Below are 52,179 nucleotides of genomic sequence, written 5' to 3' on the forward strand. Positions count from 1 at the left end.
GAGGATGGGATCTAATCCAATATGATTGGTATCTTTATAAAAAGGGAACGTTTGGACACAGATGTAGATGGACATAGATCGTTAGGGTTAGAAAATGGTCACCTGTGAGCTGAAGAGTGGAGTGTCAGATGAACCTAGTCCTGCCGACACCACGACCAGGCTGTCTACACTCTTGATGATTCCATCCTGTTGGTTAAGCCCCCTGTCTGTGATAGCTTGTTATGGCGGCCCATTGTGACTAATGTTATATATCAACTTCTCTGCCTAAGGGCATCTACATATTGCTCAAACATTGTTTGGGATAAGTCTGTAAATATGTCTTTTTATGAGATTCATGTTCAATCAGTGCACTTTGAGTATGGAAGTTTCCCACATTAAGTGGATCTCGGCCAGCCAGTGGAAGGTTTGGGTAGAATAAACACTAATGTGCCTTGAGCAAGAAGAAACTTGGATTTGAGCTGCAGCTCTTTCTTGGTCTCGAGCATGCAAACTCACCCTATAGACTTTGAGTTGTTCAACAATAATGTGAGCTACTTCCTTAAAATAAATCTCTCCTCTTCCTCTCTCTTTCCTTTTCCTCCTTACCATTATTATTATTATTATCATCATCATCATCATCATCATCATTGTCACATGCATGTGTGTGTGCGTACACACACATGTATACACTTGTTATGGTGAATGTGTGAAGTTAAGAGGACAACTTTTGGGAACAGAGTCCTAGGATTGAACTCATTCATAGCAAGAATTTTATCCACCAAGCCATCTATTATTATTAACACCATCACCACTTCTTTGAGAATTTTATACAGAGTATTTTGCTCACATTACCACCTCCCAAACTCCTTCTAGATCCATCTCCTTCTCTACTATCTTTGTGTCCTCTTCTTTTTCTTAAACCCATCAAATACAGATGGTGTTGCTTATATACTCTTGGCTATCAATCCACCAAGGGCTGCACCTTTAAAGAAACTGACTTTCCCTCTCTCAGCAGCTATCAATTGCCATTAGCTCCTTAGTGAGGGGTGAACTTCGTGCTATTTTCCCATCTCGTGTTCAGATTTTGTCTGGCTTGAGCTTGAGGGGGTCTTGTGCATGCTGTCTCAACTGCTAGAGTTCATCTGTGCAAGCCCCCTCTGTACCTAGAGAATAGTTCTGGACATTCTGCAGTCTTCTAGTCTCTGCACCTTGACCAGTTGTGGGTCTTTGTGTTAACAACCACCTACTATGAAAGAAGTTTCTCTGGTGACGGTTGAGAGATACACTAATCTACAGGTATAATAAGGAGTCATTAGCAGAAGGAAATAGCAGTAGGTTCTCCCCTTGGGCCTATGGCATGTCTAATTGCAGGTTCTTGGCCCAAATATTGGTACCAGATATGAGTTTCAACTTGTGAAGCAGGATTAAGTCCAATCAGAAAGTGGTTGGTTACTATCATGGCATCATGGCACTATTGACCAGTGGGCATGTCTTATCAGGGTGGTCATTTTTCTAGCTTACAGGATTCACAGTTGAACAAGATTGGCAATAAGACAAGCAAGGGAGATAAATAGATAAAAATAAGAAAGGAGGCCAGATGGTGGTGGTACATGCCTTTAATGCCAGCACTCCAGAGGCAGAGACAGGCTGATCTACCTGTGAGTTTGGGGCCAGCCTGGTCTACAGAGAGAGTTCCAGGACAGGCTCCAAAACTACAGAGAAACCCTGTCCCATGGGGAAAAAATGAAAAGGAAGAAGTCAAAGTATCCTTATTTTGCAGATGATATAATTCTGTACATAAGAGACCCTAAAGGCTCCTCAGTAGGGAATCTTGAGCTGAAGGTCCACTGTCTAGGTGGGTGGGTCCTTTCCAAGGGTGAACACAGAACTGGACACCCAAGAACAGATAATGAAGTAAAGATTCAGAGAAAATGGGTTGGGGATTTAGCTCAGTGGTAGAGCGCTTGCCTAGCAAGCACAAGGCCCTGGGTTCGATCCTCAGCTTAAAAAAAAAAAAAAAAGAAGAAAGAAAATGGAAGTAAGCATTTACTGAAGCAACCAGAAAGTGCCCTTTGTGAGAGGCAGAGTCTCCAGAGCTAGAACCACCAAGTGGCCTGTGAGTAGGTCTTTTTATAGGGACCCTGGGCTGTCTCCTCCTCCTCTTTCCCATTACTCAGTCTCAGGGCATGGATGGTCCTTGGTCTGAGGACATAGCAAGGAGGAGTGAGGTTGCTTCCTAGCTGCAGGGCCAGGGTGTTCTCTCTCTTTGCAGTACAGTTGTCCCACCAGAATGTTATCTCTTTCCCTATGACCTCATCCTTGACTATTTCCTGCTGACTCAACTTCACCAGAAACTTCCTACAGGTGATAAACACGTTCAGCAAAGTATCAGGATACAAAATTAACACACAAAATCTGCAGCCTTCTTCTATGCCAATCACAAACAAACCAAGGACGAAATCAAACAATCCCTCTCATAATAGCCTCAAAAATGCATTGAGATAACTCTGAGTGAAAGACATTGAAAAGGAAACTGAAGACATATGAATATGGAACGATTTCATGCTCATGGATTGGCAAGATTAACACTGTAAAAATGGCCTTCCTACCAAAACTAAATTACAGATTCAATACACCTCCATAAAAATTCCAATGCAATTCTTTACAGAAATTGAAAATAACACTCTTAAATTTTATATGAAAACATAAAAGACCCAGTTACTGGATGTAGGTTCTATGATGACAATTAGGGTAGACACCAATCTGAGTGTAGGGAAAGGCTAGTTCAAGCACTCTCTCCACCACTGCTACGAGTCTTAGCTGGGGAGAATCTTATGAGTTCCTGAGGTTTTCTCTAGCTGCAGCTTTCTCCCCATCCCCTTAATGATACCCTCTGTCAAGATCTCTTTCTTTGCTCTTCCTCTCTGTCTCTCCCTCATGTTCTCACCTCCCATCCCCTCCCATGCCCTCCCCTGTATTCCCCCTCTCAGTTTACCCAGGAGGTCTTAACTCTTTCCCCTTCCCAGGGTGATCCATGTGTGTCCCTCTTAGTGACCTCTTTACCTAGCTTCTCTGGGGTTGTGGATTATAGCCTGGTTATCCTTTGCTTTGCTTCTAATATTCAATTATAAATGAATACATACTGTGTTTGTCTTTCTGGGTCCAGGTAACCTCACTCAGGATGATTTTTCTACTTCCATCCATTTGCCTACCAATTTCATGATGACATTATTTTTTACTGCTGTGTAATACTCCATTGTGTAAATGAATCACATTTCTTTATCTATTTTCCTGTTGAAGGGCATCTAGTTTGTTCCAGGTTCTGGCTATTACAAATAATGCTGCTATGAACATGGTTGAACAAACACCCTTATGGTATGGTTGAGCATCTTTTAGGTATCTGTCAAGGAGTGGTATATGGTGTCTTGTGGTAGGTTGATTGCCAATTTTCTGAGATACCACCATGCTGATTTCCAGAGTGGCTGTATAATATTGCACTCCCACCAGCAGTGGAGGAGAGTTCCCCTTTCTCCACATTCTCTCCAACATAAGCTGTCTTCAGTGTTTTTGATCTTAGCCATTCTGACAGTTGTAAGATGGTATCTCAGATTCGTTTTGATTTGCATTTTCCTGATGGCTAAAGATGTTGAACATTTCCTTAAATGTCTTTTGGCCATTTGAGATTCTTCTGTTGATAATTCTCTGTTTAGCTCTGTAGCCCATTTTTTAATTGGATTATTTGATATTTTGCTGGCTAGTTTCTTGAATTCTTTATTTATTTTAGAGATCAGCCCTCTGTCACATGTGGGGTTGATGAAAATCTTTTTTCTACATGTAGACATCCAGTTATTTCAGCACCATTTGTTGAAGATGCTTTCTTTTTTCCATTGTATAATTTTTGGCTTCATTGTCAAAAATCAAGTGTTCATAAGTATGTCGATTAATGTCAGGGTCTTTGATTCAGTTCCATTGATCTACCTGTCTGTTTTCAATGCCAATGTTTAGTGTTTTGACTATTATGTGATGAGAGGACTTTTTTTTGTGTGTGTGGTCCAGTATATTTGGTGTTCTGTATACTTCTTGTACCTTTATAGGCATGTCCTTCTTTAGGTTGGGAAAGTTTTCTTCTATAATTTTGTTGAATATATTTTCTGTACCTTAGAGCTGGAATTCTCCTTCTTCTATCCCTATTATTCTTAGGTTTGGTCTTTTTATGGTGTCCTAGATTTCCTGGATGTTTTGTGTTAAAAATTTGCTGGATTTATCATTTTCTTTGACTGATGAGTCTATTTCCTCTATCGTATCCTCAACACCTGAGATTCTCTCTGCTTTTTTTTTTTTTTTATTCTGTTGGTTATGCTTGCCTCTGTAGTTCCTGTTCATTTACTCAGATTTTCCTTTTCCTCAATTCCCTCAGTTTGTGTGTTCTTCATTGCTTCTATTTCAATTGTCAGGTCTTGAACTGTTTCCTTCACCTGTTTGATTGCTTTTTCTTGACTTTTTAAAAGAGATTTCTTGATTTACTCCAATTTTTTGTCTTTTCCTCCATTTCTTTAAGCAAAATTTTCATTTCCTCTTTTAGGTCCTCTATCATCTTCATAAAATTGTTCTTACGGTTGTTTTCTTCTGGATCATCTGCTTTGAGATGTTCAGGTCTTGCTGTTTTAGCATCACCAGGTTCTGGTGGTACTGTATCTGGGAAGCAGCTTCTCCCCCCCCCCCCCCCCCCGCCCTTGCCCAACCATTCCTTGCAGCACCAGTGACAATATACCCATCCTGCACTGACTGGGAACAGAGACCACCGGAGCTGTAAGCCCCGTCCTGGTCCAACTGGGAAGAAGAACAACCACAGGAGCCAGAGGCCCCACCTGCTCCAGTTGGAAGAAGAGTGACCTGGAACCCCATCTCTTTGGATTAAAGGAAGAAATGGGTAGAGGGCAGTGTAAGAACACATTCAACAACATAAAGAGCAACACAGTACTACCAGAACCTAGTGATCCTTTCTATCTATCTATCTATCTATCTATCTATCATCTATCTCTCTATCTCTCTATCACCTATCTTTCTTTCTATCTATCTATCTATCTATCTATCTATCTATCTATCTATCTATCATCTATCTATCTATCTACATGTGTCTGCATGAGTTTAGGGTTACCATTTGCTTGCAGATACCCATAGAGGCCAGTAGAGGGCATTGAATTATCTGGAACTGGAGTTACAGGCTGTTGTGGGCTGCCTAGTGAAGACGTTGGGACCTGTACCTGGGTGTCAGCATAACTGATAAGTACTCTTAACCTCTGGGGGCATCCATCTAGCTATGACCCCCAGCTTTCTAGAAAGTTTCAAAAATCATTTTGTTGTGGTACTTAGAGCTAGGTAACAGCCTAAACACCCACCACTGAGTAGAGTATTTCACTAGGGAGAGAATTCTGCAAAGTGTCCTGTCTTCTACATCAGTCGATGACCAGGACTTTCTCTCATTTTCTGAAGGGGATCTTGTTATCTCCTTAATGAGTCTGGCGATTCCATATCTTTTAGAATATTGCTGATTTGCACTACTTCAGCTATCTAGTGGGTTCTAGTGTTCAGTCCCTCTGAAGCTATTTGCCTCGCTCCCTTTCTACTGTGCCCTCAGAGATCTGGAAGCTTCTTGGAGGGCTGACTCTCCACTGAACCACTCATGCAGCCTCCATAGTGATGAGCCTCCATAGTGATGGACCTCCATAATGATGGACCTCCATAGTGACGAACCTCCATAGTGACGAACCTCCATAGTGATGAGCCTCCATAGTGATGGACCTCCATAATGATGGACCTCCATAGTGACGAACTTCCATAGTGATGGACCTCTATAGTGATGAGCCTCCATAGTGATGAGCCTCCATAATGATGGACCTCCATAGTGACGAACCTCCATAGTGATGGACCTCTATAGTGATGAGCCTCCATAGTGATGAGCCTCTATAGTGATGAGCCTCCATAGTGATGGACCTCTATAGTGATGAGCCTCCATAGTGATGAGCCTCCATAATGATGGACCTCTATAGTGATGAGCCTCCATAGTGATGAGCCTCCATAATGATGGACCTCCATAGTGACGAACCTCCATAGTGATGAACCTCCATAGTGACGAGCCTCCATAGTGATGGACCTCCATAATGATGGACCTCCATAGTGACGAACCTCCATAGTGATGGACCTCTATAGTGATGAGCCTCTATAGTGATGAGCCTCCATAGTGATGGACCTCTATAGTGATGAGCCTCCATAGTGATGAGCCTCCATAATGATGGACCTCTATAGTGATGAGCCTCCATAGTGATGAGCCTCCATAGTGATGGACCTCCATAGTGATGAGCCTCCATAGTGATGAGCCTCTATACTGATGAGCCATCACTATGGAGGAAGGGAAGGTAGGAGCTGCTGTATTTCCTGATGGGTAGCTTGTGGTGATATTTTATTTATGCTCTAATAAATAAACTAGCTTGGAGATGAGAGGAAAAAGCCAGCCATTATAGTAAACATAGAGGTCAGGCAATGGTAGCACACACCTTTAATCCTATCACTTGGGAGGCAGGGATCTGTCTGGATCTCTGTGAGTTCAAGGCCACACTGGGAACAGAGCCAGATGTGGTGACACACACCTTAAATTCCAACATTAGTTAACCATGGAGGTCTGTACAGTCAGACAGGAAGTGACAGATCTGGGCAAGAAGAGGAAGTGATGTAACTGGACAGAGAGCAAATGAGATAGCAGAACAGAAAGGCATATAGGTGTGGGTATACAGGAAGTAGGTCTTTCTCTCTTTGGAGACTGAGGTGTTGGTGAGGTGAGGTTAGCTTGTGGCTTTTCCTATTCCTCTGATCTCTCAGGTTTTCACCCCTATATCTGGCTCCAGGTTTTTATTTAATAAGACCATTTAGCAATTCGTCTACAGTAGCTATGTTGCCATGTTTTATACTCTTGGGGCTACATGACCAGGGAAGACCACAGAGGCAGCTTGGTAATAATCCCTGGAACTGCCAGGTTATAGGAAATCTAGGCCCAGAGGAGAAAGCAGTGCAATCCCAAGGCTGAATCTGATTGGAGAGAATGGTTAAGAAAGCCTGGCAAATGGCCTAAACAGAGTAGGGTAGATCAAGCCCATGGCAGAGGAAACCACTTTCAGAATGGCAACCACTTCCTATTTAAGTGTTAGCTCTTTGCCTGTTTGCTCAAGAATGCCTGGTCCAACTGGACTTCCACAGTTGCAGCTCCAGGGCTGAAGAGTTCAAACCATAGAACTTATCCACCTGTCAGTTGAGGGGCAGAGCCATGCAAAGAACTTACTCTGGCAACAACGGCATGTAGTAGAGGAGGCTGTGAACACTGGGAACCCAGGGACACTGGGTTCCTTGTTAATGGAGAGGGTGTCTCTCTCCTATGAAGGAGGGAGGCTGAGCCAGGAAGGGGACCTCAGGGAGCTTTGCCCTCCTCACCCCCAAAGCATCACAGTAGGTGCCTACCAGCAGGGCAAAGATGAGGTTTAGTCATTATTGCATTCTTCAGATGACAGACCCGTCCCCACTTAGGCAGCCAGGCAGAGAACTCTACAGGAGAGATGGACGAGTAGATAGCGAAAGGACCTGCGGGGATGTCCTGGACCCAACAAACTGCAAGTTTCCTGGGGTACAGCATAAGATATGTGGGGTACATCTTGAGCACTAAAAACAGTGGTGATGTTAGGACATGGTGGCACATCCCTGTGTAATCTCAGCATTTGGGAAGCTAAGACAAGAGTGTGGCCATATGTTCTAAGCCAAGCTGCGCTACCTCATAAGTTCCAGCTTCAGCTATACTATATTTAAAAAAAGAAACAAAAAGCAAAGAAAATGAAACACTGTGGTGACTCTGGACAACAGGAAGCTGTGTCCCCTGGTGGAAGGAATATGCCTCAGGGATGTACTAGATACTAGGTACTAGGTACTAGGTACTGTGGTGCAGCCTCTTGGAAGGACATTACAAAGAAAAGTGCTCAGCACGCAAGGCCAGAACAACTGGGGATCAGGACCTATGATGTCATCTTTGAGGAACATAGGGCGCAGTGCCCCCATGCTCTGACTGTGAGGAAACATCTGGATCAGGAGTGGACCATTGTTCCTGGAGGTGATAAGGAATGGAAGACTGCATTTGCTGATGGCCTACTGCACCTCATGCTTTCCTGGGACTTTTTTCTTTTCTTCTTCTTAGACACCTGTCTGGAGACCTCAGACTCTATTCTGTATAGCAGGTGGGGCTGAAGATGGATTAAGGATTATGAAGCAGTCCTGGTGAATAGGGTGATTTGTCTCTGCAAAAGAACCTTTACTGACCTCTGCTGACCATTGACAGCCTGCGGGTGTCCTCCATTTATAATAAACTTAAATAAAGATGCAAGGGTCAATATTGCAGATGCAATCTTAGTGTTTATTAAGTAAATTTGCAAACACACAAACAAATCAATTCAATCCAACAAGTATTTGCCGGGCAGCTAACAAGAGCCTTTGTGGGAATTCACATTTGGTTCAGAGGCTTAATTTTTTTCAAGTTTTGATTGATATAAAAAACTCTGTACATTTGTGGGTTAGCATGTGATATTTCAATAAACTTCTTAATTTTTTTGAGTGTAAGAAATCTATTTTATGTTAACTTGAAACACATATGCACATATGCAAACTTGCAATAAAACCTTCATGAAACAATTTTTACCTCACTAGGTAAAACACTTTCTGCTATTTTACTTTTCCTTAAGAGACTGTACTATTCAGGCTGGCTTTGAACTTCTGGGCTTGTGATCCTCTCGGCTCCCTGAGTAGCTGGGGACTTCACGTGTATTGCAGTATGTCCACCAGAGTATCTTCTAATCTGTTCTATTTTTTTTTCTCTATTCATCAAGAAAACAACCAACATTGGCAAGGATAGAGGGCATAAAGGAATTCAGGTTACTGCAATTACTATGAGACTCAATATAGAGGGTCCTCAATGCTACAACAGAACAGCAATATGACTTAGCTACACCACTGCTGGGATATAGCCAAAGGGCTTGGCTTAGTGCAGGGGTACTGCCACATCCATGTTTGTGGATGCAACAGCTAAGTTAGGAATCAGTCTAGATGTCCACCAACAAGTGAATGAAGAAAGAAAATATGGCATATATACATATGTATATACATAATGTTGTTTTTTATTTATGTGTCTGTATGTTGTTGCATGAATCCTAATCAGTCTTAATAATAAAAACCTGGAGCCAGATTTGGGGTAAATGCTGAAAGATCAGTAAAGGAGCCAGGCACTAGAGAAACTTCTTACCTCTACCAACTCCTCAGCCTGAAAGGGCCAAGCTCCTGTCTCTGCCCAACCATATCACTTCCTGTTTCCTCCTCCCAAGTGTTGGTATTAATGGTGTGTGCCAACTGCTGCCTGGCCTCTAGTGGCTGGCTCGGCCCTCTGACCTCCAGGTGAGCTGTATTTGTGAGAGCACAAACAAAATATCACCACAGTATGTCACGTGAGTGTAGGTGCCCACAGAAGCCAGAGAGGGCATTAGAATTAAATACCCTGAAGCTGGAGTTACAGATGGCTGTGAGCTGCCTAATGTGGGTACTGGGAATTAAACTCAAATCCTCTTCAAGAGCAGCAAGTGTTCTTAATTGCTGAGCCATGTCTCTCTCACCTCCATAATAGAGTTTTATTCAGCCCCAATGAAGAATGATATCATGTCATTTTCAGGAAACTGGATGAGACTGTAGATTATCCTATTAAGTTAAATAAGACACATTCAGAAACATTACGTTTTATTTCTCATATATTGTAGAGGCACAGCTTAGAGAAAGCATTGGAGGAGCCAGAGCTATTAAACACACAGGCCTTCATAGGAAGAGAATGCCTGACGTCTGGTCACCTGGAAGGCTGGAGTGGATGTTGTCTAACAACCCAGTGATCTTTTTGCTATTCTATGGAGGCAACTCTCCCAAACTCCTCCCAAACCTCTCCCAAACCCCTCCTAAACCCCTCCCAAACCTGAGCTTTGCGTCTTTCTCGTTTTGTAAAGCTCACTCTTATGAAAGAGGTCCTGTGCACTTTGCATCCTCCAAATAGATTCCACCTGGATGCTTATTATAAATCCAAACATGGCCCTGGAGCAGTATCTTACATCTGATTCACTAGCAGGAAGGAGGGAGGGAGAGAGAGAGAGAGAGAGAGAGAGAGAGAGAGAGAGAGAGAGAGACACTGGACCTGTCATGGGCTTTTGAAACCTTAAAGCCCATCCTCAGTGACATACTTTCCCAAACAAGGCCACATCTAATCATTCCTAAAACAGTTTTACCAAGCATTCAAATATAAGACCTACAGGGGGCCATTTTCATTGAAACCACCACAACACCCAAATCCTGGATTCTCAAGTCTATGGTATGAAATGTGTTCTCACGTTCTCTAGCATGCTTCAAGCCTGCTCTAGATGACTTCTGGTAGCTTGTACAAATTAAATGGAGTATATGTGGTTGTCATACTGTGTCCTTTAGGGAACAATGATAAAGTTGGCACATGTTCATTGCAAATGCAATTTTTTCCCCCAAATTCTTTTGATGGGTAATAAATGGATAAAGGGGGAAGGCCAGATGTACTAGAAGATCAGTCTACAGACATACACACAGGCAGTGCTTTGAGACAGATACTCATGCAGGCTCCCACATATACATATAAGTAAAAATAATTAAGTCTTTTTTAAAAGTCAAGCTTGGCCGGGCAGTGGTGGTGCACACCTCAGAGACAATCAAATCTCTATGAGTTCAAGGCCAGCCTGGTCCACAGAGTGAGTTCCAGGACAGCCAGGTCTACACAGAGAAACCCTGCCTTGAAAATAAATAAATAAATAAATAAATAAATAAATAAATGAATGAATGAATGAATGAATGAATGAATAAATAAATAAATAAATAAATGTCAAGCTTTCAATTAATCCTTATCTAAAAATTATAAGTTATAAAAGTGGATTAAGTTTCACTGGATCAGGTTTTTCAAATGAAGAGGAACATGACCAGAATAAAGAGATGGAAGTTCATTAGCTCAGGCCACCACAGGAAATCTCCCAGATCTGCTTATCAGAACCACCTATTGCATAATGTGTGTCGGCTCTGTCATTGCAGTGTTCTCCTACAGACCAGGAGGACATGAGGATGGGCTGAGCAGGTGGAACTAGAGCGGTCAGCTGGAAAATGTGCTGTGGGATGTGGTGACGAGCTCTGAGAATGGAACCGGGGACACTGGTTTGGTTTGTTAATTGCCTATGCATTTCTTTTCAGAAATTTGTTCACTTATTTAGTGTTGAGGAGGGGAGCACACATGTGGAGATGTGGAGATCTGGGGACAACTTGGGGGAAACTTCAACGAGAGACCTCTCTCCTTCCACCTGGTGAGTCCTGGGGATTGAACTCAGATCATCAGGCTTGGAGAATAAGTGCCTTTACCTGCTGAGCCATCTTGCCAGCCCTACCCAGGCATTTCTTAAGGGCAGCCATGTCCTCTCTCATCTGTTTGCATTTCCATGTGTGTAAACCACATTGTATCCAAAATACACATTCAATAAATAGCATCTCACTGTGGTTTACTCAACCCAGACCAAACAAAAGGTTTTCAAAGGAACCCATGCCCAAGAGAAGACTATGGAAGTTTTGCAAATCTTTCTGCCTGATATTCAAGACAGAAAGACTGAGAGCTGAGCAGTCTTCCCCCCTCTAAGACTCACTCAATGAACAGTGTGTGTCCACAGGCCTGGTGCTGAGATGCTTTCCTGACTTTGTTCAGATCCCTAGATCTTAGCTCTAAACTCAAACCCTAAAAACAGACTAGAAGATGATTCTTCACTTATATTTGCTTTAAAAAACACAACTGCCACTTATTTAATTTTAAAAATCCTGCTGGCTTTAAAGGGTGTTGATCTTTACACCCTTCTAGAAGCTTGCCTGCTGAACACTGTTTCTCTTTATTTTTCCCGTTTATTTGGACTTGTGACCACAACATAGCTGTGTTCCAAGGTACCTCTCTGTCACCTATGCCGAAACATCCAAGTTTGGTGCCATCCCTGGTTAACCTGGTCTATTTGCTATTTGATTGTAGCAATAAAGTCTCTGGAGATGGAGAAAGCCACTCTTTTGTTGTTTTTTGTTTTTCGAGACAGGGTTTCTCTGTGAGGCTTTGGAGCCTGTCCTGGATCTCACTCTGCAGACCAGGCTGGCCTCGAACTCACAGAGATCCATCTGCCTCTGCCTCCCAAGTGCTGGGATTACAGGCACGTGCCACCACAACCTGGCAAGCTGTTTTTACTTTTAATTGGCCATTGGGAAAGAAGAAAACATGTTTTCTTAAGCCGGCAAAGCATTATAATTGTGCTTTTGCTTCTGTGGGATTAAATTCAAGTGTGAGGAATGCTTCAAACCAATGCTTGCTCTGTAAAAGGGAAGGAACAGTCTCAGAGTGTGCTGAAGACTGTGGAGGCTCACATGACTGGGGACCCATTTACTAGAAGCCCTTCATGCCTCAAACACAGAGCTGGTGTCAGAGACTTGAGATGGGGTCCAAGAAATGCTAAACAATGGGGGACAGATTCCCGTGGAATAGTTGCTATGCAAATTGACTGAGATAAAGGCCTCCATATGTGCATGAAGTACACGGAGAGAGGTGTATCAAAAGAAGCCTTTCAGTATGAGGTCTGAGCAAGACCCGGAAGGAATAGCCAAGCTAATTGAGAGGATTCCAAGGTATTTTGCCTGATCTAGGCCATGTCAAATGGACAGGAAAGCAGACATTTTTGGAGAAGAAACAAGAGCTGCTTGTGAGAAAAACTGTAGGCAGCTGTGAGAAGCAGGATGGAGTAGACAGTGTGGGTTGACCAGATAGCCAGTGTCCAGACTGGCACACTAGTAGACTGGACTGTCTTATGGTTTCTGCTGCTGTGAAGAAACATCATGGCCAACACAAGTTGGGGAGGAAAGGGTTTATTTGGCTTACACTCCCACATTGCTGTTCATCCTTGTAGGAAGTCAGGACAGAAACTCAAACAGAGCAAAAACCTAGAGGCAGGAGCTGATGCAGAGGCCATGGAGGAGTGCTGCTTACTGACTTGCTCTTCATAGCTTGCTCATCCTGCTTTATTATAATACCCAGCACCACTAGCCCAGGGATGGCACCTGTAATGGGCTGGACCCTCCCACATCAATCACTAATCTTATGGAGGCATTTTCTCAGTCAAGGTTCCCTCCTATCAGATGACTTCAGTTTGTGTCAAATTTACATAAAACTATACAGCACATGGGCTGGACAGACAGCTAAGAGTCCAGGCTCAGGCATTGGTAGGCTGTGATGCCAGCCTGCAGTGTATTTATTTCATTCATGATGAGGTCCCCCAGAAATGGTATCATGGTTGGATGCTCCTGAAAGGTGATCCCAAAAGAAATATACTGGGTAGATTGGGAAAAGATGGTAGAAAAATGGGTAGAGACACTTTGGCAGGGATCTTGGAAGGTCCTTATGTTTGGCTGCTTTGTGTCATTGTGACTAAACACCCATGAGAACAACTCAAAAGAAGGAATGATGTTTTTCTCAGTTCCAGGGTTAGCTCAGTCCATGGTTAACTTCTTTCCATGTGTTGGAGCAGAGTGCTCCATGGTGGCAGGAATGTGTGGTAGAGGAGAATCTTCACTTTATGGCAGGAAAGGGTCGGGGCTGGGACATCATGTTCCTGTTGTGTGGTGATTTCCTCCTAAATGAAATAGTCCATCCCTGATGGAAGCTCATTAAGACTCAGGAAGTTCTAAAGGGAGGGTCCTTAAGATTTAGCAAGTAAACAAGTCACAAGTCTTAGAACGTCCCTGAAACTTACCAGACTTCCAAAGTCCTTCCCTCTACAAGGCATTAGGGATATTTGAAGAGCAATTTCTCCAACTTCTGGAGCTGCCTACAACTTATGCAGAGAGCATTGGGTTCCAGCTTTTGTAGGTCACCACCCATGTTGTGGTGGTCTTTTAGTGATGAAACTGCTTTTAAGTTGTTTATGCTCCCTTCCCCCCCATACTCCTGTTAGTGACCTCAGGAAACTTGTTATCCAAGCTGGGCTTTAGCAATATCATCATTACCTTGGTTTGTAGCTAGTTTCTATCTGGGATGGATAGGTGCTTTGTTCCCATCTTCTGAGGAATAGTGTCATAGAAGACCTCTCAAAGACCAGGTGCTAGGGACCCTCTTCCTCCAGCAATCCTACTTCCTAAAATGGCCACAACATCCCAAAATAGTAATAAGGGCTGAGCCTCCATCACATTTATAGGGGACATTTCATATTCAAATAATACCTGACCTGAATTGGAGTAATGTTTGGGAGGAGGGGTGGCTTAGATCACAACAGAGGAGGAAACGTTGTTTTTTTAAAAGCAAAATTAAAAATAATTGCTCTTAAATTACATGATATAAATATCATGTCAAGGATGGTCAAGGATACCTAATGGTCTGGTCAAACTTTTTTTTTTTTTTTTTTTTTTTTACAATTTATTCATTTATTTATTTGATGTAAGTGTATATGTAGATAGAGGGAGGGAGATGACAGAACACATGTATGGAGGGCAGAGTACAGCTTGAGGTAACTGGTTTTCTGCTTCTACCATGTGGGTTCAAGGGATTGAACTCAGGTCACAAGGCACGGTAGTAGACGTCGTTACCACCCCACCCACCCCCAGCCGTCTGGCTGGTTTGGTCTTCTGGCTGGATGAGTTCAAATTGGTTGGGCTTTGAGTCCCGCAGAGTATCCTCGTTAATAATGCAGACAGTCTCACCGGGTTGGTCAGCAGAGGGTCTGAATAGAACAAAGAAACAAAACTGACTTCCCCTGTGCAAGAAGACATTCTGCCACCAAAGCCTGGGACCACAGCTCAGCTCTCAGCCTCCAGCCTGTGGTCTAACCTTTGGGGATTGCCAAGTTTCAACTATGTCGACCAATTTCTTAAAATCTCCCTCCCTTTATCTCTATTTTAACCTGTCTTCCTCTTCACTTACAGCTAGGGCTTTGCATATGTGGGCTCAATCAATTATGGATCAAAATTATTGAGGAAAAAAATGTGCCTGTACTGGACATCATTCCCAAAGGCAATGTAACAACCATTTACACAACAGTTACAGTGTGCTAAGCATTATAAGTCATCTAGAGATGACTTCAGGCATATGGGAGGTTGTGGGTACATTATATGTAGACAAGGGACTCAGGCATCCATGGAGTTTGGTTCCTACAAGGATTCTGGAGCCATTCCCCTTTTATCACAGACCTCTGAAGAACTTTAATGACTAGCCCATCACTAAGGAAACTAAGAGCCTGTGTTTAGGTCCCACTTCTGCTACTTAATGTCAGGAAAATTCTATTCAAGGCACACAACCACTTTGAATTATCTTATGTAAGATGACACTGAATGATCTTCCTGTCAGTGAGACTATTGTTTTCAGAACCAGGCCCAAGTTGAAACAGGAGCCCTAGAGTTTCAGGCTGACTCTTTGCTGAGCACCCTGCAGAAACCGCAGGGCAAAATACCTCCCCACAGTCTCTTGCCTCACCATGGTCCTGGCTCAGAGGACTGAGCAAACAGCAGAGTGAACATTGGTCAGAAAAGTCGAAGTCTTTTTAAGGATGAAACCATATAGTTTTTAATCTCGTATTTATCTTTATTTTTCCCTGGGCTCTAGTGCTAGGCTGAGAGCCAGGGACCTAGAAAATTCCCAATAAAAGTTTAATGAATGCATCAATATTTGTTTAATGATAAAGTCAGGGCAGTCAAGCAAAGCTGATAAGCAAATAAATACTCTAAATAATCAGTCTGCCAACAGAGATTCTGCAGAAAGAAGGAGTATTTGTTGCCCTGGTGTGCAGGGAGAAGAACTTGCCCTAGAAAGAGGTCAGTAAAACCTCTCTTATAGTGCGTACAAGAATGGAGTGTATGTAGCCTTCACCAAACTGTTTATAATTTGTAGTCAAAGTCAAGGTCTGGCTCCGTGACATTGGGACAAAGTCATGCTACAAAATGCAAAAGCCAAAGCAGAAAACTGTTCCGTTTTTATAACGAAGGCCTCTCCTTTGACATCCATTCTGGAAAGAAAAATAATTCTAAAGATTTATTTTATTATTTTTTAGGTATGTGTGAGTGTATGTGTGTGTATACACCTGAGTACAGGTGCCTATGGGGGGCAGAAGAGGATCCCCTGGAGCCGAAGTCTCAGGAAGTTGTGAGCCACCTAGAACTGTGCTGGGCACTGAACTTGGGTCCTCTGCAAGAGCGGGATGGGCTCTTAACCACTGAGCTGGCTCTCTGTCCCTGATAGGAAAACAAACAAACAAATAAATAAATAAATGTATGTTGTGCAACACAAATTATATATATATATATATATATATCACTCTGTTGTTAGTTTTGGGATTGCTAGATTACTTAATTAAATGTAATCTTTGTTTACAAAGAAAGTCCTTTTCTTCCCCTCTTTTTTTTTTTTTCAATATTTTGTACCTACCCCGAATAAATACTCATTTGGAGGAGTGCATTTGTAGCACAGAATTTGTAATAACAATTTCACCCTTCCTTTTATTCTAATGGTGGTTTAAACTTCTAGATGACATAGCTGGAAATCTCCTTCCTCTAGGGACAGAGTCAAAGGGGAGAAGGACAGCTGTCCCCCACCCCCACACTCACTCAGCATGTGAGGAGGAAGTGGACAGTGGGCGACTGGCCTATCCAGGGGTGGGTAGATCTCCTTGTGCTCGGCTTACACTCAGCTAGGACTGAGTTCCTGAGATATGACTGTGCCCCATGATGTGCTTCTCCTACCATAAATGTGTGATTGTGTATCATATGTCAGCTTTGTTTCCAGAAGCCTGTACCAAGGGGCAAGTGGAAAGAGATCTGTCTGTCCCTTCACTGCTCAGAACCGTGCCATCTTTTTCTTTTTATAGTGTATTCTGTTGGGGGATGCACAGAGCGATGAAAAAATACCCTTTAGATTTTATTTCCATGCTAAAAGATACAAGAGAAAAAAAGATCTGATCTGTCATTTTTGTTTACTCTAATAATCTTTATCATTTTAAAAATGAAAATGGTAACTACTTTTAACAATAAAAGGCAAATAATATATGAATGTGTACATTTAAACAGTTTTCTCCCTAGCCTAATTACTCTCCTTGGAGATTAGTGATTTCTTTAATATCCTTTCAAGAGAAAAAAAAAGGCATTTCAGCTTATCTTTCTTTTTATTAAAGAAGATTTATGCTTATTATGTATAGGTCTGTGTGTGCAGATACAGGGAGGAGGCCAGAAGAGGGCATTAAAGCCCTTGGAGCTGGTGTTACAGGCAGCGTGAGCCACCCAAGATGGAAGAGCAGGTAGTACTCTTAACAGCTGAGCCATCTCTCCAGCCCCAGCTTATTTTGCTTCTAAAAGATGCACATAGGCTTAATTGCAATATAGTGTCTTACACACCTAGATATTTTTCACTTGCCAGAGCCTCATCACTGTTTCCTTGGACAGCAGATAGGGATCTGACAGGTTCTTTTTTATAATGCACATGATGATGATGATGATGATGGTGATGATGATGTTGTTATTGCTGCTGTTGTCTAACAGTATCCTAGGGCTGGGCTGCCCCTAGTTTATAGAGTACTCACCTCCTGTGCTTGAGCTCTGGGTTGAATCCCTGGCACCAAGTAAACCAGATGTGAGGGCGGGGTGCCAGAATTTCAGTCATCCTCAACTACAAAGTGAACTCAAGGGCGGCCTAGGCAATATGAAACAGTTTCTAAGTAAATAAACACATGATGAAAGTATTCTGATATATTTATTTAACCTGCTCCTCGCTGGCAGGCTTTTCCCACATTTGTTTTGCTGTTATAATAAATACACTTCATCGAATAGTTTCTGGTTGCCATCAACAACCAGGGCTAATGCCTACAGACACAGAAGCAGTACCCTGCACACAGTGGGCACCATGCAGTATACATCTCATCACTTAAAGTGCTTATTACAATTACTTTATGGCAGATGGACATAAAATCTTTTCTTGAAGGAACTGCTTTGTCTAGTGTGCCCAGTGCACCAGGCCCTAGGTGGGTAACTCTGTAAGAACCACTGGCCTAAGGGCGCTCACATGTGGACGTTCGACAGCCACAGTCCACTTTGCCTGCTAAAGGCTTGCATCAGTAGCCTTCCATTCTGACTAGGGTAGGGCTTCATTCCTAAAATCTAAACCTTAAGCTGTTCTAAGTCATAATCAACTGTCACTTCCCTGAGTTTATGGGAGAGAGAGAGAGAGAGAGAGAGAGAGAGAGAGAGAGAGAGAGAAAGCCGAAGTAACAACCAAAAACAAAGGTCCCAAATCCCAGCTGGGGGGACCATGATAACAGTGATTTGCACATCACTGCTCTCCTGTCCTTCCTGGAGATGATTGACAATGCATCCCCAGAAGGAGCATGCACCATCAGCCAACAAAGGATGCTGCCCTTCATCCCAGGGCTCTTAGGATCCGTGCCATCGGTTTGTGAACACACACGTGTTGACAATGGCCCTGTTTGGTCTTTTCTGGAGATCTCAAATAACCAATACTGGGACAAGAGCTGCAGTGCTGTGGTGGAGCTGTGGTGGGAGGGGTGCATTCTGGGATTGAATACGGGGTGCTCATGGTATACCTGTTATGGGGTACATAGAAGAGTGCTGTCCTGCTGGTATCTTCCTCTCTTACGAAAGGGTCCTCTGTCTCAGTAAGAGAGTGAGTGGACAGTGACAGCACCCTCATAAAGCACTCCAGACATGGGCTTGCTGCTCTCTCGGTCAAATAGTGTCTGACAGTGCTTTCCCATCACATGACACCTATGTCTGTGCCCTCGTGTGGACCGTCATTGGTTCAACCATTCAAATGTGCCGGGCGGTGGTGGCGCACACCTATAATCCCAGCACTCAGGAGGCAGAGCCAGGCGGATCTCTGTGAGTTCGAGGCCAGCCTGGTCTCCAAAGCGAGTTCCAGGAAAGGTGCAAAGCTACACAGAGAAACCCTGTCTCAAAAAACCAAAAACCAAAACCAAACAAACAACCATTTAAATGTGAAATTGAACGAAACAGCACAGTCCTGGAGGAGGTTATTTTAAGGAGGATGTAAGGGCTGGGGACTGGCTCGGAGGAAGAGTGCTTGCCTGGCATGGGACAGGTCCTGCATTCAATCCCCGGGTACCGATAAAAGAAACATTTATTTCAAAGCCAGATGTGGCTGGTGGCACATACTAGCACTTGGGAGATAGAGGCAGGATGATCAGGAGGTCCTTCTCAGTGGCTACACAGTGAGTTTGAGGCTAGCCTTGTCTACATGAGACCCTGTCTCCCAAACACCAAAACCAAAAAAAAAAAAAAAAAAAAAAAGACTCGGTGGATGAAAGTGGTTCACTTGCTGCCAAGCATGAGGATTTAAATTCAATTCCTGGTGAAGGTGAAAACCGACTCTTCTGACCCTACACGTGTCCCTAATGAAGGAATGAATGAAAATGTAAATTTGAAATCAGAAAACGCAAAGGACATGTTAAGCACTGTTCAAAATAGACTTAGGAGAGAAACAAGGAAGGCGATAGAGCAGGCCAGGTGGGAGGCTCTGACAATGACTCCGCCCTTAGCTGGTGAAGGCAGGAGAGGAGGAGGATGAACCCCAAGATCCCAGCCCCATTAACTTGAATCTTTGGGGAGAGGCCACGACTCACACTGCCTCTACTTCCCTACTTGTCACACAGGCAGAGAATGGCCCCACCCCGAGACTGGGAGGTCAAAATCACCTAGTAAGAACACTCTGGGCTGCTAAGGGCACAGGGGACACAGAGCGCGTGCGGCCGCGGCGGCTGCTGGCTCTTCTGTTGGCGTGGCTGATCTGTTTTCTGTGGATCAACAGAAAAGCACAGCAGACAGCTTGAGCAGCGAGAAAAACTCACCTCGGGAATCTTCCGAGCGTGCAGAGCCACGTGCCCTATTTTGTATCTCCAGCAATTAGCAGGGGGCAGAGAGTCTACAAAAGGTCCTATTGTGCATCTCTCTAATCTGCTCAATGTTTCATCTTCAAGGATGAAATGCAGCTCACTGTGGACTGCGGGTTTTCTCTAAGGATAGCAGCGTTCCTAGAGTTAGCTATACTCGCCCTGCATCAGGATGAGCACAGAAGGAAAAGCCGGGTGCCCGGGGCTCCTCCTCGTTGCATAACTCAGGTAAGGTGGCTCCAGTTTCTAGATTCTATCTGTTCTGTTTAATGTGTGGTACAACACGGGCTGTTGATCAGTATGGGTTTGACCAGAACGACTGAAAAAATGACTACGTCCGTTCATGATTACTTCTGGGAAATAGTACTGGAGATGCTGTGGGAGCGATTAACTAGAACTTTCCCTTCTCTCCTTCCCTCCCACCTCCCTCCCTTCCCTTTCTCCTTTCTACCCCCTCTGCTAGTACTGGGGATCGAACTTAGGGCCTCCTTCATGTCAGGTAAGTACTCTTGAGCTACAACCCCAGTGCTCTCCTTTTAAACCCGTCATTTACATTTATTATACACTGACTTTATTCCTGGGTCTTGTGTTCTCTGGATGCCCATTTCTTCCATGCCACCCCCCCCCCCCCCCTTCTAGCACAGAAGCAGTCTGTCCCTTTTCAGCAAAGATCATCTCAATGAGGCAGCAGAGTCCACATATAAGGGGGCTCTGGCCACAAGCTCCGTGAGGACAGGGCACACAGTGGGGCTTTGTTCACCTGGATGTGCTCAGTGACCGGAGACTCTCCTAGAATTCCAGGCCAGTATGTGCTTTATAGCAAGATCCTGGAGAGAGAAAGAGAGAGAGAGAGAGAGAGAGAGAGAGAGAGAGAGAGAGAGAACAGATACAGAGACACCAACTCATCGAGACATCTATGTGTCCAGTGAGGTCACCTGCACATTTAGGGCTCCTGGAGTGCTGGGTTCTGTGCCAGCCCCACAGTCTGGCCTGGTGCACCTGTCCAGGATATTGTGATGACAGGTGACACATTGCTCTGCAAAGCAACAGCTCTCAGGCATTTGATGGATTGCTGGACATAAGTCCGTTAGTGGCCTGGGCAGTTCCCAGGGTCCTTACGGGGAAGGTTTAAATTTCTTGGTACTTATGGCAGTGTGGGGTTTTCTGGGTCAAAGGAGACGTCCACAGAAGGACTGGGAGTTTTTAGCAATGACTGTCAAGTAATAAAGGCAGGAAAACAGAAGGGAGAGCCCTGGGACAAGGATGCAGCAGTTTCCTGTCCAGTTTGCAGAACTCTATCTGCAGGAGACCAGGGCCAGAACAGACTCTGTGTTAGTGTGCCATGGCATACTTGAAGCTGAGCATGAGCCCAGCACCTATTTTTTTTTTTTTTATCATTTTTCTTTATTAAGAAATTTTCTACTCACTCCACATACCATCCACAGATCCAACCTCCTCTTTCCTCCCATCCCCCAGCCCTCTTTCCCAAGCCTCCCTGCATCCCCACAACCCCCAAATCAAAGTCTCCCATGGGGAGTCAGCAGAGTCCAGCACACTGAGCCTAGGCAGGTCCAAGCCCTTCCCACTGCACCAAGGCTGTGCAAGGTGTCACACCCCAGGCACCAGATTGCCACAAGCCTGCCCACGCACCAGGGATGGATCCCGATTCCCCTGCCTGGGTGCCCCCCCCCATAAAGTTCAAGCCAAACAACCGTCTTCCATATCCAGGGGGCCTAATCCAGTCCCATGGGGCCTCCACAGCCACCAGTCCACAGTTCATGGGCTTCCACTAGTGTGGCCGGTCATCTCTGCACGTCCTCCCATCATGATCTTGACGTCGCTCGCCTGCAGAATCCCTCCTCTCTCTCATCAATTGGATTCCAAGAGCTCAGCCTGGCCAGCACCTATTTCTGTGGCCTGCAGTTTACCCCAGGTTGGAAGCAATGACCATCACTAAAGCACATGTATGCAGGACAGTGGGAGGTGACCGTGGCCTATTTGAGAAGATCCTCCCAAGGCGTTCACTTGCTGCAGGTTGCAGGTGGCCCTGACACCGGTTCAGCTGGCCTGAGGAATGTGAAGAGTGACCAAGATTACTTGTCTGGCTGGTGTCGCCAGGGCTCCAGCTTGAAGCCCTTTTTTTCTCTCCAATGGCGTCCTCTTTCTGGTCAATCTGGACACATATAGCCTTCCTTTCTGAGCCACTGCCCTTTGCCCGTTGGTTCTTAATCAGCAACTTTTGTGGCACAAACACAGCCTGGTATCAGAAGTAGGATCAGATAACCACTTGGTGAATGAAGCAAGAAAGAATGAGAAGCCAGGCAAGTGCTCCGCCGCTGCCCCCCCCCCCCCTTTTAGGAGTGAGAGTTATTACCGAGGCTTGGCCTGGCATTTCCTGGGGTAAGATGAGAAGCAGGAAACCCGAGTCCCTCCTTTTAGACCCATTTCTGGTTGGGACAAAGCACACTCAGGCAGGCAGCTCTCTCTCCTGTCAACACTGAACTAAAGGGAAGCCGTTTTGTCCCCAGATTTCACAGAGCTGAGTGGGAAGCGCGCTGTCTATTGACTTGACATGCCTTTTTCATCAATAACTCAGGAGAGATCATTACTTTTGGTGGCTTACACTTCCGGTTGTGTCCGCCCCTATGTGTCTCCGACAAAATGAAAATGGGGATAAAAATAGATAATCAGATAATCAAGTTAAATAATTACAGTGTGCTATCTTTTAGGGCTAGCATGTTATCTGAATATCAACGTGTGACAATCAGATTATTAGTGACACTTTCTAATTCCCAGAATCTTACGGGGGCAGGAGGCTAAAGGGAGGGGAGTCTTGGGCTCCCTCGGACATTGTGTCTTGACAAAGAGTCTTTACAAGTTGGCACACACTGTGCTGGGGACACTCTTGAGTGCTAATCCCACCCTTGTGTCCTCGTGACCATGGCGTACAGGTGCCAGGGTGAGACCCGTGCTGGCATTCCCAGGGCTTCCAGTGACCATTGCTAGTTTCAGCTTCAATTTCCCTGGTGGCTTTAAAACAGAGTGAAGCGACGCTGATTACTTTTCCATTTGGCAACAGAGAGGACATTATACTCTATCAAATGTCTTTACATTTGGATACAGGGTAACATTAGAAGGAAGGGATTATTAATAGGGCACCAGCTGGGGCTGGAGGCACGGCTCAGTGGTAGAAGGCTTGCTAATCACAGGCAAAGACACTGCTCCCCTGGGTCTGTGTCCACGCAGGGGTGTGCATTTCAGTTCTGGTCTGTGATCTGTAGTCACGGTGCACAGCCCAGGCTTCTCTTCCCCAGATTCCTCTGTCCCGGGTATAATCCTGTCTAGCGTTGGGACATTCACAGCACTAAATGCTCAGCATCCAGATGATGCCTTTACAAATCTATTCCTACACTTGCACATTTCACCGAAAAGATTAGAGCTCGTTTGGAAGACCTGAACTTGCAAATCCACAGGTGTTCTCACTTCATGTAGATGTGCCTTTCTTAATTCCTTGATTGCTCCTAGGTTGAGGCAAGGGGTTGGGGAGGCACTACTGCTCCCCAGAGGTATCCTCATGCCCCCCCCCCCCCAATGCCATCCACACATCTTCTGTCACATCTTCCAGGGCTATTTCTGTCCTTGCCTTTTTGAAATTGCATCTCAAAGGTCAGCTGTGGTATTCTCAAAGTCCAGTCCAGAGAGGGTTTTGTTTTATCTTCGTCTTTCTTTACTCTGGACCATCGATTTCTCTTCCCCTCCTCTGATGTACTTACGTGGTTTATATTTATCCACCTATCACCTAATTGGATGTTCTAAACTGGTCCATTGCAGAGCAGCATCCTGGCTGGGAGTCCAAGCCCTAGCCTTAGCATGCCTGCAATGGAGTTCTCGCCCTGCCACTAAGTGTGGAAAAGAGGATAATGGGAGGCATTGTTTCCTCGGTTTGCTGTCAAAATTAAATGGAATAATTAGTGTAATGTTTAGCATGAGGAAGTATTCGTGAATGTTACCTGTTAGCATAACGGGCTCTCAATTCTGGGAAAACAGACTGCTTCCCTCTTACCTCTGCCCCTTTAAGGTCATTTTGTCCTCCTCATCCCACACAGGGCCAGTCAATAAATATTTGCCTCCATTTATTGATGCGAAGATTCCTGCACGTGGTTTGCAGAGTTCAGGGAAGGAGAAACGACACACCGAGGGAGAGGCTCCGGGAGGCTGCCGCAGCAGCAGAAACCTTGTTGTTCAGTTTTTAACTAATAACTGATTTAAGTTGTTGAGTGTTTGAACCGCTCCTTTCCGGACATATGGCGTGTATTGAGCAAGAGGCGGCATTAGCAGTTAAAATACTTGTTAGTGCGACAGTCTGTTACAACGAGGCTGCTTGGCGTAGGGACAGCATCCAATCCTTAGGATTAAATGCTGCTCTAACTAGATTATGTGGGAAGAGGCGGCCAGAGCCCTGGAAGCCTTGACTGGAAGGATGGCGCCATCTACTGGCCACATGGGGAAATGACGCTGAGCGGTGCGTGTCTTGGTTGAGGGTAAAAGTCCTCAGAATTGCCATTCTTTCTGGACATAGTGTGGGTGGGACTGGACAGGAGAAATTAATAAGGGGCAGGCACAGCTAGCAGCAGGTAGGAGATACTTCGGTAATGCAGAGGCGCGAAGGGCACAGCACCTTGTGTCGGCGCGCAACAACCTTGTGGGTGTCATTGGAGGGCAGTCCCATCACCCGTGTCCTGCCCCCGCCCCCCCCCCCTACCCTCCGCCCCTGACCCCACCTCGTACTCACGGATCCCTTCTCCCATTGGCCTCGCTTTCCTGTTCTCTGCTGGCTCCAAATTCCGAGACGACCCCTCTTCACCTTCTGATTCCTCTTTTCGGACGGAATGAAACCACAGCCGGGAATATCTCGCTGAGTCACCACATTTGGCGATCAGCTGGAACAGAGTGCCTCCCGAGGGGTCCCGGGCCAGCCTCCAGCCCCACAACAGCAGGTCCTCACGTGACAGCCTCCCCAGGAGCCAGGTTAGGTAACTGCATGTGACTGCGCAGGAGTGCAGGCGCCCTGGTTCCCACATCCATCCTGGAATGTGCTCTGGCCACTGGCGTTGGAGGGAACCGAATCCCAAGAATGTTGCTATCGGGTGACGTTTCCTTTGGAAGATGAAAGTGGACCATAACAGACCGGCAAGCTATTTGTTATTATTTTTCTATTAATAAACTATACAACTGGGTCACTAGATGGGTTATGGATTGTTGTATTTAGCAGAGAGTTTTAGTGGAGAAAGGCCTGAGGGAAAATACGGGTGCTTCAGACTAAAGTGGCTGCACGCTTGGTGAGCACACAGGGAGTTAGCTGTCTAGGAGTTTTCAGGTTCAGATGGTAAGTACAGACAGACAGCGAGCCTGCTGAGGTGGTGCGCAGCTATGACCACCCCCCCTCCCCCCCCCACCCCCCCCGTTCCCGAGTGAGGCTGGGGCAGAAGGATTCAAGGGCAGTTTGGGAGGTTTCAGGATTTTGAATTCCATTTCTGTTTGAGTTCAAATGAGTTATTTTATATTATCCTAAACTCCCAGGATTTTGCTTTTTTCTCTAAAAGGAAGATAATGAAGCTTTCCTGTCAAGAAAATGTGGAAATTAAATGCAATATAATAAAAATTCTTTTATTTGAGTTGGTGGGTCTGGATTTAGTTACTAAAGACTCATGAACACTAACTAAAACCTCCAGTACTTGACCTGAAGTACAGGCTTCTTACTAATTCAGGTCATGGCCTTTTCTTTGACTATTAATCCACTAGCTGGCTTTTTGAGTTATTTTCTTATGCAAACCACGCATGTAATGTCATGTCATTTTTTAGCTTTGGTTTGTTTTTACTCTATCAAGAACTTAAACTCTCGAAGTTACCTGCAACATCATTTCAATTCAAAAAGTCACTCCAGATAAGTCACACTTTTCCGCAAACTTTGTCTATCGGCACACTTATTTACACAGCAATAATTTAACTGCTTTCCATCGTGAAATCATTCAAGATCATCTAACTTTGCTTTCAGAGAGCCACTTTCTCTCCCTGTACACTCGGGCGCTTTCAGATGTTTGATCCCTTGCATGCTAATAATTAATCAACTAAACTAATTAGTTTCATGGTTGCAGTAACAGGTACAGCTGTGAACTGCTTCTTGGGAAGCATGCTCCCACCATGGAGCAGACCTTAATGAGTACTGTCCCCACTGCAGTGGGTAACAAAGTTCTCAGAGGGCCCAGAGAATCACAGTTAACCTTCAGCCTGAGTTAAACAGGTGGAGTCAGCACTTCCTGCCCCACGTTCAGAGAGCTTGACCTCATGCCTCCTAAACAAAAGTGCCTTATCTACTGTCAGTAGCTATCCACATTATCAGAGCGAATGAGTTCAGAGTTCAAAGGGTAGTTTGAAATCTAGCAGTTTTCCCTATCATTTTACGGATGAGGAAAAAAAATACAGCTATTTGTAACCTGGGTCTTCATAAAATGCCTCGTGACTTCCATACATCGAAGGGTATACATCATGAAGCTAATATTTGAGTCTCAGGGATTTATGTCTATAAAGTGTTAGAATACTGCTTGGAGGGCTTCTAGTACCCCTGATCCATAACTTTTCTGTAGGAGGGTTGCATTAAGGTAAAGGGACCAAACAAGCACCAGCCAGACCCTTGTCTTCAGCTCGAGGTGTCCAAGCTTCCTCCTCCTCGGTTCCCCAGCCTGGGTCTCACTAAGCTCAGCAGTAGAGTCGACCTCTAGTAGGAAATGGCTGTTTAGAGCCTATGGGGAGAGCCAAGTGACCAGGACCCCCTGCCCTGCATACATCAGTAGTTTGTTTGCTGGGTTCCTTTCAGACAGCTTGTGTGGTCACCGGTGGAGCTGACCCCTTGGTTGGTTTTGATTGGGTAAAGGTCACAGCTATTGGGAGAAAGCTGCTGGTACCGAGCCTGTTGCTGGTACTAGGACTGTGCAATGCCTTGGACCCTGAGTTTGCTTTACTTACTTATTGGTCTTTATTTTTTTGAGACAGGGTCATGTTTGTTCTATAGCCTAGACCTTTCTGGAACTGTGGCCTTTCTGCTTTTGCTGCCTGAAAGCCTGGAGGGTAAGGTGTACCACCGCACCCTGCTTGCTTCTTCTTTTGTTTGTTTTTATTTCACTTTGTTTGGAGACAGAGTCTCTCCACGTAGCCTGGGATGGTGTCTGGGAGCTCACTACATAGCCCAGGCTGGACTTGAACTAGCTGTCCTCCTGCCTCTGCCCCTTGAATGCTAGGATTACAGATGTTGTTTTGCTATTTAAGGAAATGTTAGTAAGGGCATTCTGGATGGACACGGTCACCCCTATCGTTAATCCCAGCACCAAGGAGACTGAGGCAGGGAGATCTCAAGTTTGAAGCTAGCTCCTACTACTTAGCTAGTTGAAGGCTAGCATGAGCTATGTCATGGGACTTGCTTTTAAACAATGGAGGGTTGGGGCTATAGGCCAGTGGTAGAGTACTTATCCAGCATATGCAAACTCCTGCACTTGGTCTCCATACTGGGAAGAAAAAAAGCATCCTAGAGTCTAAGAACTCTGCATGCTAAGGTCATGCTTTTTCACTGGGCTACACTCTCAAGCCCCAGACTGATTTTAATTTTATCTTGGCAGTTATCTTCATTCGTTTCTGTTGTTATTTCATAATAACAAAGCACCAGAGATGGGGTAAGTAATAGAGTGATTTGGGCCCTCAGTTCTGGTCCAAAGTTAGAGGACCCCATTGGTGGGTGGCTTCCTTGATGACTGAGTCCTAAAGTGTTGTAGAAACATCCCCTGGTGAGAGAGCAGCCCAACCAAGCTGGATTCCACAACAGACTCATTTTTGAGATAGCATTAACCCGTTGGTCCTTTACTCACTCAAATGGCACAATGGACTTAATCGTGAGGGCAGAGGCTGAGCCGGCTCATAGTGAACATTAAGTCTCATTGTGAGTCTGGAAGGGCTAAACCATATTCAAACCATTAGCAACTGTGAACTTCAATGTGTTCCACAAACACATGCTGCAATTCTTTACTTTCTGCCAGCACCAACTTTCTCTTTTCTCAAAACACGGTCCCAAGCCCTTCTGTGACTTCTGGGGTCTCTCCTGGTGTATGGCCTCAGTTCCACAGAGTGTGCCAATCTTGGGATTAATGGCTAGTTCATAGATTCGCATACACTAGTGTTTGTTTAGCAATACCCAGAGTCTTGTACAAAAAGTGTCACACTTTTTGTGTCCTGTGACCCTGAGATTCTGGTCCAGCAATTCTGAAGTGGGTCTGGGTTCTGGCAAGTCCTAGGAACACTGATGTAGAAGGGTCCCCTATCAGCGTGGAAAACGCTTTTGAGTTTGCACTCAGGATCAAGATGAGCTCTAGAAGACAGCCTGCCAGCTGACAGGAAAGCCTAGCTTTGGTCTCGCGAGGGGAAGCAGGGTTTGCTAGAACAAGCAGCAAGCTAGAGAAGGAACCTGCGAGAGTCTCTCTAACCACAGGGGCTGCATCTTCCAGGAGGAGCCACTCAACTTGCCTTCACGTGGCCCTGCTTGGGAACATTCCATGACTTCTCATCCTGCCTACTAGGCCTGGGCTTGCTGCTTGGTTTCAGGAGCTGGGGGAAGCCGCCTTAGCTGGCCGGCATCCTTTGTGACTCAGGTTGAGCATAAGAAACAAGGAATAGCTTGTTTTCTTGGCCAGCAGAGAGCAGCTCCAGTCATGCTTTACTTTGCCATGGGACCCAGATGCCAACTGCTTTACAATGAGGCTCATGGCCTCCTCGCCAAGCAGGCCCCAGTCTATCAGATTAGTGCTTTTTAAAGTTACCAGTAAGCTGTCATCAGTGATCCACAGTGTCCCACCCAAGGAGAAGCAGCTTCTAGTCACACATAAAGTTGCCTGGAGAAAACCCCAGAAGCAACCACATGTCTGGTTGTTTTCTGTTTTGCCTCAGTATGAGTTTGTAAGTCCTTTGTTCTGCATGGGACAGCTTTCCAATGCTGCGATTTCTTTGTCTTTTTGTTTTGTTTTGTTTTTTTGAGACAGGGTTTCTTTGTGTAGTCTTGGTGCCTGTCCTAGAATTCCCTCTGTAGACCAGGCTGGCCTTGAACTCACAGAGTTCTGCCTCTGCCTCCTGAGTGCTGGGATTAAAGATGTGTGCCACCACAGCCTGGCTTCTTTGTTGTCTTCTGGTGGTTCAAAAGTGTGGCCTCCAGGCCAGTGGTGGCTCAGTAGCACCTGGGAGTTTACTAGGAAGACAGACTAGCAGGCCTCCTTCGTTTTCCAGTGTACAAGATCTGAAACTCTGAGGACTAGGCCTGGAGTGTGAGTGGTTGGGATTTTAAAAACGCAGAGCCCACCTCACAGTGACACACTTTCTTCAAGGCCACACCCAATTCTTCCCAAACAGTTCCATCAACTGGGGACCAAACATTCAAATATATGAGCCCATGGGGGCCATTCTCACTCAAATCACTGCCACCACTGTGCGTGTGTGTGTGTGTGTGTGTGTGTGTGTGTGTGTGTGTGTGTGTGCATACACCCTCTTTGTTCTGTTCCCCTAGAGGACCCTAACTAAAACAAATTGTGGTACTGGGAATGTGGCTGGAGAAAGGGAATTGTAAGGCTGAGCTATTATGATCAATCCACGTGAGTCTACTTAATGAGTAGTAGGGATTTATTAAGATATAAATTGAGGAAATACACTCACGAATACAGAACGGAGTAGACAGCTGACGTCGTCCTCTGATCTGACCGGGAGCAAATCCACCTCGCAGGCAGGCAGCAGGGAGAAGGAGGAGCATGCAACCCATCTCCCTCCCTTTTCAAGAGGTCCTGTACAATGGCGGGAAGCACCGCCTCCTTCGGGCCCTATAGCCCAACGTCATGGGTGGAGCAAAGACCACTACACTGAGCTCTTCTAGTGGAGTCTCTAGTGGGCTTAGAGAACCACTGAACCTGACTCTTCAGCTGGACGGAACCTAGGGTTACTAAAGACTCCCCAGATAGCATGGAGGGTACTGAAAGTCCATGGTGTGCACAAATTAAAGAATGTGTCAATTGCATTTGATGATCTTGATTCACCTCTTGTGAGGTGTATGGAATTTGGTGACTCTGTGTGTGAAACCTTTGATCATTTCTAGAGAAATAAGGAAAATAACAACGCTGGTTATTTTAGCATCTTCAGACAAATGTATAAAAGAAAAAACAACTGAGCTGAGATATAAAATTGACTGGCTCCAGATTCACAGAAACAACCTAAAGGCTTCTAAGTGTGCCCTGGAGGAGAAGCTTCTCTCCTGCAGTGTAGAACTCAAGTTACAGAAAACTGAACCTAATCCTCAGTGCAGTTAGCTGAGAACCTGGTGTTGTACCCAGAGTCCCCCCAAGACCACCAAGAGTCTGAATCCGATGCAAAAGCAAAGAGTCTTTGTATTGTTAGGAGTTAACTCCAGACTCTTGTAGTTAGAGTTTTCCTGCCTGGCCCAGTCAGGACAAATCTCTCTTACCCTCCAGTCCCACAGTCGCTCAGACCCAACCAAGAAAGCACACAAAAACTTATATTGCTTACAAACTGTATGGCCGTGGCAGGCTGCTTGTTATCTACCTTTTCTATCTTAAATTAACCCATTTCTGTTAGTCTATACTTTGCCACATGGCTTGTGGCTTACCAGTGTCTTTACATGTTGCTTTTCATGGCGGTGGTAGGCGGTGTCTCCCTCCAGCCTTCTATTTCCCAGAATTCTCTTCTCTCTTGTCCCACCTATACTTCCTGCCTGGCCACTGGCCAATCAGAACTTTATTTACACAGAGCAATATCCACAGCAGACTCTCCATCTGTCTGACCCAGCAGCAGAGCAGGAGGGACCGGAGTAGCCAGGGGGCAGGGTGTTTATAGGGAGTAGAGCAAGGGGAGTCTGGGGTCTATTGGCTACATAGGAGCAGACTCAGGTTTGTTGTTTTCTCTCACTCAGAGGTGCTGTCCTTGGTCAGTTTGCAGCTGCAAGAAAACTACTATCCCCTTTAGCAGTTGTTGTGGCTACTACATGTTTTCTTTATCCTGACCTTGCTTGCTGTAACTTTTCATTGGCATCATGACCCCGCTGGCTGTAACTTTTGATTGGCATCTTTTACTATATGAGAACATCTGGTGGGATTTTCCTGTAACTAGGAGCTAGACTCTGGGGGCTCAGGGGCACATCGTGCTGTGCCAGGGGCCTTCATTCTGTTGGGTATTGTCCACAGCCTGTCGTGACTGCAGAATAGTCAAGCAGGGGTCCAGGCAGGGGCTTGGGTTCCTCACCTGGTACGTACTTGGTCCTTGAAGCTGAATGTTTCAACAGTCAGAGTAGTCCCACAAGAGCTGTCTCTCATGGAAGAGTGGGGACCACTCAAGCCTATCACTCAGTCTACAAGGCAGGGTGTCTCCAGAAGTCTCCATCTGGTGACTCTGGTTCCTAGTCCATAATGGAAGCCTGGAATGCTGGCTCTGCTGTTAGCCTAAGAATCATCATCATCATCATCAGCAGCAGCAGCAGCACAAATTAATTCATTCCCAAGCAGGAAGGCCAAGAGAACAAAAAAGCAAGACTGTCTTCCTTTCTGACCTCTCTTATAACTGGATTGCTACCTGAAGGCGTCACCTATAATCAGGGTGGGCCTTCCCACGCCAATCAAGGCAATCAGGAACATTCGCTCAGGTGTTCTAATTTGTGGCAAGTTGACACTAAGACCAACCATAATACCTGGCATGCATGAAACTCTGGTTTCCATCCCCACCACCCCACCAGATGAACCAGGCCTGGTAGTCTATACCTATAATGCCAGCGCTCAGGAGGTGGAAGCAGAGAGATCAGAAGTTCAAGGTCATCCTCATCTCCAAAGCTGGTCCAAGGTCACCATGGGCTGCATGAGACCCTGTCTCCCCCAAAAATGTGCCATCAGTATTTTTGGAGATCTTTAAGAAACACAAAATTTCAACCACTTCTTCTTTTAACTCTTGGGGCTTCTGTGGGTGGGGGCTGAGAATCTGAATTTTATTTCTTGAATAGTTGTGATATAAGGAGTTTCTAGGATTAGTTGTGATATAAGGAGTCTATAGGATGGAGGAATAGGGACTTTAAGCCACTGCTCCTCTTGGTCTGTCTTGAAAGCGTCTGACCTTGCCCTGTGAGTCCTAGCTCCCCACCAAGGACACTCCCAGTCTTTGTGTTCTTCCACAACAGGGCACACTCCACACAACGAGGCTGGTTTGCACTGATACTTCAGAAGAGTGTTGGTGGCTCATGTGGTGATTGTGTCCATTTTTTCCTTTCTCTTTTAGTTTCATGGAGCAAACACAGAGAATCCCAAGCCAGCCCCCTCCCATCCCCACTTCCCAGCCCAAGAAGAAAAGGATACCAGTGAAATCTTTCTTTTCCAAGGTGAGACACAAATGTCCCTCCCCAGCCATCACTATGTAAGAGGTGAACCTGCTGGCTCTGTGGTTAGAACTGCTTGGCCTGGGTTCCATCTGGAAGCCATGTAATGAAAGTTCTTTCAACAGGGATAGAGGGTGCTTATGAGAAGATGAGATGAGAAGGCTTCATCTTGCTGCCAACTCAAAAATTAAAAAAAAAAAAAATGAATTGCAATAAATACTCAGAAATAGCAACAATGCTGGAAAGTTACAATGTCTCATCCATAGTGCTGAGAAAACAGCTGGATCTGGACCCTGCATCATCCATTCCTGCTTCCTAAGGATGGGGGCTGGCTTACCTTTGATAGCTTACCTTTGATATTCTCTTTCTCTCTCTCTCTCTCTCTCTCTCTCTCTCTCTCTCTCTCTCTCTCTCCATTCTGGTAGGAATGCAGGTTTCTGTCATAATGCACATGTGGAGGTCAGAGGCCAGTCTCGGATGTCTGTCCTCACCTCCCATCTCTTTTGAGACAAGGGCTTTCTTGCTGTTGTTTACTATATAGCAGCCATCTCATGCACCTCTGGGGATTCTCCCATCTTGCCAAGGGAAACAGGGATTATAGCCAAGTGCCGCTGTGCCTGGCTTTACATGGGGTTCAATGTCAGGTCTTCTTCTTCTTTTATTTTTTTCTTTGAGCTGAGGATCGAACCCAGGGCCTTATGCTTGCCAGGCAAGCGCTCTACCACTGAGCTAAATCCCCAACCCTCAATGTCAGGCCTTTATACTGGCATGGCAAGTGTTTTACCCATCATCTCCCCATTGTTGGGATCTTTTATTGTCTGGGCTCTGACTCTAGTGTGGGCGGCCTTGTTCTGTGTCCTGAAGAACACTAGTACCTTCTTGTCATTGGAGCTCATCTGCTCAGTAGGGAGGCAGCTCATCCAGTTGTGAGAAAGGTGGCCTATCCTCTATCTCATCTATATCTTATCCTACACTTACTTAGTATTTAGTTGTGGAAGGGTAGGATTTTGCATAAAAGTGCAGTGTTTTCCCATTGTGTTGTTTTTGCTTTTTCTTCTTCTAAATTGCTCAGATACATGAAGTCGGGACAACCTTCAAACCTTCAAGTGTCCTGAAGTGCTTATGGACGTGTAATTGGTATTTGTTGAGATGTTGCCAATTGAGTCACATGCTAGCAGTGAGGGTCTGAGGAAGGTGACTGCTGCTGGATGGAGATGTAGGGCCATCAGCCTGGCTGCAGAAGTATCAACACAGATGGGAGAGGGGAATAAAGCAGACATCATAAAGCATGCCACTCATTTGATTTAGCTAAAGGTACAGTGGAAGGACGAGAAGGGGGTGGAGGAGGAAGAGGGTCAAGGGAACTTCCCAGGGAGGAGAGATAATGGCATACACTGTAAAAGGACCTGTGTCTCAAGGATGGCTTCTTTCCTCCTAGCCTCTGTCACACAGTTCACTGCTGTGTCTCTCGCCAGAACTCCCCAACCCACCTCAAGACCAGCTCTGCATTATTTTCTCCACCAGCGTCCTCATTATGTAGACAAACGTATTTGTTGACAAAAGTAAATCCTCTTTAAAGGTTGGAGTGTAGCTTAGTGGTGAGGTGAGGGCTTAATTCATGCAAAGCCCTGTTTAATCCCACCATACACACACACACACACACACAGACACACATGTTTAGTTATCTTTTTTTAAAAATTTATTTTACATACAAACCACAGATCCCCCTCTCACTCCCCCATCCCACTCCCCCCGCCAGGCCTTCCCACCCCCCATCCCCTCCTCTGAAAGGGTAAGGCCTCCCATGGGAAGTCAGTGAAGCCTGGAACATTCAGCTGAGGCAGGACCAAGCCCCTCCCCACTGCATCAAGACTGAGCAAGTAATGGGCTCCAAAAGCCACCTCATGCACCAGGGATAGATCCTGATCCTACTGCCAGGGGCCCCTCAAACAGACCAAGCTACACAACTGTCTCTTATATGTAGAAGGCCTAGTCTGGTGCCATGCAGACTCCACAGCTGTCGATATAAAGTTTGTGAGTTCCTATGAGCTTGGTTCTGTTGTCTCTGTAGATTTCCCCATCATAATCTACACACACACACACACACACACACACACACACACACACACACACACGCTCAAGTAATCCCTCTTCCTTCTCTTTGACTGGACTCCTGGAGCTTGGCCTGGTGCTTGGCTGTGGAGCTCTGCATCTGCTTCCATCAGTTACTAGATGAAGGCTCTCTTGGTCCAATTGGAGCTGAGATTTAGTTATCTTTAGTTTAGAGGGAAAGAGAAATTTGAACAGGCAAAATAGCATTTTCTTTAGAGAGAGATGTTTTGAGTTGAGTTCAGAGTATGACGCTGAGCCCTTTTGAATCCCCCCCCCCTCTCTGTGTATGTGTGTGTAGTGGGAGGGGCATGCCTGATGTCAACATCAGGTGTCTTCATTGTGCTCCACTCTCCCTGGACTAGGCTGCCTGGCCAGTGAACTTGAGAGTTCTTTCTTTGTCTGTCTTTCCAGGCCTGAGACTGTAGGCATGCACTACTGCACCCAGAATTTTATGTGGGTGCTCAGATCTTCATATTGTTGAGCAAGCACTTTACCAACTGAACCATCTTCCCAGCCTCTGAATTAATACACTTTTGACCTACCACCCAGGTCTCTTGGAAACTGAGGTTGCAGAAGCGAGAGCCTTTGAAGAATGTGTTTTTCATCTTGGCAGAAAAAGCTGGGGATCCTAATGCTAAAAAGCGCCATCTGGCAATGAGATGCCTGGGTACCATGGCCTGTGAAGCCTCTGACAAGGTAGGGGGAGGTGGGCATGGGGTCCCCACAGCTGGGGCAGGTGCTGATGGACTGCTAACACTGGAACAAGTCACACAGACCTAGCAGCAAACAGTGGTATCTGTGTTCCGGGGCCTGATTATAGAGCTGGATCGTAGTTCAGCGTCTTGCAAGGATGCAAACCACTGTTGGCTACTCTGTGTCTTCCTGAGGTTCAGGGAACTTTTCCAAGAGTAGCTTTTCGCAGAACTTACTCTTTCAAGGGTAGGACTGAGGTTTCTCTTTCCTTGCTGGCTGTCTGCTGGGGGCCACCCCGGTTTCCAGGATCCACACTCTCAAAACATGATAACTTGTTTCTTCAAGGTGTCTCTCACTCCTGTCTCTACGGGAAGTCTTATACAATGTAGCTTAGCAACCAGGAGAGACAGCTGGCTACTTTTGTCACATCTGGCTAGAAGCAAGCCACTGGTTCTTTTTACATGGGCGAAGAACAGATTATATAAGGGTGTGACTCACTCAAGGTCATTGCGGGCCCGGCATGCCCCAGCTCTGTCAGCCTTGGGAAAGAAGCTACAGCAGGTTCATATCACTCTCTTGGAGAGTCTAAATGCTTTTCTTATCATTTTTGTTGGTTTAGTGAGAGACATTTTCATACCCCGTCCTCAGCACCTGTCCAGGTCGATAGCATTTTATGTCCTCTCCATTATCAAGTCCCCCAGTTCTCCGAGGGGCCCTGGAACATTCTTGTCTACCCTCTGCTCTTGAAGTACCTCCCCAGTTCCACCACCCAGATGCCTAATTCCTGTTTGTCCCTTCTGTTCTTCTAAGACCTAGGAGGGCTCTTGGGCTGGGTTACTAGAAACGTTTGTATTTGGATAAGAGTTGGTGGCAGATCCAGAAGGAAGTGTGTGTGCATGCATGCGTGTAGCATATATATTATATATTATACATGTGGATGACATGAAAAGGGAGTTTGTAAGGAGAAAGGAGAGCAGCAGAAGGATGGGGGAAGGGAGGATGGAGTGGGTAGCGGCAGATGAATATGAGCAAACCACAGTGACGTATATGTTAAAAAGCCATAAATGAAACCCATTGTTTTTTTTTTTATTAACATTAACTACAAATATTAATTTAAAGAAGAAGAGAAAGAAAGCCAGGGCCTCTCAGTCCCAACTTGTGGCTACTGGAAAATTAGGGATGAAGTTGCTTTTCAACTTGAATAGTGTGTGTGTGTGTGTGTGTGTGTGTGTGTGTGTGTGTGTGAGAGTGTGTGTGAGTGTGTGTGATGCTAATGCTTTTCTAACCTTGATAGCAGGTGAGAAAGTACAAGAAAGTTTTCCTTGACCTCCTGGTGCATGGGCTGTATGATCCTGTGAGTTCTGAAGTTATCCACGAGAGTATGAAGACTCTGAGCATCATGCTGGGCAAGATCCAAGGCCAAGGCCTGGGCTCCTTCTTCATAGACATCACCCTTCAGACCAGGACTTTATTGGATGATGTAAGTGAGATGGGTAAGCATAAAATTTTGGGCTTTGAAATTGTCCTGGGTTAGAAATGAGAATCCCGGGCTGAGCCATGTGGTGGTGGTACATGCATGCCTCTAACCCCAGCAGAGGCAGAGGCAGTCTGATCTCTGTGAGTTCAAGGCCAGCCTGGTCTGCATAGTGAGTTTCAGGACAGCCAGGACTACGTAAAGAGACCCTGTCTCAAAGAACAAAAGCAAAAAGGAATGAGAATCCTGGGTAGTGTGTTTCTCAGGAACAAGGTCTGCACCACTCTCTAATTTATGAATTAATTTTATTGAGAGGAGTTATGGGTGGGCATTATGGAGAACATAAAGGCTATGTAGTATCCTATCACTCCCTCTCGAGGAGTTTCCATGTCAATAGGGAAGTAAACATGTACACTAGTGATGTTGATGCCAGCTGGTGCTCAGTACTCCTATGTAACAAGTCAGCATTTAGTGAGCCCTTCCTGTGTGCCATTCACAGTGCCTGGCAGTTGCCATGGATACTTATGCGTCCTTACATCAACCCTCTTCGATGGGTGCTCCAGTGGTCTTTATTATAAAATGAGGAAACTGAGGCATAGAAAGATTAGGGCCTGCCCACAGTTCACAGAGGCAGCATGCATCCCGAGAGCAGCCCTCTGACTGCAGCCCTTGCCCTGTTAGCCACAAGACAAAATGCGCCAACCAAGAAGTGCTCAGTGCAACACGTAGTCTCGAAGTGAGGACTCTTCCATAACTGACTTGCAAGCTGACAATCAGGCCTGCCGCTGTGTCTCTATTGAAGACAGCACCTGTCAGTCATACCTCAGACTTTTATTCATAACCCAGAGCAACTTCCACCTGCCTCTCCCATCCTAATTCCCCCTGGGGCCACACAGTGGCTGAACAGAGAAAAGGAGAGACATTGAGCTTCCAGAGTTCAGAACTTACATCAGAGCTGCTGGAATACTTGTCAGGGCTCATCCTTATCCATAGGGACAGATGTTAATATTTTAGTGGAGGTGGCTCTTGTTGGCCTGGAACCCAGTAAGATAGACCAGACTGGCCTTGATCTCATGGCAATCCTCCTGCCTCAGGTCCCAAGTGCTAAGATTACAGCCACTACCCCTGCCTAGATATTTGCTGTTAAATGCAAACCTATCTTGTCTGAGAAGAGGGTAAGAAGATGTTTACATTACTGCCCTGGAATATCAGCATAAATCTTGAGGACATATCCTTAAATCCTTCTGGTACCATTTGAACTTTAGTTGATTTTTATTCAACTTCTTTTGAAACCCAGTTTACATGTCATTTTCTTGAGCAGAATCCTTGGCCATGTAGAAAAGGAAATCCTCACACAGCACTGCCTATTGGCCGAATCTATGTAAGGGTTACACTCTAAATATGGCCTGATTCATGCTATATTTGTCAGGACATGTACCCCCACTAGATGACTGCCATGCTCTCCTCAGGAGACAGGTACCTAGCTTATGCATTCCTGTACATAGGCCTCAGGGGAGGGTTGACTTGACTTGGGGCAAGTTCTCACTAAATTTTATCTAAACATACTTACACCCTGGACAGAGCAGTGAACAGAATGCCACCCCAAGGCAATTTACAAGAGTCACTTATGCTAAAATCTATTTTTGAATATTTCACAAAATGATCCGTATTGTCTCAGTCTTTGTGACCCAATTCTAGATGCCCTTTTCCCTTTGAAGAGGCCCACACCCTGTTCTCTCTGGTTTCCCTGGAGCCTGGATAGGACCATAAAGTGGGGATTTAAAAATCTGTGTACCAGCAGGGCTGTGGTGGCGCACGCCTTTAATCGCAACACTAAGGGAGGCAGAGGCAGGTGGATCTCTGTGAGTTTGAGGCCAGCCTGGTCTAGAGAGCAAAGTTCCAGGACAGCTAGGACTGTTACACAGAGAAACCTTGTCTGGAAAGACTAAAACCAAATCAAAACAAACAAAACAAAACAAAAATCTGTGTACCAAAGTCAGGAGATATGGCTAAAATATGATGTTCACTTTTAATGTGCAGCTTACAGTCATGGTTGGGATCTGCTCTGATGGAGATCTGATGATGGTGATCCGACTTTTTTGTTTTGTTTTTGTTTGTTTGTTTGTTTGTTTTTGTTGTTGTTGATGGAAACCCACAGGAGAATGACAGTGTGCGGCACTCTGCCTTTGTTCTGTTTGGGCAATTGGCTGCATTTGCTGGGAGGAAATGGAAGAAATTTTTCACCCACCAGGTTAACCAGACACAAGATTCCCTCCTGACCCATTTACAGGACAAAAGCCCTCGGGTTGCCAAGGTGGGACAGCCATTCTTGACTCACTTTGTGAAATCTCTGCTGTCCCTAGAGGGGGTGAGGGCAGCTCCGCTAAGTGGAGAAGCCAGGCCCCTGAGTTCCTGCCAGTTAGAATGGCCTGTGGGGTATCTATGTAAAGCTGGGCAAAGGGGCCTCCAGGGTACACTCTCCCCCACTTCCCCTTTGACCTGTCTCTGCCCAATCCAACACCCGCCAGTGCCAGCTAGATAGGTAAGGCCAGGCCCCCAAAGGATGATGGGACTGGGTGAGGTGCAAAGAGCTGTACAAAATCACTTTGAGGGAAGGGAGGAGGAGAGACTGGATGATTGTAATTGTGAGAAGGCCTGTGTGCATGGCAGAGCTGTGCCCTCTCCACGTGCCACAGACTGAGCCATGGCCATTTCCAGAGTAGCAATCCTTCAAATTCCAAGCTCACAAACAACCTGAAAATTACTTTCCCAGCCTCCGTGGCTCTGACCTTAGGTTGTCTACAGTCCCTTGGGATCCCCTTCAATGCCGGAATTCTAGAATTCTCTAAGCGTTTAGCCCATTGGATGACAATGTTATTTTCCTCAGGCTTGCAAAACGACTCTTCGAGCATGTGCTCCGTATCTGAAACTCAGGAAGGAGCAGAATTTCCAAAGTGAAGAAGATCAGCGGAACCCTAGGCTTTCCCGGCAGCTGGTGAGTGAGCCAGGGCAGGAGAGAATTCTGGGAGTCCCTCACCTTCAGGCGCTGAACACCGGAAGTGGACCCGGTGCAGCAGGAAGTTACCTCCTCCGACCTCCTAAAGTGACTTAGGCTAGTATTGTGATTGTGTTGGATTCATAAGGAGATGTAAACCACAAGATGCCTGGAAGATGATGCACAGAATTATCGTTCGCTCAGTTCTAATCATTGACTACTTCCTTCCACTCCTGCCTCTTCTCCCAGTGTCCTGTATGGCGACCTCCCTCACATGTACCTTTTTAAAATTTCTTCCAGAGCCATTATCATCCTGAGGTCCTGCTGTTCTTCTATGCCAATAAGATCCTGTAAGTCCAGAGCGGCAGAGAAAATGGCCCCATGTGAGCGCCCTGCTCCAGGCATCCTGTTCCCTCTGCTCTGTCTCATTGCGAATGTAACAGAAAAGAGGATGTCCGAGAACAACTGGGGGGCGGGGCGGGCATCACCCTGGAAGAGTATCTCTGCACCCAAAGAAAAATTCGTCATTACTTTCATGGATCTCATTTCTTCTCTACATAAACAAATTTGTTGAGAGGTACATACTTCCTTTTCTAAATTGTGTGCGTGCACATATATGCACATGATTGTGGAGGTCAGAGGCGTCATCTACCTTTCCATTGAAACAGGGTCCTTTAACTTGCTGGGGCTTGTAGATTAGGCTAGGCTTGATGGCTGGTGAGGCCCCCAGGATCTGTCTCCTCCACTGAGCACTGGGATTATCACTATACTCCAGTGAACCCAGCTTTTTTTTTTTTTTTTAATTCTTCTCTTATATATTATATCACTCATATTATATCTTGACCATAGTTAAAAATTCTTCTCTCATATATTATACCACTCATATATTATTTCTTGACCATAGTTTACCCTCCATCCATTCCTCCCAGTCCCTCCCCCACCTCCTCTCTTCCAGGTCCACTATTCCTCCATTTTCTGTGGGATCAAGAGTGAAGTCCTCCCAGGGGTAATAACCACCAAACATGGTTTAACAAGTTACAATAAGACTAGGCACAAACCCTCATATCAAGGCTGGATGAGGCAACCCAGTTAGAGGGAAAGGGTCCCAAGAGCCACAGGGTCAAGGACACCATGAGAACACAGCCCACAGCATCAACTAAGCAGGACTCATCGGGGCTCACAGAGACTGAAGCAGCAATCATGGAGCCAGCACGGGTCTGAGCTAGGTCCTCTGCATATATGCGATGGTTGTGTATCTTGGTGTTCTTGTGGGACTCCTAACCATGGGAATGGGGGGTGTGGGTGTCTCTGTCTCTTTCCCCAGCTTTTATTGTTTTTGTTTGTTTTTAACATGGGTTCTGGGGCCAAATTCAGGCCCTTGTACTGACTTACAGCAACTGAGCCATCTCCCCAGCCCGATAGATGCATACTTCCTTAAAGACATGTAATATGCACCGGGCAGTGGTGGCGCACGCCTTTAATCCCAGCACTTGGGAGGCAGAGCCAGGTGGATTTTCGTGTGTTTGAGACCACCCTGGTCTACAGAGCAAGATCCAGGACAGGCACCAAAGCTACACAGAGAAACCCTGTCTCAAAAAACAAAACAAAACAAAACAAACAAACAAACAAAAAAGGCATTTAATAAGCATGATGTTCTGAAGTGCCTTTCTCAGTTCCTCTGTCAGGTAACATATTTCTAATATGTAGTTTCTGAGGCTTGGGAAAATAATTGTTACCATAAACATTTTAAGATGTATTTGTTTTTGATGGTTTGCTATTTGCTATTGACATCTTTTCTTCTCAAGATACCAAGAAGGTGGTTTGCAAAGTATCTTCAGTTTCTCATGATCTTAAAATGTCATTGTCTTAAAGATCACCTTTAAAAGGACCAACAACGAACAGAAATATTGCTGAAAATCTGCAGTATGATGATAACTTACAGAATAAAAACAGTAACATTTACTGAGAGTGCGCTTACGACATATTGGGTACTCTGGTGGTTTGAATGAAAATGGCCCCATAGGTTCATGGATTTGAATGCTTGGTTCCCAGTTAGTGGAACTGCTTGGAAAGGATTGGAAGGTGTGTCTTTGTTGGAGGAGTATATCACTGAAGGTGGACTCTGAGATTTCAAAAGCCCACGCCAAGCCCTGTGTCTCTCTCTCTGCCTGCTGCCTATGGATCATGACGTGAAGCTCCCAGCTGCTGCTCCAGCACCAAACCTGTCTACTTCCTGTCAGGATGATCATGGACTAACCCTCTAGCACTGTAAGCAAGCCCCCAATTAAATGTTTCTTTTTATAAGAGTTGCCTTGGTTATGGTGTCTCTGCAGGGCAATAGAATAGTAACAGACAGAGGCAATAATAACTTTTTGAAAGTGTTATTAGTGCAACAACTGTATGCAATAGGTGTTATTATTTACTTATTGGGAGTGAGCACATACCAGTGTGTGTGTGTGTGTGTGTGTAGGTCAGAGGACAACTTGAGGGAGTCAGTTCTCTCTTTCCACCATGTCGGTTCCAGGAATCGAACTCAGGTGGTCAAACTTGGCAGCAAGCACCTCCATGTGCTGAGCCATCTCACTGACCCCAAGATAGGTGCCATTATGGTTGTCATTTCATGAATGAGCAAACTGAGGAAATTAACTCGCCCTGATAAATAGTAGGCCTAGAACCATGTGATCTGAGTTCTGGAACTGAAGCTCAGTTTTTGTGCCTGGACTCATTGGTGTGGTTGGAAATGAGGAAAACAAACAGTGGACACCACCACCCGCTTCCACTCTTCTGCTCAACGCAGATAACTTTTACTCTCGTCCACACATACCAAGACTTTACAATTAGGGGTCATTTCTAAAGTTTGCCTGTGGCCAAAAGGCCAGCTTTAAGCAGTTCAGAGAGACTGGAGAGGAGATAGGAACCAGGCAAGCTACTGGACGGATGCACAGACACACACAGGAACTTTATCTGAAGGCCGAAGCTTAATGCTTCATTTTATTTCTCGCTCTCTCTGCTGGTTGTTCTTGTTATTCTATTTTTGCTCCGTGTTACTTTTAACCTGTTGTTTTTCTTTTATTCCCCTGCCCTGTTGGTCTCTTTGTACATCTTTTTGATGTTATCTTTTTACCTCTTCTCTGGTGTCTTCCTCCTTTTTCTTCCCTGATGGTTCCCTTCGATTTTTTTTTCCCAGATGGTTTTCTCCTACATCTTTCCTTCTCCTTCTGTCTCTTATTTTTTGTCTTATCCACATTATACCTCCTAATACAAAGACTTTTATGCCAGAGAAGATTACCTCGCAGCCACAAGTCACATAGTCTCCAAAACGAAGCAAAATCTTTACACGGGAGTCGCATTAAGGTAAAAGGTCACAAGTTCTTCTTACAAGTGCACAAGTAGTTAAATATTTTTCTTTATCACAAAGCAATGATTCTTTTATAATTGATTAACAAAGTTTTAAGCAAGCCAAGTCTATTTCAGCCATTTTTTTTTTTTTTGGTACCAGCAGGCAGCTGTTGTGGTTTTGGTGGAGGAGATTTCTATTCTTAATTCTACTTTAGAGAAACTTTAATTGAGGGCTCAGTTCGCCATCTATCTTCCTTTGCACATGATAGGGTTGTTTAATTTCCTTTTATAACTTTGTTTCTTCAAGGTGCATACCAGGGCCTGTGATTAATTCTGTAAGTCACATGACCAAGGAACTAGGCCTAACCTGGGGTATAGGGACACAACTGTCCTCTTTAGTCATCAGCCTGTTTTTCCACAGGCAGAATTTATGGGTCTATAATGCATGAAACTTCCTTGTCCTTTTTTTCTATCCTCTGCAAATCTCTTATCTAACAAAGAGGAAGGTGGCTTTTAGCTCATTTTTGCCTTTTGTTTAAAAATCTCTTACTGGAGCAATTGACAGAACAACCCAAGTCATGTCCCCATTCAGCTTTACTACCTGTCCTCACCACCTGGGTCTTTTGGGCTACCTGAGACAGTCCAATTAAATCATAGATCTTAATCATCATTGCTCCTATAAAAATCAACTTCAGACTGGACCTGCCTGTACTGAATCCACCAGGTCTAAATGAATCTCCAGGGGAGATTTGGCCCTGGAGGAGATGGGAATGGAGGGAAGGGGCTGGGGGGAAGGTGGGGATGGGGGCGGGAGGGGGGAGGACAGGGGAACCCATGGCTGATGTGTAAAATTAAAACACAAATGTAATAATAAAAAAATACTCACAAATAGATCTTAAAAAAAAATCAACCTCATTATGATCTGCAAATAAATTCTCCAATGAGGAGTGGGATGTTCCCCGAAACAATCACACTGAACTAGCTACAGTGGGATCCTTTCCTGTAGTAATCACACCGTGCCAAGTACAGCGGGAACGGGACAGCAGCAAGCAGGAGGAAGCCCAGCAGAAGCCAGGAGCATTCTGGGAACAATCCTCTCAAGGCTTTGCCTCTCCACGATGCACCCAGAGTAGCTTTGTTATCCTCTGAGCTGTATCCCATAAGCTCCATTGCTAACGGCAGCTCCTCTGACATGGCCGACATTCGCCTATACATCCATTCCAAACCTACATTTAATTATTTGAACTAAGTACCTGCTTTTATTAGTCACTTATTGATTGATGTGCTGATGTTTTGGTGACCCATCCTCACTATGTGAAGGGTCTTACCACTCTTATAAAAAGTTGCATCCAGATGCAGTAATGTGCATACTTCTAGCCCTGGCTATTTGGGAGAAGGAAGTGGAAAGATCACTTAATGGCATGAGGTCAAGAATGGTGTGGGTAGCCTATTGTCTCCATCTCAAAACAATTTTTTTTCAAGAATGAATTGCTTAGTCCCTCCTTCCTACCAGCCAGCTTGCTCCCTAGTCTTCCCCCCTCCATAGTTCTGAGGCCCTCACTGTGCACGGTCACCCCAGAAACAGTCTGTTCAGTCTGGGAACTGGAGAGGTCAACAAGGGTAGAGAAGACAGGAGGTTATCAAAACATGGAGGGGTCTAAAGAGCCATTCTCAGAACTGGGAGATCAGTTTCTTCGCTGTCTTCAAATGTAGAGGAGAGGGTGTTTAGGAGTGTCCCAGGAGAGGAAGGAGGCAGAGATGGCAGAAGTGATAGCAGGTGCCGAGAACCAGTAGGGTTTCCTCCTTCCAGTCCTGTAGCTGGTGACAGCAGGAGCTGTAAGCATGACTTACACTGAACAGCAGGTGCCGGGGATCTGAATCATGAGCTCTTTTCTTCCTCAGATACTGGATTGCCAAACTAGACTGCCACATAGGTTTCAAATCTGGTGCAGATCTGTTTAATGATCCTCAGGTGGTAGGAGAAACAACTGAATTTTGGTGACATTCAGAAATGGTGGCAATGGGGTGAGGCCTTAGCCTGTGCTCTGCAGTACAAAAGACAATGCAGTTAATGTTTGGTGTTGAGCTTCTGTGGTAGCCCATTGTTAGGATATCCAATGAATTCTCTTCCTCATAGCCAGGTCCTGGACAGTCTTCTGCTCCTGAGTCCAAGTTCATACTGTGACATGCTTTACCCATCAGAAAGTGGTAAAAGTACACTGTGTCCATTCTAGAAGCCCTGACAACTTCCACTTTTGCATTCTGGAGGGAGGCCAGCCTCTGCATAAATCCAATGACCACAAACAAAGCAGGAAGCCCAAGATCACCTTGGGGAGAGATGGGAACCCAGCCCACAGCAATGTCTGAGACCTAGAACCAGGACCCGAGCTGGGTGGTCCATTCAGACCCCAGTTCTTTGAGCTCTCTTGACTGACGTCTCCATTAGGCTCATGTGAGTTGTAGAACTGAGAATGAGGAAGCAGATGATTGACAGTTCCAGGCTTTCACGTTGGGATAGTTAGTCACGTAGCAATAGAAGCAAGAAAGTCTCCTTGTAGCTGGAGTTTTTCTGTGTCCCACCTGGCCTGTGATCAGGACAAATCTCTCTCACCCGCAAGACCTGCAGTCACTTGGACCCAAGTAAACACACAGAGACTTATACTAATTAAAACAGCTGGGCCATTAGCTCAGGCTACCTAGTGGCTAGCTCTTACACTTAAATTAACCCATAATTCTTATTTATGTTTAGCCACATGGCTTGATACCTTTTCTAAGTTCTGCCTTCCTCTGTGTCTCTTTGGCAACTCCTGACTCTTCCCAGAATTCTCTTCTTTGCTTGTCCCACCTATACTTCCTGTCTGGCTACTGGCCAATCAGCATTTTATTTATTAACCAATCAGAGCAACACATTCACAGCATACAGAGTGATATCCACAGCATCTCCTGGCCATGCATTTTGTCAGTTCTGTAACTCTCATGTCAGAGGTGCTCAGAAAATAAATGATGATCCAAGAAAGAAAAATTGTCTGAAGCCATGGCTCTTCCTTGAGAGAGCACATTTTGACAAGGGTGGGTCATCACTCCCTTTCTTATAAGGGTTCTTCAAGTTATCTCAAATGTCCCCTAGCTCACAAGATGCCTGGGATGGTTTGTTTTCACTGTCTACCTGACTGGATTAGCGATCACCTAGAAAACACCTGTGTGGGAGCATTTCCAGAAAGGGCTAACCGAGAAAACCCGCCCTGAGTGACGGGCATCCCACCCCATGGACTGAGATCCCACATGAAACAACAGTGGAGAAAAGGAGGAAGCCTGCTGGTGTCAGCATTTGTCTCCTTGTTTTCTGGCTTCCGTGAGGTAAGCAGTCTCCCTTGCTATGCACTTAGAGCACCATGGTGTCAGCCTCACTCAGGCCCCAAGTGGAAGTGTCTTATCTCAAAACCCCCTGAGACTATTCCTCCTTTGAGTTGTTTGTCTCAAGTGTGTTGTCACAGCAGTGAGAATCGTGATGAATACAATGGCTATTAATTTGAGTGCCAGCCTAAAGGTTGGACATTTCTTCCTCCTTAACATTAGATACAGAGCAGCTGAATGAATAAAGGCAGATAGAATGTCAAGTTGCTGTCACACTAAGTGCTACATTGATAGAACGGTGAGGAAAGCCTGGCCCCTTCCTTCAGGCTGGAATGAAAGGAAGCTTGTGAGATGGGTCTTTCTTAAACAGAGTATTAGAGATTACAAAGGAAGCTGAGGGCTTCATGGATGTATTTGTGTGAATAGAAGTCCATGGGACTGCAGGCAACAGAGTCACTAAACAGGGAGATGCCTCACACTTATTAAAACCAGTATAGTGTGTGTCAGAAGGCAGCATGGGCTGTGTTGTAGTTAGGGTTTTCTGTTGCTGTGAAGAGACACCATGACCATGGCAACTCTTATAAAAAAACATTTAATTGGGGTGACTCCTTACAGTTTCAGAGGTTCAGTCTATTATCATCATGTCAAGGAGCATGGCTGTGTGCAGGTAGATGTGGTGTGGGCTACATCTTGGCTTGCAGGCAACAGAAAGTCGACTGAAACACTGAGTGGTATCCTAAGCATAGGAAACCTCAAAGCCTGTGCCCACAATGACACATTTCTATAGCAGAAAGTTTTCCCCGGTCCCACCCAGCCCCGAGGACCCGCTTAGAGGCAGGCTGGAAATCCAAGGAGAGAGATAGGAAAGAGAAAAGTGGAGTCTGGAGAGATGCCAGCCTGCTGCCCAAGGAGCAACATGCCAGCAGACTGGTAAAGCCACGGAACATGTGGCAAAACATTGATTATTAGAAATGGGTTAATTTAAGATATAAGAGCTAGCTAGCAAGAGGCCTGCCATAGGCCATACAGTTTGTAAATAATATTAAGCCTCTGAGTGATTATTTTATAAGCTGCTTCGGGTGCATGGGGCCGGGTGGGACTGTAGAAAACTTTCTGCTACACACTTCCTCTAACAAGGCCATAGCTGTTCCAACAAAGCCACACCTCCTAATAGTGCCACTCCCTATGAGATTATGGGCGTCAAGAACACTCAAACTTCCACAGGCTGTCAGGGATGATTAGGAACTAGTGATATAAGATACATATTTGTGCTTTTTTTCAGTATCCCAGGTTTTCTGTAATGAATATGTATTATTTTTATAATCATAAAAGTCTTGCAAAGATTTTGCAATGAAAAGAAAATGTCCAATCATGGAAGTGATGCTGTGGATGCCTGGGGTCATCCCACATGCCTAGCTCCTTCCATGCCAGTTTGTTTTAGCCAGTTTGTGACAAGAACCCATAAATGACAACATTTGCTGATGACAGAGGCTTGCAACTGATTATCATGTTGATACTGAATCTGAATCATTTTAGTTCAGTTGTTGTTGAATCTTTTCTTCCTGAATTTATGTGCTAAATGTCCGTAGAAAAACCTTGAATTCTAAAGCCTGGTGTGGTAGTGTATGCCTGAAATCTTAGTACTCTGGGAATCAAGGCAGGAGGACCTGGAGTTCAAGGTCATCCTTGGCTACACAGTGCCGTTAAGGCCAGTCTTGTCTACAGGAGACCCTATCAGAGGAACAACAAAAATCCCCAAACAAACTTGGGTTCTAGATGAAGCCAACACATCTCAATCCTCTGTGGAGACATGGTCTGATATGCAAAGGCCCTTACTATTTGCCAAGTGAAGCACAAATCCCCAAGGAAAACATTTATTCTTCTCTGTAGTCTGTGCCAACCTGTGATCTCCCTTGGCTCTTCCTAAGTCCCCTGTATGGAGTGGTTTGCTATCTACTTCCTGTTCCCATCCATCCCTCTTCATAGACAGAGTGGATCTGGTGGGGTTTGGGATCTGGCTCGGCCACTTGCTCACATGACTATAAAGAAGTCAGTGCATCCACCACACCTCAGTTTGCTAGTCTGTCACACATAGATGACAACCCAACTCCTAGGGCAGCTGGGCATCGAAGACTTCATTAAGCAACACTGAGTGCTTGGTGTACTTCCTGGTAGGTGTAAGGAACTCCAAAACTCACTAACTCTTAGCTATTTAGTCAGGGATTATCTATCTATCTAGTCAGCACAAGAAGTACATCTTGTGCTTTTTGGTTTGTGGACCCTGAAGGAAATCTGCACCCTCCTCTTACCAGTTCTCCAAGAATGTGGATCAGAACTGGCTTGTCATGGGCACTTTGCAAAGACTAGTTGAATTTGTTGAATTGAAAAATGTGACACCTTAACCATGCATGTACCAGCCACCTGATGGGTTTTACAGTGTGTGTGTGTGTGTGTGTGTGTGTGTGTGTGTGTGTGTGTGTGTGTATGTGTGTTTTGGTGTGTGTGTATATTCACATTTATGTGGTTGCACATGTGTCTATGGGTGGGAGGAAGAGGCCAGAGGATAGCCTGGAGTTATGACACCTCAGAAGCCATCCACTTTGTTTATTGAGAAGGATTCTCTTACTGGCCTGGAGCCTACCCAGAAGGCCAGGCTGGTTGATAAGCAAGTCTCAGGCATCTACCTATCTTTCCTCAGCATTGGGTTTACAAGCGTGCACTGCTGTACCAGCCCTTTTACTTGGGTTCTGAGGACTGAACTCAGGTCCTCATGCTTCTGTGGCAGACACCTTTCTTCACCTCAGGTTTTGCCATTTTAATGAACATCACAAACATAACTGAATGAAAATAACAAGTTGTTTATTCTCACCGAACTCTTGTTGCAGATCTGTGAATGTTTGCAAGAGGTGCAATCCCTTTTTATGCTCTGGGACTCTGCTCATTTTAACTCAGTATTCCCCAAAGCTCTACTAATAAATAATTCTACATTGTGCCTTTGGGCAATCTCTTGTCAATAGTTAACACCCCACCTCCCCTTGCAGAGTGATTGCTGCAGTCATGTTCCTTTCCAGGAATGAGTTTCCTACAGCCATTTGCAAATGTTAACCAGATAATGGTCCAATGTCTCCCTGCCAGAAGAAAATGCTTTTCAGAAATGTAGATCTGAGCATTGGAATGTCATTTCCTATGCCACACTCCTAGGAGCCACAACAAAAACAGGATGAGAGAAATCCTAAACTTTCCAGCATGGCTGCCCAGTATGGTAGCCGACAGAGCCACTTGCTGGAGGAGGGGAGAAGCTCGGTTCTCAAAAGGGTGTCATTCATCTAAAGGGTGCTGTGGCCAACGGCATGGCTCTATGTTCTTAAACACTAGCTGGTTCATCTTCTCCCTCTCCCACTCCACTCTCCTTCTTTCCCCTTCCCCTGGACATGTGAGGCCAGAGGTCAACTCCAGTTGTCTTCCTCTGTCAACACCCACCTTATATTATTATGTTCTGAGGGTCTCTCTCTGAACCCAGAGCTCACTGTTTAGGATAGGCTCAGCGGCCAATGTACCCTGTTGTCTCTGCTTGCCTAGTCCTGGGATGACAGACACACACCACACCCAGCTTTTCTGTTTGTTTGTGTGTTTGTTTCAAGACAGGATTTCTCATTTTGAAACCTGTCCTGGATCTCGCTCTGTAGACCACCAAGCTGGCCTCGAACTCACAAAGATTCTCCTGGCTCTGCCTCCGAGTGCTGGGAATAAAGGCGCGTGCCACCACCGCCTGGCTCACACCCAGCTTTTTATGTGGCACCTGAGAATTGAACTCAGGTCCCCCTGCGTGTGCTGCAGGCACACCAACTGAGCCAGCTTCCTAGAAAGATTCCTTTCCAGAGCCTCAGCTTTTTTCCCCTCTGAAACACGGGTTGAAAAGCCCTCCACATAAGTCTCTGGCGCTCAGATGAGAGGGTTGGTGTAAACTGTTCTTTAGTCTGTAGCCATTCATTACTGGGCTCTACTTATCCAAGAAATCAAAAAGAAAACATGAAACACAGCCTTCGTGTAGCTCCCAAATGAAAAGCAGCACATTTAGTAGAAAGAAAGCCAGGTGTGATGGCATACACCTTTAATTCCAGCACTGTGGAGGCAGAAGTGAGCCTGGTCTACATAGTGAGTTCTAGGACAGCAGAGCTACATAGTGAAACCCTGTAGCACACCCCTACCTCTACACAAATCTTACACACCAGTAAAATTAGGAATGACAGGTTATTTTACACAAAGCTGCTCTTCTGGCTAATAAATACCCGTTACTTATGAATAGGATTCACGAGTAACTACTTTGTATAGGTTAGTTATACTCGGAGATATTAGCATGGTCTGAAGAATAACATCTAGAAATTGTGCAAAATCTGCCATTCTTCCCTGGGACAGCTCTACACCAGGTCAAGTTTAACTAAAAAATGATGATTAACACCATTTGGAGAAAAGGTGTTAACATGCTTGGATTAAAGTTTGCCTGCCAGAGCGGTTTTTTGGTTACTCTCTCTTACAGCCCTAAGAGGAATAGACCCGGGGAATCTTTGATTTTTCTGACTGGTGTAAAAACCTATGTACTGTACAGAGGATTGAATGAATCAAAAGAGAGTTCATTTACAACTTAAGTGAACAAATCTAATTTCCTAATAAAAATATGATCCCTTACAGGAACAAAAAATGTCTTGTATTATATGCATTTTACTTGCTTAGTTTAACTGTGGTTTTTAATGCATTGCTTTCTCCTGTGATCTCTGAGTAAACATATGGGGAAGATTCTATCATCATGGCTGGGATATATGCAGGTAAGGCTCTTTCATCTTGAAAGACCTTTGTGTTTATACCTGGACCCAATGTTGACTAACTCAAAGAAAGGAATGGCTGGCTGCTCTAGCCTTTTGGATTTCACAAGGCATTTTTATTAAATCTGATTTAGACTTCTTTATCTGTCTGAGAAATCAAAGCCTAGAACATTTGGCTTTCCCAGCATGGATATAAGACTGTTTCCAACAGGCTGTGCGATTTCACTTCTTGGGCTGTAGAATGGGAACTGAAAGGACCAAGATGGGTCACTGTTTCTAAGGAACATCCCCCTCATGTCTGTGTTTCTGAGTGTCTCTGGAGGTGAGGTCCACGGTGTGGCCAGTGTCTGGCAGACTGTAGAAGGGCCAAATGTGGAGCCCACTTCTTCCACCTGCAAAGCTCAAGGAGTTTGTACTAATCTTTTAGCAAGTGTTACTCTGCATTTTCCATGGGCAGGCACAGAGCAATCATTTGAAATAACCAATCAGTACTCTAGGAATATTGCTCAGTAATGGAGTGTTTGCCTAGTATATGCTAGGCCCTGGGTTCAATCCCCCACCCCACAGTAAAATAAAATAATCGAACAACAAACAAATGAAAAGCCCTGTGTCTCCTCTCTGGTTTGTTTTCCTTTCCCCTCCCCAGGCTCTGCTGGTAGGAACCTACACAGGGCATGAGAAGCATGAGGCCCTGTAACCTCTGCTGGAAGAGAAGGTTTGGCTAGGATGGATTCCTACTGACATGCGCTGGGATGGTGTAGTAAAGTTCTTGCTATAAAAGCATGACTTCAGGTTCCTGGTACCCATGTCAAAAGCTTGGTAGTCCAAGCTTTCACACCTGTAGTTCAGTGCTGGGAAGGCTAAGAGAGAAGGATCCCTAGGGTTGCTGGCCAGCTGGTTTGGCTGAATCA

At 45.2% G+C, this 52,179-nt stretch overlaps 1 protein-coding gene across 11 annotated transcripts; it reads left to right on the forward strand.

The window, feature by feature from the left end:
- The first annotated feature begins 19,747 nt into the window (after window positions 1-19,747).
- On the forward strand, window positions 19,748-40,834 carry Mro (maestro). Of its 11 annotated transcripts, XM_036204933.1 has the most exons (8): window positions 19,748-19,835; window positions 20,115-20,255; window positions 32,385-32,484; window positions 35,143-35,289; window positions 36,581-36,766; window positions 38,919-39,074; window positions 39,648-39,755; window positions 40,056-40,834. In XM_036204933.1, the coding sequence occupies exons 3-8, from the start codon at window positions 32,389-32,391 to the stop codon at window positions 40,107-40,109; spliced, it is 747 nt and encodes a 248-aa protein (XP_036060826.1). In that variant the 5' UTR covers window positions 19,748-19,835; window positions 20,115-20,255; window positions 32,385-32,388; the 3' UTR covers window positions 40,110-40,834. The 11 variants fall into 11 exon arrangements, with proteins under 11 accessions (XP_036060826.1, XP_036060825.1, XP_036060827.1 ...); XM_036204932.1 differs by lacking the exon at window positions 19,748-19,835 and having other exon boundaries at window positions 19,940-20,255; XM_036204934.1 differs by lacking the exons at window positions 19,748-19,835; window positions 20,115-20,255 and adding an exon at window positions 20,504-20,526.
- Window positions 40,835-52,179: the final 11,345 nt, after the last annotated feature.

This window comes from Onychomys torridus, chromosome 13 (assembly GCF_903995425.1).
Source record: "Onychomys torridus chromosome 13, mOncTor1.1, whole genome shotgun sequence".
In the NCBI taxonomy this organism is placed as follows: Eukaryota; Metazoa; Chordata; class Mammalia; order Rodentia; family Cricetidae; genus Onychomys; species Onychomys torridus.

What these genes read in the sequence shown, in the direction of transcription:
- Mro (XM_036204929.1), top strand. Translation starts at nt 25,194, where the DNA reads ATGAAAGTGGACCATAACAGACCGGCAAGCTATTT. An exon ending in CCTGTGAAGCCTCTGACAAG is followed by an intron (nt 35,290 to 36,580) that starts GTAGGGGGAGGT and finishes TAACCTTGATAG; the next exon opens with CAGGTGAGAAAGTACAAGAA. An exon ending in AAAGCCCTCGGGTTGCCAAG is followed by an intron (nt 39,075 to 39,647) that starts GTGGGACAGCCA and finishes TATTTTCCTCAG; the next exon opens with GCTTGCAAAACGACTCTTCG.